The sequence below is a fragment of the Pinus tabuliformis genome, chromosome 1_1, assembly GCF_031772625.1.
Source record: "Pinus tabuliformis cultivar Carrire ecotype Pingquan chromosome 1_1, CPIR1, whole genome shotgun sequence".
Lineage (NCBI taxonomy): Eukaryota > Viridiplantae > Streptophyta > Pinopsida > Pinales > Pinaceae > Pinus > Pinus tabuliformis.
The window spans coordinates 868123119-868195207 of NC_142297.1; positions in this window are offsets into that span (position 1 = coordinate 868123119).

Genomic DNA, 72089 nt, shown 5'->3' on the forward strand with positions numbered 1-72089 from the left:
CATGTTTCATGTTTAAAGAAGGTTATAGGCGACAAGCTCCCAGTTCAAACAATATTGCCAAAACTTGACGAGGAAGGAAAAATTATATTGGAACCGGAAGCAGTCACAGAAACAAGAACTCGACAGCTACGAAATCGATCAATTTCGAAGTATCTTATCAAGTGGAAGAACTTATCCGCTGAAGATTCCACATGGGAGGATGAGAATTTTATACAGAAGCATCCAGAACTTCTCAAGCGTTGAGGACAACACTTTTTTGAAGGAGAGGGGCATGTTGGGTCCCTATAATACTAGTGATTACCCCATTACTATTGTAGTTGTACCCCTTATTAATATTGTTGTGCCCCTATTATCCCCATATTGTTATTACTGTGCCCCATAGAATCCCTCTATTGTTATTTTTGTGGCTTTATATTATTATTGTTAGGTCGGCTGGGTTATATTGTGACTCCTTAGACTCCTATATATAGAAAGGAGGTTTTGTCATTTGAATCATCCAAGAATTGTTCATTTATGTAATGTAAAGGAGGTTGCCCCCTCGAAGAGGCTGAATTTTAAGGCGTTGATCTATCTTTTCTATCTTTTTCTTGAGTTGGTTTCATAACACATTCTAACCATTGTTTCTTTGATACTCGCGAATTCCTGTTTTCCTGCACGGCGAACTCGTGAATCTTTTTATCCAGCAACTTTTCAATTTCTTTCTTTGCGGATTCCAGTGACATGATATTAGACATCCCTTATGCAGATCCGGTCCCGACAACAAAACCATTTGTTGGCTTTGTGGGGCCTGACCCAGGTTCAGAGATGATTTAGCCAAACAAATCCCAGTACTAGCGGCCCTTTCGGCAACAGTTTGCGGAGCGCGGAGTGAGGTCTCAGCGAAAGTAGTATGGGAGGGTGCTAGAACCAAGTTTCTACACCCTGGAGATGTCTGATGATTTCAAGTGGTCTGCAGTTTGACCTAACGTGCACATCACTATGTGCACTTACTCGTACCTCGTAGCCTGAGATGCTGCCTTCGCGCAACCTTACTCAGGGACCGAACATTGTTGTTACCTAAGTCCTTATTCACAGCCCGATATTAGGTGATTAACGAAAAAATTTTATGCTCTTTTCGATATACTTAGCAATATTCACAATTCATATAAGTGCGCACAGTAAATAAATGGTATAATTGCCAATGATATCAAACACGGAATAACTTAGGAACAAATACATGCAATTCAGATACAACTTCTCTTTATTATTTTCTTCCTTCTTTTATAGACTCAACTATACCCTGCGCACTCAGTTGTAGGGGTCCACGCACTCAGCTGTGGACTCTACCAGGCCTCTGTGCACTCAGATGCAGAGCCTCTTCCTACTACTACAACCCAGGACACTTAGAATCTTACCCCATGCTTCGCTATCTATCATATTCAATTCATTTGTTCATTTCCTTTTTCTTTCTTTACAACTTAGAGCCTCGCTCTATTTATACAATCCCATGGTCCGCGGACCATGGGTAGGCTGACACTATATTCAAAACTTAGGGCAGACAACCCTGTGACTCTAACATACAATTCACAGAGCTTCACAATAATATTACTCAAAACTTGGGCTTTGAGCCCCAAAACATGTTGTGGGGGGATTGCATGACCAACAATAATTTCTTTGTCATTTCTAACCAGAAACATATCATCCACATACAAGACCAGATAAATAACACAGTCACCAATTAATTTAAAATACACACAGTGATCTGCTTTGCTTATGGTGAAGCCAAGTCCCCATATAAATGTATCAAATTTCTGATACCACATCCTTGGTGACTGTTTTAACCCATACAGAGACTTCTTTAACTCGCATACCATTTCTTTCTTACCCTTCACTACAAAACCTTCAGGTTGCTTCATGTAGATCTCCTCTTTCAGATCCCTGTGAAGAAATTTTGTCTTCACATCCATCTATTCTACCTCAAACTCAAAAGCAACAACAACATATAAGAGTAATCTAGTAGAAGCTACCTTGGCAACAGGAGAAAAAATATCACCAAAATCAATTCCTGACACCTCGGAATAACCTTTTGCTACCAACCGAGCTTTGTATTTCTCCACCTTTCCTTCTGCATTTGTCTTCTTCTTGAACACCCATTTGTTGCCAATGGGGTTCCTTCTAGCCGGCAACTCCACCAGATCCCAAGCTTCATTTTTGTGCAAGGATGTCATTTCATCAACCATGGCCTCTTTCCAGAGTTTTCCATCATCTGAATCTACTCATTCCTTCATAGTTCTGGGATCATCATCAGTAATAGATAAAGCAAAATTTGAACAGAAAGCAGATGGACTATACCTTTTTGGCTGCCTTCTTTCTCGAACTGATCTTCTCACACCCAGAGTTTGTGGACCTTCATATTCTGATTCCTCCTCTGTTGTAGAGTCCGATTCTTCATCCTTAAGCTCAAACTCTATCTTCTCAGGTTCCTTTGGTTGAACCTCATGTTTAATAACATCTTTCGCCTCTCTGAACACCACATCTCGATTGTACACAACCTTCCTTGATACTGGGTTCCAAAGCTTATATCCCTTTAAACCATCCTTATACCCAATAAAGATGCACTTTTCAGATTTACTATTCAACTTGGTTCTTTTCTCCTTTGGAACATGTACATATGCATCACATCCAAATACCCTCAGATGTGAAAGAGAGGGTTTCTTACCAGTCCATACCTCTTGTGGAGTCTTATCCTCCAACGCTGATGAAGGTGATCTGTTGACCATGTAACATGCCGTCTCCACCGCCTCTACCCAGAATTCTTGTCCTAACCCAGCACCACTGAGCATGCTTCTTGCCCTTTCCATCAACGTCTTGTTCATTCTTTTTGCAACTCCATTTTGCTCGGGTGTGTATGGAGTAGACTTCTGTCGTGCTATACCACACTTCTTACAGAATTATTCAAATTCCTTGCTGCAAAACTCTCCACCGTTATCTGTCCTCAACACCTTTATCTTCTTCTCCGTCTAGTTTTCCACCAGAGCCTTAAATTCTTTAAACCTGTCAAAGACTACAAATTTCTTCTTAAGGAAATATATCCATGTATTCCTTGATAAGTCATCTATAAATGATACATAGTACACAAACTTACCTAGTGATGGAACCTTCACAGGTCCAAACACATCACTGTGCACAAGCTCTATTATCTGCTTTGCCCTCTTACCACCAGAGGGGAAACTCACCCGATTTTGCTTCCCATATACACAATTTTCACAGAAATCAAAATCCAGAGAGCTATTACTCATACCTTCTACCATATCTTTACCATGAAGTATTCGAAGGCCCTTCTCTCCAATATGTCCAAGCCTTTGATGCCACAACATGGTCTTCTCTCCAGAGACCACCAGATTTTCTACTCCACTTTCAGGAACCACAAAACTGTTGCACCCATCAACAATAGTGCTACCTTGCAGCTTGTATAGAGTTCCAATCCGAACTCCCCGCATCACTACCAGTGCTCCCTGAACCATCTTACAGGTATCCTTCTCGAACACTATTTTTACACCTGCATCATCCAACTTGCTTACAGAAATCAGATTTCTGGCCAGTGCAGGAATATGCAGAACACCTAGAAGTGTTCTAACCCTTCCACCTTGAAACTTCAACTTCACTTTTCCGCGACCAACGATTCTAGCCTTCCTATCATCTCCTAAGAAGACATCACCACCATCGTATTTGTCATACTGGGGAGTGAAGAGAAAGGATGCACCTGAGTCAATCAACCATGCCTCATGATCTACATGTGTACTTCAAGAAGCCAAGTACACATCCCCACCTTTATCTGAGGTGGTTTTTGGTTCTGTGGAAGGAGCATCATCAGATCCCTTTCCTTTGTCAGGTGCTTTAGATTTACAATCCCTTTTGTAGTGCCCTTCCTTTTCGCATTTCCAGCACACCACCTTTAGAGGTTTTCATGGAGATTTAGATCTCCCACTCGATGACTTATTTTTGTTTCTATTCTGGGACCGTCCTCGTACAGACAAGGCATCACCATTTTGGCTCTCCATATTTTTCTGTCTCATCTCCTCCATTAGCAAGGATGAGACTATTTCATCAAACTGCAAGGCAGTTGCATTGCTACCTATTGCAATAACCAGATTATCCCACGAATCTGGTAGAGAACACAACAAATTGATGCACTTATCTTCATCTGAAATTTTAATATCGACAGATAATAACTGACATACCACAGTATTAAATGCATTCAGATGATCTGTCACTGAGTCTCCATCTTTCATCCTGAGGTTATACAGCTTTTTCCATAGGAGCAGTTTATTCACCAGAGACTTATATTGGTACAAAGTCCCTAACTTGTCCCACAAAGACTTAGCCATAGCTTCCCCTGATACATTCAACAATACTGAATCTGAGATACACAATCGTATTGTGCTCTTTGCCTTCCGATCCAACTTCTTCCATTCTTCTGTAGGAATTTACAGGGTAAGTTCCTCAGACAGAACACCAAAGGACACCGCTCACAAACATATCACATATCAATACACCATTATTGTTGACGTGGTTAAAACCCTCAAAGAGGGAAACAGTCCATGGCCTGAGCCAACGCAGCCACTTCAGGCAATTTATTAATAAAAGAATGAAAATTTACATAAGCTTCTCTCATGAACGGTTACCTTACAAATGACCCTCCATGCTCTTTAAATAGAGATCATGGACCAATTGAGTGTTAAGCCATAGATCAAGTGTCGATAATACCGAGGAGAGAATGAACCGTCAGATCACTACATATCGTGACCGTCAGATTGTAAGTTACAAAAGCACATAGTAAAGAAACACACTTTACCTAACTCTACACTAGACCAAGTTATACTTAACTATTTCCTATGTGTCGGAATATCCTAACATCCCCCCTTAAGAACAACTTGGGATAGGATTGAAGGGTGCACGAATATGACACAATAGGAGAAGGAAGGAGGTATTAGAGCCTATCCCCCCTTAGTGATAACTTCCTGAACTCCAACCATAAATCGAAGTTTAGTAAACTTCACCTTTGTGAGAGCCTTTGTAAAGATGTCTGCAACTTGATCAACTGTTGATTCAACAATATTACACTTCAAGAACATGGTCGTGAATGAGCTTTCTGATGAAGTGCATGTGCAGTTCAATGTGTTTGCTGTGTTGATGTTGGACTGGATCTTTGCATAGTTGAATGGCACTTTGATTATCACACCAAAGTGTAGTCGAATGCTGCTACTGAAAGCCAAAATCTGACAGGATCTGATGAAGCCACAGGGCCTCCTTACTAGCTTCTACATCACCACAATACTCTGTTTCTGCTGAAGAAAGAGAAATGGCACTTTGTTTCTTTCAAGCCCATGTAATAGGTCCTGAACCAAGAGTGAACACATAACCTGCAGTAGACTTCCGATCATCAGGGTCACCAGTCCAATCAGAATCAGTGAAACCAACCAACAGAGGAGATGCTTCTGCGCTATAATGAATCCCAAATTGAACTATACCTCGAACATAACAAAGTATTCTTTTAGCTTCTTTCCAATGAATTTCATGTGGGTTTTGCATAAACCAAGCAATAAGGCCAACAGAAAAGGAAAGGTCAGGACGAGTATGGGTCAGATACTAAAGTTTTCCTACAAGTTGACGGTATAAGGTAGCATCAACTTCAGGGGAAGTACAAGTGACTGAAAGTTTGGCTTCAGACTAAAAGGGAGAAGGGGTTGGCTTACAGTCTTCCATGTGAAAATGGCGTAGAAGATCACATGCATACTTGGACTGGGAAAGGGAAATACCTTCCTTGGATTGCAAGACTTGAAGACTAAGAAAATAATGCAAGTGTCCTAAGTCTATCATTTCAAACTTATTTTTAAGGCTGGACTTCACATGGTTTATAAGGTTGGGATCACTACCAGTAAGGATAATATCATCAACATAAAGAACAAGAATGATAAGAGACTTGCCCACTTTCTTGGTGTAGACAGTATTGTCAGAATGACACCTAGAAAATCTAGTTTCTAAAAGAAAGCTATCCATTTTGGCATACCAAGCTCGAGGGGCTTGCTTGAGACCATAAAGGGATTTCTTAAGCTGACATACAAGGTTGGAGTCTATTTGTATAAAGCCAGTGGGTTGTTCCATATAGATTTCTTCATGCAAGTCCCCATGCAAGAAGACAGATTTAACATCCATCTGATGGACTTCCCATTTGAAAGAGGCAACAAGGGAAAGAACAAGGCGGATAGAGTTCATTTTGGCAATAGGGGAGAAGGTTTCAGTATAGTCAGTGCCTTCAACTTGTGAAAAACCCTTAGCAACAAGACGAGCTTTATGTTTATCAACTTTTCCATCTGGTCCATACTTGGTTCTGTAAACCCATTTGCATCTAACAAGTTTTCATCCCTTTGGAAGGGGAACAAGATCCCATTTATCATTTGCCAATAATGAACGATATTCTTCATTCATAGTTGCATCCCAATCTAGATGGTCTGAAGCTTCTGCAAAGGTGTTAGGATCATAATTAGCTGAAGCTTGAGATAGTAAAGAAGAGGCTCTATCGAACTGAGAACGTGTATGTCATTGATCTATAGGATCACCGGCAAGAGCACCTGCTGCATCCCAAGTAGCACAGACCCATTTTGGAAGCTGAGGAGCTGAAGTAGGATCCTGAGAAGGCAGGGGAGGATTATCATCCTCGCTGTCATCATCTGAAGAAGAAATATTTTCAGAAGTAGAAGGGATACAGAGAGGTGGCACATCCGCCGAACTAGGCTCGTAGGTTGATATATTTTCAGCAAATTTTACATCTCTTCTATTGATATTTGGACTTAAGTGGAATAAGTTTGTATCCTTTGACATCTTCAGAATATCCAACAAAAATACATTTTTCACTCTTAGGTTCTAAAGCTTTATGTTTCTCATATGGAATATGGGCCCATGCTTCACTTCCAAAAACACGAAAGTGACTTACATCTAGTTTAATTGAGCTCCACGCTTCTTCTGGAGTGATATTCTCTAAAACCTTAGTAGGAGTGCGATTTATTATGTAATTTGCACAATTAATTGCTTCTGCCCAAAAATTAAGACTAAGTCCTTTAGATTGAAGCATACAATTAGCCATTTCCTTTCAGGTGTGATTCTTCCTTTCAGCTACACCATTTTGTTGTGGATTATATGGAACAATATGTTGCATTTGAATTCCATTCTCAGTGCAAAAGTTGATGAATTCGTTGTTAACATATTCTCTGCCATTATCAGATCTTAGCTCAAGAATTTGATGTCCAGATTGTTTTTCAACAAAGGCCTTAAAGGCCAAGAACATGTTAAATACTTCACTCTTGAGTTTAAGAGGTATAACCAAGTGCGTTTGGAGAAATCATCAATGAAAGTTAAGAAATACTTGTAGCCAGAGAATGAAACAACTGGAAGTGGACCACATAAATCACTATGCACAAGCTGTAAAGGGGCTGAGGCGTGCCAAGAGGCATGTTTTTCAAAACTATCCTGATGATGTTTTCTGAGTACACATCAGGAACAAACACCATCTCTGCAAGATACCATTGGAAGACCTATTACCATATTTTCTTTATCATCACCAACAAATATATTTTTGGTGTTACAATCATTTAAAGAAGAAAACATGGCTTTGTTTTTGGCCATGTGATAAGAAGCTCCAGAATCAATGAGCCACTCATGAGAATGAGAAGAAGAAGATACATTTAGTGCATATCCAGACTGAGATGCTTGACAACCACATGCATAAAATGTTATTCCTGAAGATGAAGTTGAAGTTGTTGAGTGCTCCAAATGGATGTTATGCTTCTTCATTGCTGCTTCCAAGGTTTCCATCTTCTTAAAGAATTTGGATTCTAAGTGGCCATATCAATTACAAAAGTGGCAATGTCTATCAGTCTTCTTCCCTTTGTTTTTATTTGCCTTATCATTTTGTTGAAATGATTTTTCATTTTGAGACTGAAATGACTTATGACCCTTGTTTTGTTTAGCACCATTCTTTTTAGGATACAGCTTCTTAGGATTCTTTGAATTTGGTTGCTGCTAGGAAGCTAAGGCTTTCTTAGAAGACTTTCCAAGATTAAGAAGACCAAGATGTAAGAGTTTTTCTTGTTCTCTTATTAAAGAATCACAAAAGGCATCAAAGGAAGGGGACTTGTAGTCTTGTCCTTGAGAAATGAAGGCTTCTCTTATAGAATGGAAGGTGGAAACAAACACAGGGTAGGCTGGTCCCAAATTAGTAAGAATGGAATAGATAAGGTTACCATCTTCTTTCTTAACCTTAACACCTTCCAAGAAAAGTCTAAGGGTCTTGAACTGGGACAAAAATCTTGAATTGAAGAAAAAGGATTGGGGTTCAATGTAAGCAACTCATTTTCGAGTTCATGGGCACTAAGTTCATTTTTAATTCCAAAAAATTTAGTGATCTTCTTCATTGCTTCATTAGGAGTATCAAGTTTTGTGATATGGAATCTAAGGTCTGGAGAAACAGACATCCCCATTGATCTTGCCTATTTTCCCATCTGGTTGTCTTATCTTCATATTTCGGTTTGGTTTCTTGGCCTGAGGCTATTCTGTAAAGATCTTTACTTCTAAGTAAATCCACAATATAGGACCACCATTGGAAGTAGTTGGTGTTGTCAAGAATAACTTAGCATGGACTTTCCATTTTAACATAAACTAAAGCTATAGATGCTAAAACTAAGTGTTCCAATGGAAAGATCTCGAAAAATTAGGCTTATTAAAATAAAATGGCTCTGAAAACGGCTTCCAGATGAAGAAGTTATGGCTTTTTGAAGAAAAGTTGTTGAAGATGCCGACGATGTGCAGGAATGTGCAGAAATGAATGATAATGTTATATTTAAAAAAATCCGCCGACTTTCCAAACTTAATCTAATTAGCTCAACAAAAAGAAAGACTTGAACTCAAGACCTCTATTCTCATAAAGTAGCTTTGGACCAAGTGAGCTAGATTAAAAGGTTAGTAATTTTTCGAGAAGAGGAAGAGGTCTTTATTTTATTTATTTTAATTTTTTAATTTTATTTTTAATTTTTTATAATTTTATTATTATTATTATTTTTTTTAGTCACTGAAGCTTTGGGGTGCGTGCTTACTTGAGAAAGCTCTTTTTTGCCTACAAAACAAAAAACACAAAACCCAACACGTACATACAAAAAAAAACAAACCTTACGTCTTGAAGTTAGCTTTAGCCGGAAACTAAATATTTTCCTCAATGTTTCTGATTTTCCGAGATCACACTAAGGCGCGACGAAAAAGAGCATACGCATCAGAAAAATCCTTCCTTTTTGTTTCTAATTTGCCGAGATCGCACAGAGTCGTGGGGCAAAGAGCATACGCAGAAATGAAAGGTATAGATTCAGTAATAAAAAAATAAAGAGCTAAATAAATCGAAATAAACAGAGAGAAAATAAGTAAAAACTGCAAATAAACACTGTCTACCTCCATATCTTAAAAATGATGTAGCTAGGGCTACCAGAAACCTTTTTGCGTCAAGTGAAAGGGGTTCCTCACTGGAACAGATGCTCCTAACACAATGGAGCAGTCCTCTCAGCCCGAAAGCAGTCGGTAACAGTAGATATAGGAAACGACAGTCGGATGCAGTTCTACCGGCTTCAGATTTGGATCACCAACAGATGCAGCCCTCAAATAGCTCCGATACCATGTAGGAATTTACAGGCTAAGTTCCTCAGACAGAACACCAAAGGGCAACGCTCACAAATAGATCACATATCAATACACCAGTATTGTTGACGTGGTTAAAACCCTCAAAGAGGGAAATAGTCCACGGCCTGAGCTAACACGACCACTTCAGGCAATTTATTAATAAAAGAATGAAAATTTACAGAAGCTTCTCTCATGAATGGTTGCCCTACAAATGACCCTCCATGCTCTTTAAATAGAGATCATGGACCAATCGAGTGTTAAGCCACGGATCAAGTGTTGGTAATACCGAGGAGAGAATGAACCGTCGGATCACTACATATTGTGACTGTCAGATTGTAAGTTACAAAAGTACATAGTAAAGAAACATAATTTACCTAACTCTACACTAGACTAAGTTATACTTAACTATTTCCTATGTGTCGGAATATCCTAACATCTTCATCGGACACACTCATTGGTTTAGTACCCGGATCTACCGCGATCCACTGATCTTTATCCACTAACATATCCTCCATATCAAGTTTCCATAACTCAAAACTCTGACCATTAAATTTCTTGATCTCTATCTTTCCACTGCTTGCCATCTTCTTTCACCACCAAAATCGATCCCCACAGATCTCCCACCAAACAGGGTCTACCACAGGCCCAAGCGCAACCCCTCATCAACAAAGGCGTCCACTTGAAGCCAAATAGTTCTGATACCAAATGTAGGTTTTAACCCCATACAGAAATTACTTGCATACGAATTCAAAAACACAGAAAATAAACAATGCGAGAGCATAACACATAAAACACATATACACAGAGATTTTCCCCTGGATCCCAAAACCGAGACTACCAGCTTGATTTTTCATTATGTTCCTTTCAATGTCACAATACATATTTATACATATTGAAGCATCTAATACCATGGACTGAAAACCATCACGTCCAAAACCATGTGTGAAAAACATGCACAAAACCATAGGTAGGTCCACCCAACCTAATATAGGGTCCAAAAAACAATATTTTCCGGTGCGCTGCCCTGGACCCCATAGAGGGGGGTTACTTGCACCCCTCAAACTCCCTGTGACCCCCCCACTACGCAATAGGCGCAACGAAGGGGAGGCTCTGCCCCCCCCCCCCCCCCCCCCCCCCTCCTCTAACCCCCTAGTTAACTACGTGGATTAGTCATGGAAAGAATATAACACAACCCAACAAACACTACTCCTACTCCTAAACTAATGGTGCATGGGCTTGATCACGTGAAGTGATACTTCCAATGCAACCACCAGTGCATTGGTTTACCCATACTGGTGAAGGCTTGGTCCTTGAGCAACCCGGTTGTGCAGACGAGCAAGCAAAAAAGATATAACAATGAAGAAAAACACACTTCACATTTAAAAGTGCTCACATGACATAAGTGAGTGCAAGTACATGACAAGCAGTCCGTGGACTTATCATGGTGTTGTGCGACACTGTGTGTAGCTGTGAAGCATACGCACATTCTTGACTATGACATGCAAGAAAATGAAAGAAACAAAGACAACTTGCGTCGTGCACGCGTGCTTGCAATGTAAGATTCCTCCAATGCATGAGTGATGGGATCGTGTAGTTTGAGTGGAGGAAGCATGATCTGTGTGTGAGATTGATCTTTAATGCATACAGATGAGTGATGAGGAGCCTTGGGTGATTGAACAATTTCCTGATCGGAAGTGAAACTAACCCCAAGAGAGCGAGGGCCTGACATAACCATCAGCTCGGGTTGAAGTGCCTCGACAGTCTTGGGTGTTTCAACTTCATCGTCAGATAGATCATCATAAACTGGTGGCTTCAAAAAATTGACTGCGATAGAAATATGATCATGATCGAATATGGAAGTAAATAGATCACGACAGCAACAATCAGAAAAATCAGTGTTTTCATTGGCATCCTCATGATCTGATGAATCAAAGAGAGGGGTAGATGAGACACGAAAAAACTTCATCCTCTGTGTTTTTGGAAAAGGAAGATGAAAAATCAAGTGGATTTTTAATGAATAACTTATCCTCTCCATTGTCAGATGATGGACTGACATCCGGTCTATCCTGCGAGTGATCAACAATGGGTGCATCCGTAGATGAAGATACACATGCAAAATCATGGATGGTAGGTTCACCAAAGATGTCAAGGAAGAATGGAGGAGGCTCAGATGGAAGGGAGTCATCCTTCACCGAGTGTTGATGCTCAAGCTCCCAATCATACTCTTCATGAATGACAACGCATGTTGGTTGTGCAACACCAACCCCGTCGATGGCTTAATCCTCATTCAAAACAAGTGTAGAGTCTAGAATGGAAGAACACAAGACAATATCATCCAGAGGATTAGCCGAGTATGAAGATGGAGGTTGTGGAACAAAATGCATGTGACAACTTGATGGACTTACAACCAAATCTGCGCGAAAATTAAGCGAATTGATATAGTTGGGAGGAAGTGACATTGAACTAATGTGTGAGCATGATCTCCTGAATCACTCTGCAATGATGATGATGAGACAGACATCACTACAATGTCTGTGATTGTGCAACTCCATCACGAAGAATACTGAGCGAGGCTTGATTTCAAACTTCTTCTTAGGACGAGTAGATTTCTTAAGGAAATACTCGAATCGATCCCAAAGATAGAAAAACTTCATTTGGCTCTTTGGAGTTTGAAACTGCAAATCACGGAAGCGTAACCAAAAATCCATAGGCGATTCATGCGGAGCCTTCCGTTGTTGTAGCAGTTTTTGGTTAAGATGGTCTGGATCAAAATGATAGAAAGTGTCTTCAATGAGATCACATAAGTACTCAAGCGAGTGCACACTGTCAACCGGTAGGCTGCACAACCATCGATGTGGAGATTCGCAAAGTGTGTATGCAAGCAACAAACTGGCTTGTTCGTTAGAACATTGATCTTCCTCATGAATCATGGAAAGAATGTCATATAGAAACTCAGGCCAAGCCACTTTGCCTTCACCATCATATGTGTAAGTGGACAAGAGATCAAAGAACTCCCTTGTGATGGTGACATCTTCGGCATGCTAAAAACAGCGTGGAGGGAGTAGAGTGCAAGACTCCATGATGTATATGAAAAGGTTCAAAATAGGATGAGAGGACATAGCTTGTCATCTGGCCCTCCTTCTAGCGCCTAAAATGTTTATGGTGATGGACCCGCCAACATGTCAGGGGATCTCCAGGGTAAGAAGTCCCAATTAGACATCAGACTATTTCGTGTAGGAGTCCCAGCAGTGGGTTGTACGGTAATACCTTGACCACGATTTCGCACAGAGGAAAGTAAGATAACTCTTTTGGTAGCAAGGGTGTGACATATGCAATGAGCCAAGGAAGGTGCATGAGAGGTTCTAACACACGAGGGTTGAGATGAGTGCGCCCCTTGGAAGCCTGTGATAGCACAGAGTTAAGAAGGGAACACATGAGCAAGGATGCATCACAACATGGAAGGAAAGTTAGCTAGCAATCCAAAATGATGGTTAAACCAACAACACATTTTAGAAAGATTCATACATACATACACAGAAATAGCTATACATGCATGCATAAGAAAACGAATACATATATCATTTAGAGTAAACAGATAGCTGAAATACAATACAACATATTAATGAAATGTGTTGGATCTTGTTATATTAAGAAGTGTAAGTTCTAGTCATACAATACATCCATGTCCAACCACTAGTTCCGACAATGGAATGTTACAACCACAACCACCTGCTTCTCCAAAGAGATGTACTAGCTCTGCGTAGTGGAGAATCCAAGGCTTGTTACAATACTGTCCAAGATCTCTCTAAGATAGTCCTATTGGAAGCTTGGCTGACCAAAAGCCTCTACAATGAGTTATGAGGTGCTATTTATATCAAAGGGTGGGGTGACCCTTGACATTCCCCTTCGAGACTATTCATCTACCCTCATGACTATTCAACTACTCTATGATTGTTACATTCAACTATCGACACTTGAACTTGATGTAGCCTAAGCCGCACATACCCACAGTATGCAAATAAATTTGCATGTCACTAGTCCCAGGAATTTTAAATTCCTTACTTGGTAAAACCTTCACAAGTCAAGGTTTAATGCTCTTAATTAAATGCTTAAGCGGAAACATTTTATTTAACTATCCAAAGACTTTTATAAACCTTTGAGCGGAACCTTATAACTCCTTCATAATTCCACAGGTTAATTATTATTACCCGCGCATATTAACCATAACACATTTATTCTGCTTATTTCTATTATAACTCTTGTATAATAGAAATATTTCATAGCCACACTTAAACCTTACCTTTTCCGCACTCCACAAACCTTTGCACATATATCGATGCTCAACCTGCACTTCAAATCTCTGTCGTTGATCTCATTCCTTAATTTGACGGTTATCGTGTCACTCGATCCCCAACTAGCTTGGCCGATCTCCACCGTTGATCTGTCTCATCAGATCCAACGGTTATTGCGCAATCTCACGCAGATACTTGCACAAACGATAACAAATTGAGATCATGCGAGATTTCTGGTTTTCCCGTGCTACATGTCACTCACTTAGGCTAATTGCATGAAATTTCAAAATACTGGTTACTACTTTGAGACCACGCGAGATACTGCTTACCACCTATGAAGACCGATCCACTATTTTGCACATCGTTTAATCTCCGCCCTTCATCTTCTTAACTTTATTCTACGCGACTTAATCCTGGCCGTCTATCTCCATCACTCTCATTCGTTGATCTGACTAATCCAGCGACTATGCTTCGCCGCTACACTCTTTTGTTTCCTACTATGTAATATCCCATTCGTTTAGCTTTCTTCCTGTGTATTTGTTCTTGCCTTCTGGTCTACACTTGTTCTGATCTCGATCTTCAGCTCCATTCTTCATTTCTTCACACCTTTATGCTTCCTTCGTAAATCCTTAGGTTTTAAGAAACCTTACAACTCTACATTCGCTGTAACCATTAAGGATTTTCTCCTCTCTGCACTTCATCTCTGGTTCCACACACCTGCAAACCTATGTTACGCAGAATTACTAAAATCCACACACAATTCATTCAATTACTCCATTCACACCATACAAACTCAGAAATCGAGTTATCTGTATTAATAAACAAATAATTACAAAAAGATTCCTTTCTGGTCTGATCTTCACTATCAGTGGCCTTTTCCTTTCCTGCCCATAGGCTTACAATCAACCCTACTAATTAACTGACTCTCTAACTCCTAGACAGCTAACCCTCGAACTAACTCTGAGTAACTAACTCTCTCTATGCCTTTTAGGCTTACATTTATACAAAAGGTTATAGTTCACTTTTGACTCCTCTAAGTCCACTTTTGACTCAACTAATCCCTAAGAATCCTCTCTAGTTCCACAAAATCATGAAACCAATACCTAATCTAGGATTTACAATATTTCAAAGTCTCTCAATCTCTCAACTATCCTAATTCTTTCATGTTCTCCAACATTTGAGAACATTTACAAATATGCCTCACAATACTTAGTTAATCCCTATTCTAAATATCTTTCATTAAAATCACTCAAAACCTTAATAATTACATTAATTTGATTCTTTTGGAAACCAACTCCCTTAAAACACAAGACCCCATAAGTTAACTAGAATACAATGAAATTTTTGAGCTGAATGCTCCTCCATCAGAACTTCCACTTGACAAGACATTACAATACAATGCACATGTGCTTATGTGAGACAAAATGGCTTGAGAAAGCCATGCAAGACATCACTGACACTCAGACCATTGTGGTGAGACCAACTCTTTGACATGCATGTGATGGTCGAAGGTGATGAGCTGATGCCAAGCTTGGTTGTTTGTGATGGTGTCCGCGCACTCAATGGTGACATATTGCTGAAGCGAACTCTTGCCTTCGTTGCATCTGGGTGCACTAATATGGCTCCTCTATCCAAATCGTCTGATAGCATGCACATGGTCGTCCTAGTGCGACCAGACTAACAACATGTTGATGCATAGTGTCTACGCTGCTCTCCAAGCATGTGCTGGTGGCCATGCACATCAACTTGTCGAGGTACATGTTTAGCTCTAGTCGGACTTTCTTCTTGTCTTCACCTCGGTGAGTGTACCAAATGGGTGGGATCGCATGCGTGCGCACAATGACATGCATGTTTTTAAATTCCCTTGCATGCGATCAACAACACTGCTCACCTTGTCTGCTCTGTGCCAGCTTCTGGGATGGATCTATAACTTGTACAAGCATAGTTTCATCCGTGAGTGCATGTTGCACCCCCTGCTATACCTATTCCTGCTGCAACTCATTCTCTCATCTATGCAACTCCTGTTCTTTCTTGAGTTGCTGCTTCAGCACATGCAACTCCTTCTTTGTTCCATTCTCTGCCTTCGCGCGATCTTCATGTCGCTTTGTCACCTCATAGCCCAAGTCTCCAAAGTTCCTTTCATCACAAGAGGATCTGCTTGAGCTTGCAACTTTGTTCCGCCTCTGTGTTGTCAACAACCTTCCTCTTGTGTTCGTTGCATCCAGTATGTTGCCTTCAGCTACTATTGATGGTGTTGCTTGTTGTGGTGTTGCTGCCATCATATCTTGATGTCCTTGTCTACGAACAACTTGATGTCTTCGTGGGTAGGCAAGTTCATAGACATTTGATCGACTGCATCCCCAAGTGTGCTATGAATGGTGTTTTCTACACTACTCTCCTAGAATCCATTGTACCTATGCTACTGAGAGACAGATGAATACCTACGATACCTGGAGACATGGAAACACTCATGGAAAGCAATCTGTCATTCGTAAACCAAAACGAACTTGAGAACTGACTTGCAACATACCTGTGTGATTGATCATGAAGGTTGCACAATTTCCACCGGGAGGTCGGGAGACTGACTGCCAAAACTATGTAAGGCACAGTCTGGGTTGTTTGGAGGCTGATTGGCTTCTGGAACTACGTAATGCACATTCCAGCCTGGCCTACTAAGGACTGAAACTGCGCAATGCCCAATTTCAGTCAGCAGTGACATGCAACCAGCAAATTGCATTGTGCAGTTTTTGGGGCCAACAGGACATTGCCTCCAAGAATTGTGCAATGCAAGCCTGGAGGTCAGTGCCTAGCTAGATTTGCGCAATTTCTAGAGGGAAGGCAGAGCCTTCACTTTCGGAAATGTCCAGTGCTAGCTGGGCAATGCACGGTCCGGGCCAAGGCAGTCCAGCCGATGGGAAACTGTAACTATGAGAAGTGTGAATGCATGAGGAGATGACTACAAACAAGAGTGAATGATCATTCATGCAAACAACAAGTACAATATTCAAGAAATGGGAAAGCATGCAAGTGTGTGAAGCGTGTCACCGTAACGACGACCGTCCATGCAAAATAGTTCCACGCATGCGATAACAGTGAGATGCAAACGAAAACTGAAACGGTGCTAGTACATGCTAATATGAATGTAAATGACAATAAGCACTCACTAAAATCAAGCATACAACACACACAAAGAGAAACACAAAAAGTGACAGAAACGCAATACAAGTCATGAACATCGAGCTTACCCCAAAACAACTAATCTGAATGTGTCGACGACTCCTAGATGCAACGTGGGATGCCAGAGCTACAAGGTTGATGTGAGGAATGATCTTTGCAATGTCCAGTTGATGAGTTCTTATAAGATCAAGGTTGTGACGCGCATGCCACAAATCTAGGATTTAAGCGACACTTAGCGGGAGGTTTATGAGATGATCCTTCCATGTAACATGCAGTTGCTAAAAATAGATCCTTGAATCAAGGGATGCTTTTGCGTGTTTCCTTAGGAGGAGAATCCCATGCATGCAAATCAGTTTTGCTCGGTCCCGAAGGAAACCAGTCAACTCAACTGCATATGCAAGAGTCTGCTCAACTGCTGTGAGAAAATGCGCATTTCTGGGAGGGAGTTGCGCTGACTGCCCAGATATTTGCGCAATTGCTGGTTAGAGAAGCTCATTGTTTCCCAAGATTGCATAATTCCTAGGCTGAGAAGCCCTGCTGGGAAGAATTGCACAATTTTCTCATTGAAGCTTGACTGGTAGATTTGCGTAATTCTGGAGCCCAGTAGGCTGCCAGACAGAATTGTGCAATTTCTGGATGGAAGGTTGGTTTCTCTCCAGAATTGCGCAATTTCTTGAGGGAGCTACTTAGCTTGCAACTGGGCCAAGTCCGGAAGAACAACCTATGAGGGGAATGCAACATGTTATGATGGATAGGCTATTATTCTACAAGAAAATTGTTGAAGCTTGTGTACTTGATGAAGCAAGACAAGCTGTTGTGAAAGGTTGGTAGGGAGGCTCCAAAATGAAGCGAAGGAAAAATTTTGGAGGGTGGTTGTAGCCATTACAACAGACCTACTAGCAAGAGCATTCCGGAAGGAGGGGTGACCGCCTCCTACCTTTAAATTCATGTTATATATTTATATTTAACATGTTATTATAAATTTATTTAATTGAATATGTTATAGATTTATATTTATCAAATATCTAATTGAATAGGTTGTAAATTTATATTTATTACGTATCTAATTGAATGCTTTATAAATTTATATTTATTATAAATAAATTAATACACAACATTGCATTAAATAAAAATATTATATATTAACATTTTTTATTTTTTATTTTTAAACATTCAATTAAAAAAAAATCAATTACAGAAAATTAGAAATTATTTGAAAAAACTCGTTTTTAAATTATGTATAAAATAAATACCACATGTGAAAGGCCCATGAGCCAATTGTCCCTTTTTGTAATGAAATGAAATGGTTAATAACGTGGTAGCCTTCGTCATGACGACTTCTATAGTGCATGCCAAAAGTGGAAGTATAAATTCCTTTATTTGGAATTAAATATATCATCTTCTAACTGATATTTGGTTAGTGTGATATGGACCCTTACTAACCCAAAGTAATGGCAAGACTTATTAAATATCATAAATATTTAATCAAAAACCAAACATGAAATTTAAGAGAAACTAGTAACTATATCACTGCCTCATATATCTGCAAATGCTTTAACATTTTAAAAAATCCTTAACACATTAATTTAAAATTATAAAATTTTGAATTTTGAAAAAAAAAAAAATCCTCTTTAAACAATTGACATAGTATTTGGAAAAATAATTCCTTAGACTTGTGTAACGGAAAAAAAAAATTCAATTCACATAGCTCCAGACTTCGTACTTGGGATTTGAATGTGTGACCTAACATTCTCAATAATAATAAAATCATGGATTGTTTTTAGCGAAGAGGGTGTTTTAATTTATTGGAAGTCGGTAATCGATTTCCACATATTATGTTGAAGTGAACACATTCACGTATTAGGATTGGAAAATAAGAGGGCGAGCAATATTTCCTGTAAGAGAAACTAGTAACTAGTAACAAAACAAGTAAGAGTAACTAGTAACGAATGTAAGAGAAACTAGTAATAAGATCGTGAGCAATTTAATGTAAGAGAAACCAATAATGATTGCTTTTCATTTTTAAGAAATAATTATTTTTTTTAAAACACATGAAAGGGTAGTTTTCAAAAATATAATTTAAAAACATGAAAGCTCAGTTTAAATGGTAATTAAAAGATTAGTTTAAGAAATGTTGATTAAAAGATTCATTTAATAATTTGAACACACCGGTCCAAAAACAAGCTTAAAACCAAGGCCGACCTTCCTTTTCACGAATTCTTGAGTGATTATATAGTCACATTTGATGAATGAAGAATGATAGTAATTGGCGATTTAGGAGGTTCTGCACAGGAGGAGGAAATTCAAATGAGAGGGAAAGGCAATAGGCGATCGAGGTGATTTTCTACTTCTTTAATTTGTTTCTCTATTTAATTAATTCCACAGGGAATTTTGAGTAACCTGACAAATTAGGTTTCTCTATTCATTCAACAGGTTAAGTATGGAATATGTTAGCTCTTTCTTTCTCTCTTAAGCACTCTGATGTAAAGTTGTTTGTCTTATGGAGTGCTCCATAAATGTAGTGTTGTATGCATGAATGTACTATGTAGTGTTTTTGTATACTTGCAATGTGTTGTGTTGTGGAAATGTGTCGTGTGTGTGAAAATGTTTGTGTTATGTGTCTGTGGATTTGTGTCAATTGAAAGAGAAATTCATGGCTAAGGAGAATATGCACTAGTGGTTGAAGGGACAACTTGATCAACAAATAGTTCTTTCAGAGTGAGTTTGTGTCTATGTCAATATTTTCTTCAATTATTTTTAAATTCATTCCAGCGCCCTTTTTTTGTTTGCTTTTCTGATGAGTTGGAATTTCATATACATGAGCTAGAGCATGGTTTCTAATGCTTTTGCATCAGAGAATGAGGAATTTCTAGTGCTTTTACAACCACCAGTTTCCAGAGTTTCAACAACAAAAGAAATATGGCTAAGAAGCAAGGTTAGTATTCTTTGTTGATTGTCATGTTCTTCTTATAGGCAAGGGTAAAGCTCTGTAGAGTTTTAGTCATTTTTTTTAGAAAGAGGAAACCATATATACTCTATAAATGGTCTGGCCTATTTATTTTATAGGGTTTAAACAAATCAAACCCTTGCCTATCTATGCCCTTACAAATATATATTCCTTTCCTTTATTCCACGGTTGGAATGATGGGCGATCCTTACCTTCCAACTAGGGATGGAGCACTTATCTATTCTTTCCTTAAACCAATAATCAACTATGGAACGGTTCTATGTTGTTTATGTAACAATCCTATAATATTTTGGGAATAGGTTACTTTACCATACTTTAGTAGGGATATTGAATTTCTACTGGATATCCTTCCTCTACTATTTTCATGATATTCTACGGAAAAATACCTATGTAATATAGCAGTATATCCTTCCCCGGAGTAGTAGCAGGAGATCCTTCAATTGCTTGGCCTTTCCATGACTAGAGAGGTAGGCTTAGGTTACTCGATTACAATTTTTGAATGTGACCTAGAGCAAGACCTAGAACTCAAGGTAACAACATAACTAGGATAGAATAGTTACAAATAGAGAAATACCTAGGTTACAAACAGAATAGTTGTAGACACCTATTTATTGAGATCCATGTTATGTGGCCTTGAGTTATCTATAAACCCCAAAAGAGTTAGACTCTTGAGAGTGATATCTCGACACTTATGACATTATGAGTCTTTAGAGGGCTGAATTCTTTAGATGAAGATCGAGTAATTTCTCTGTATGAGAAATAACTTTTATTTTCCCTGAATTACAACTTAATATAAAGAAACTACAACCCAATATAATACATGGAATGGAATCAAATTTAGTTGACATCCAACTTATGATGCTTAACGGGTTGGTACTCTAAAGGCCTTCACAACACAAAATCTTAAAAATACCTTCAAAACACAAAATCTTGAAAATAGAATGAAAATAACATGTATTGGAATGATAATAACATGCATTGGAAAAGAGGAACTTAGAAGAAGTTTCAACTATAATGCATCCTAATAATAACCTCGTAATATCTGAACGACGTTGTAAAATCCCATCATAATATGAATATATGAGGTTAACCCATAGAAAGAAAAATTGATGACTTTGAAGTTCTGAGTGCTTAAGACCAAAATAATAAAATACTTTCAATAGAGCAGTAGGAAGAGAATATCATGAGTATTTGAATTAACTTTGAAGTTAGATTTATTTATAGTAGTATAGGATATTGTATAACCCAATGGGTTAGTGACATATTATATAAATCTTATGAATGGGAAACTATTTTTTTTTTACTTAGGTATTAAGTATTATGTATTATTCTAATGAATTGTTTATTGTCTTTACATATTTGTAACGAGCCAATTATTGACCTTGTGATCATTTTTTTTCATTTAATAACCTCAGACGCAATGCCAACTACTAATACTATTACATATCAATCTTACATACATGTCAGTCTTACACCTTTTGTGAAACTACTAGCTAAAACCATCGAGCTTTGATTGATTGGATTTTATAGTTTTTTGAATGAATTTGAACATTATATATATGTGTGTTAATGGGGTTACTTAATTAGATTGTCAGATTTTCCAAAATGTTCATGGATAGGAGCAAGTTGTTTTTTTGGGATAGTTATTTTCCTACTAAGTCCTTTGTTTTCCAGTGTCCAGCCAATGTCTAGCCTCATAGATTAGACATAGAGCACCTTTCCATCCTTCAATATCTTGTGGTGTTGGAATGCCTTGGCAAATGGGCTTCCAGATAAAATAGGAGCCACTTCGTAAAGGGATGAGATGGCCCTCCCATGCACTTGGGACACGTAGTTGAGGCACTACAACGAGGATGCATAGTTTGGGGAGAAAATATTGCATTCAATGGCGTGGTTTATGGTACTATTCATATCCTCTCAATTTATTAGTTGATAGGCATCATGGAACACGCAGATTTCTTTGGTAGTTGTGAGGGATCTGTAGAGATGATCTACGAAGCCTTTCCTAGCATTTAGGCCTTTGAAGCTCAAAAACACCTTATGTCTCCATGCTTTCCACATTCCCACTACCATTAAGAAGAAACATATTAATTTTTTTTTGCTCAGAAACACCTCATATCTCCATGCCCTCTGCATTCCCACTATCATTCATAAAGAAATAGATTAATCTGTTAGCTTGAGAAGGTGTGAGTTAGGAAACCTTATATGGAGCTACCTAGTTTGGAAGCTAAGACTCAAGCATTATATGGAGAATTTGACTAAGTGCATCATGGAGTGCTTTATGTCAGAACCAGATGCTAAGTGCATCATGAAGTGTTTTACGAGGGAAACCAAACACTTTTGGGTTGGGCATTGTTGGAGAGGTAAATCCCCTCTGCAGGCAGAGGCGATCCCACTAGCCCAAAATGGGTCTAGCAACAATCAAACAATGCTATCACGCAAGTTCCTAATTGCAAATTAAAGGTGGATTATGAGAACCTACTTGGATTCCAACGCTAGTGTTGTAGAAGAGTTTACACTCCCGTTCCTTTGCTCCGGCCGGTCACGATCCTCACGATCTCCGTGAATGGACACCTGCACATGCAAAGAACTATACGAATACAAGCATAAAATCCAATAGATGCAATTATATATCGGTCAGAAAAGATATAATTCAATCATCATCATAATGAACAACAAGAATGGAACCATAATGATAGTCATCTATTATTGATAATCAACAAAGGAGTATACAACCATCGTTCTGACGTCAAATCCTCCTTTGGTTGGGTGATCAGCTACATATGTCTTGCAAAGCTTGTCGGGATCGGGAACAAGCCTCTCTCTCTCTTTGATTATGAATGCAAAGAAGCCTCTTACAGCAATCTCTCAGACTTATGGCAGTATCATTCTCCCTATGCTCAAAAACTAGCTTGTCAAATGCACCAGAACAAGCTTTTATAGATGGAGGAGGAGGAAGAGATACAATGAATCCAGACATCCATGGGATAAGCATTATCCTCGAAAAGCTATTATGGATAGAGATACGATGAATCTCGACATCCATGAGATTGGCATTATCCTTGAAAAGCCTCATGAGTCGAAAGGAAAAAACTCTCGGGCGTGCGTTTGTTAAAAAGCTTTCTCAAAATTGGTTGGCGCGGGTAAGATTCTGAGACAGAGCGCCAATGGGCGCGCCCTCTTTGGAGAATTTCCCCCATTGGCGCGGGTGATACACTGTGGATCCGCGCTAATGGAAAAAGGGGACTTTTTAAGGATATTCTGCAGGAGATGTCTTCAAGGCATATGAAGTCCATACTTAGGGGAACATAATGCAAGTGTTTTCAAGCCATGTCACTTCTCACAGGTCCCGGAATGAGTCCTCCAAAGTGCGGGAAAGGGGTAACAGGGACGGTGACCAATGGTGACAAATTACTGTGTAACAGATGCCCCCTAAAGCATGAGGCCCGAGAGAGAGAGAGGGGTGAAATGCTTTACAAGAACACATGCAGCTGCCACCGGAGAATCTGCATAGAGAGATACAACTGATAGCTCCAGTACATGATATATGTGGTATGGGCGCAGCCATCCATAACAGAGTACATAATAATCTAGATCCATGGTATGGGCGCAGCCATCCGGTGAGGATCGATGAATAGACTCAGGTATGGTCGCAGCCATCCAATGAATGAGTCATGTAACAATAATCCACAAAATCACAGCCTGGATTCCAACAGACAAAATCCAGGGTCTTGCGCTCCATCTCCAATAATGACAATGGCCCTCAAGGTACTATAGGTACAATCTACGGCATGTGAATCAGTGAGCTGGCATCGAACACCCGTAGAATCATTCGATCAGAGGCCAATGATGAAAACCTCACGTCGAACACGAAGAACCTGCCATTGAGGCATGCAGGCTCCAAGGCACCGGAAGGGAGTCTCTAGATCAGCTTCCTGGATAATGAGCTGAAGTCGACAGGAAGTGACCTTGATCGAAGGTGGGCCATAGTGTTTCCCACATCATCGACACGAGACAGAGAAAGAATGTTGTGGTGGATCAAAATTATGTGAGCTATCAGAAGGAGGTTGTTATTCTGCAGAGGTCAACTTCTCTTGAACATATCGGCGGCACGACAGTGGAATTGGCAGTATTTGACATCAATGGATCAAAGGTCATGGTGACGAGGCAATGAGAAAATGAGAGGTCAAATAGGATCACCCAAATCCACGGAGGCAAGTGAAAAACGAGATGAGATGTCCCCACCCAGACACGAAAGCAGACAAGTGCCATGTTCAAGAGCGACATACTGCCGACACGACAATAATTATGGTTCCATTTTCCCCCACCATTTCTGGCGAGTACCCCAGTTATTTTTATTAACAAGCTTGACGGGGATAGCATATGCTTGTAACGTCATCTCGACGGACTCCAATGTCATCAAGTTTTAATGAGTCTGACAGAGGAAGAACTCGGCGTCTTTTCATGTTTAGAGAGTTTGAAAAGACAGCAGAAAAGAAAACTCCAAGGGTGTCCTTTTTCGTAAAGTTGTGTCTCTCGAGCCCGAAAAAGTATAAAACAATGCTCGAAAGAACCGCCCGACCATTACGATCGAGGAGTACTTTTCATGAGTAGTGATTTCGACCTAAAAAAGTAAAAAAGCGATCAAAACCACGTCGCTTCGTAACCGTTAACGAACCTGAAACGACAAGGGTCCGACGATCTTTTCGTTTTTTACACGGTCGGAAAAGAGTTTAAAGACGACCGCCTCTTATTTACGTTTAACGAGTCAAGAGGGATAACTCGGCGATCTTTTCGTCTTTAAACGGTCAGAAAAGAGCTGAAAGCAGACCTCCATTTTTATTCTCTTTAACGAGTCAAAAAGGGAAAAATACTCGGCAATCTTTTCATTTTTTACGAGTCAGAAAAGAGCTTAAAAGGAGACTCGTCCTGGAGGAACGAGTGGTATAAAGGGTAGCAACTGGTTCCGGAAATGGTGGAATTGCTCAAAACATATAATGGTCAAGAGGCTGGCTAATAAAACCACTCATCGCTGCGGTTCCTCAGGAAAGGATAAAAAACCAAGTGAAAGCATATGATCGGCCAAAGAGATGGTGGCGATGGAATGAAACAACCAAGGCTCATCTAACAGAATTTAGCGAATAAACGGCAATCACGAGATGTAAAATGGGTATGGGTTCATTTTTACACAAGCTTGAACCATGGAGAACTGTGCTTAGATTCGGTTTCATGTTTACACAAGCTTGAAATGAAAAACTATGCTTGTTATCAGTTCGCATGCCCCCAGCATAATAACGCAAATCGAGGTACATGCCCCCCAAGCTTCATTGCATTCAACAAAGTGGATGGAATGAAGGTTCACTCTTGAGATTTGTGAAAGACTCGACTTGGATTTTACGAGATCTTAATCAAAGACTCGATTGGGAAAAGAGGAGTTTTTTCATTTTTAAATGAGGTTGACACAGTAAAAGAACTATCCTCATAACCGTTGTTTCATTTGGTAACGAGCTTGACACAAGATCAGGAACTATGCTCGACCAGACCCAGTTTCATTTTTTAAGGAGCTTGACATAGGAAAGGGAACTATGCTCCGACCAAACCTAGTTTCATTTTTTAAGGAGCTTGACACGGGAAAGGAACCATGCTCCGCCCGACCTTCATTATAATGAATAGGAAGTCGAGGCTTCCAAGAGTGCCACTCCCGGTGGAAGGATAACATCTCGGAAGTCAGGACCCAATGCCCCTAGGACACTGTGCATAGCGGCGGCATTGCTGGATATAGGTGGATGAAAACCAGGAGGGGATGAGAACTGCGCAGGAGGCACCCGGGGACGAACGAACGATAATTGATCTATAGTCATGATTCTTCCATCATGTGGAAAGCAAACCACACGGAAAAGTGAAGAGACCAGGGCCCCCATGGCATATACATAGTCACGGCCAAGGAGAAGACTGAAATCTAAAGCACCTTGGGTAACCGATACGTCTATATAGACGGTTTTTCCTCCCAAAGTAATAGGGAACTTTGGAAGGATCCCTAATGGTTGAGTAGTTCCTCCGTCAAAAGCCGTCAGATTCGGCGCGACTGGCACAAGCTGTGGGGAACCCAAAGCTTGCCAAGTAGTGGCAGGCATAAGACTGACAGATGCACCCTCATCCAAAACAGTGCCAGGTATTGCCTTATCATAGGCGTGTACCGTGACCCAGAAAGGCACATGGGATGGAAGGCGGGAGGTAGTCAAATGACTCCAGTCGAAGGAAACGACTGAACTACTTGGTGGGGGAATCGTATGATTGCCCCCCTGCTCTAAAAGAACGGAAGCAGGAATCTCGGGAGCAGCTGGGATAGGAGAGTCATTTCCGGACTCAGGAGAATCTGAGGAGACGAGAAGAACATGAGAATGATGCTCTTCCGAAACAGAGTGGTCGACAGGTGGTGAACTCGAGTCGACACTCTTTCCGACCAATGGTTGGTCTGGAACAGGCTGGGCACAACCAAGTTCGGGAAGAGGAGGCTGGACAAGAGAGGAATCTTGGTCGATCTCTTTGTTAGCAGGGGAACGATCTGCGGCTGCAGAGAGACGTTGATAACCAACGGGAAGTTGGGGTGAGGGAGCTGTAAGACTTTCCAAGACAACAGAGGCTTTATCCATGAGCGGACAAAGGTGAAGGGGATGATTGCCTTCACAAAGTCTACAGGGGATTCGAATCTTCCCTTTTCCCTTACCATTTCTAGCTGATAGGGTAGCATCGCCGTGAGCTTCAGAGGACGATGAGGGGCAGGCCGGATCACGAGACCATACTTCTAAGACCTTGGGAATGCCAGGACAATCGCGAAGAAGATGGTCCTCCTTGCATAATCTACAAGGAAATTTGACCTTCCGCGGAGGAGCAGAAGGTGGCTCGACTTGAGTTGTACTTTTAACCTCTCGCTTAGGAGTCTTCTTCTTCTTCGTCTTCTTCTTATTCTTCTTAGCCACCTGGTTACTTGAATCCAGACTTTCGCCAGGCGAAGTAGAAGATGAGGACGCAGAAACAGGAGAAGAAGGGGAGAGGTCCACCTTGGCATCAACATGATGTTGTTCGGGTGGAGGAGACGATGGAACAGGAGTCATCACACTTGGGACCACCGAGGTTGAAAACAACCATACGGGCAAACCGATGGTTAACCCAGGCAAAGACAAAGTTGCCATATACGGAGCACCGGCATTTCCAAAAGAAGGAAATGGACTAGGGTTTCCATCCGGGGGAACACCTTGGCCGGTAGACTCGGGGAAGGTTGCCATCGAAAACGAGAAAGAACCCTACTCAAGCTAACGCAAACAAGATCTAACCGGGTAAATGTGAATCATGGCCGAATAAATTTTAAGACAAAGGAACTGAACTTGACCTTTTCATGTTTTAATAGTCGAGAAAAGGACAAAAAGATGACTCTAGTCGCCTTCGAATGTTTAATGAGCCTGAAGTGACAAGTGCTCAGATGGACCTTTTCTTTTAGGGAGTCCGAAAAGGAACGAAAGTGACTACTCTGGAGAAACTAGGCAAAAGGTTTACCAGACAATCCGTAAAACTGCTTATACACCTTGGCAATCGTATGAAAACCAAGGACTTTCCGTACGGCAGTCAATCTTCCTGAATGTTGTGTTCGGTGCGTTACGGTTTGTAAGGCGGCAAACACGGCTTCCTATGGATAAAGGATGATAACCTGGTGGGGTCTCCCCATATACTCGACGGTACGTGGGAGCTCAAATCCGTGCTAGACCACTATTGCGTCACGAAAGGAGGAATCACCCAACCTTGAGTGAAACAAAAGTGACTAGGTTTAACGACGCTGGAACACGTCTCTAGCCTAGAACTCTAGATGTATGCGTTAAGTTCCAATGCGTTTTTAGATTCATTCAGTTCATTTTACAGTTGATCTTTGATTAGGTTTCGATTTTTAGGCCTTACCGTATGTAATTTCTCACAATTTCCTCAATGCAAGCTATATGCCAAAATGTATCATTTTATTCGATGAATGCTAGCTACGGAAGAGTTGAGAGCTTTCACACAAACAAAATGACCATAAAACAATCAACAATGACTCTAATGCAGCTAATGGCAATAAACGAAACTTTTCTTTAAAGTCACTAATCGCTAATAACAATGAGAAGCTCTAATTTCCATTAACTACTGCAACGCAAAAGAGATTGTTCGTTTTCTTTTCAATGGCAAAGTGCACTAAACAAATTTTGAGAAACAATAACAAAGAGTAAAAAGACAAGTTTCACTCAATGAAAACACAATCAAGTCCCTGAATACCAAGGCAGTCCTTCAAAATGAAGAAAAACGCCAAAGACTTCAATGAGCCATGTGATCTAGGCCCAAAACAAAGCCAAGCAGAATCCAAGTGAAAAGAAGAGAATCATTCGAATAACGCAATAAAAAGTTTAACAACCACTAAACGAGTGCAATGGAGTAATCAAAAAGTCGACTGGACTGATAGAAGACCAAAAACTCAACACGCAAAGCCACTAGATGTCCTAGGGCTAAAATGTGAAATTGATAGAAAATGGCAAACACCCAAAGTATGCAAATGTAATCTATGCACACTTTTCATTCATATCCTGAAAATGAGAATTCTAATTATGCAAGTGTGATCTATGCAAGAGAATTCTCAAACACACGATGATTCTAATGTAATCTAAGAACCAATCAAGTGCAAATCAAGAAAAACGGGTGAGAGTTCCAAAGATCATAAACTAAAAACACTCAAAGGCGATTAACACTCATACACAATTTTGCAAAAACAAAAGCAAAAAGATGCAAAATTGTGAAAAGACCGAGACAAACCTCCAAGTAATGATCAAAGGAAATCAAATTAATAATTTGCCAAAAAAAAAACTCAAAACCAGTCAAACAAGACTCTGACACACTCAAGTGATTGAAAAAGGTGTAGCTAGACACAAAACCCAAGCTTGGAAGGCTGCAAACAAGCAAACTGGAAAAGTTCACAGGCCTGGCGCGACTGTCAGGCGGAAAATTGCGCTAATTAAGGATTGGCGCAGGCTGTACACTGGCAAGTGGCGCCAATTGGCGCGACTGTCATGAAAAAAAGGGCGCCAATCAAGTTTGCTAGCTTAAAAATAAAAACAAGCAGTCCAAGGCTTGGTCGACAGTATCCAGACAGACCAGGCAGCAAGAGACAACAAAGAATCCAAACCAGAAAGCTATCTAAGCAATCAAAACAAGAGAAAACCAAAGAGACAAGACAAACTCCAAGTTGTTTAGTTCGTAAACCAAACCGGAGATTGACTGAAGTGGCGTTGATCTACTTCGCTAATGCAGAGCAATAGCGTTTCGAAGGCTACCTGGCCGTACTTCAGGCTCCGTCCAAAGTTTACGAATCAAACAACAAATAGCTTCCCCAGCGGAGTCGCCAAATTGTTGGAGAGGTAAATCCCCTTTGCGGGCAGAGGCGATCCCACTAGCCCAAAATGGGTCTAGCAACAATCAAACAATGCTATCACGCAAGTTCCTAATTGCAAATTAAAGGTGGATTATGAGAACCTACTTGGATTCCAACGCTAGTGTTGTAGAAGAGTTGACACTCCCATTCCTTTGCTCCGGCCGGTCACGATCCTCACGATCTTCGTGAATGGACACCTGCACATGCAAAGAACTATACGAATACAAGCATAAAATCCAATAGATGCAATTATATATCGGTCAGAAAAGATATAATTCAATCATCATCATAATGAACAGCAAGAATGGAACCATAATGATAGTCATCTATTATTGATAATCAACAAAGGAGTATACAACCATCGTTCTGACGTCAAATCCTCCTTTGGCTGGGTGATCAGCTACATATGTCTTGCAAAGCTTGTCGGGATCGGGAACAAGCCTCCCTCTCTCTTTGATTATGAATGCAAAGAAGCCTCTTACAACAATCTCTCAGACTTATGGCAGTATCATTCTCCCTATGCTCAAAAACTAGCTTGTCAAATGCACCAGAACAAGCTTTTATAGATGGAGGAGGAGGAAGAGATACAATGAATCCAGACATCCATGGGATAAGCATTATCCTTGAAAAGCTATTATGGATAGAGATACGATGAATCTCGACATCCATGAGATTGGCATTATCCTTGAAAAGCCTCATGAGTCGAAAGGAAAAAACTCTCGGGCGTGTGTTTGTTAAAAAGCTTTCTAAAAATTGGTTTGCGCGGGTAAGATTTTGAGACAGAGCGCCAATGGGTGCACCCTCTTTGGAGAATTTCCCCCATTGGCGCGGGTGATACACTGTGGATCCGCGCTAATGGAAAAAGGGGACTTTTTAAGGATATTCTGCAGGAGATGTCTTCAAGGCATATGAAGTCCATACTTAGGGGAACATAATGCAAGTGTTTTCAAGCCATGTCACTTCTCACAGGTCCCGGAATGAGTCCTCCAAAGTGCGGAAAAGGGGTAACAGGGACGGTGACCAATGGTGACAAATTACTGTGTAACAGGCATCATTTGAATTAGTAAACCAGACAGACAATGTGTAAATCCCTACCTAGCCACATTCCACCATTGGGTTAGGACCAAGTTGCAAATCCAGGTGGAGAACCAATTGACCAAATCTCAGTTGAACCAATTGAATGAATCCCATAATCGCCAACAACAGGAAGGGCATATTAGGGAAATGACAGACCCAATTCCTGGTGTTGATTGTGCCCATTTTATATCTTTTAATATTTAAAAGTGATTATTAATTAAAATCATTTTATTAAAATATTATTGAATTTAAATAGATTTTTAAAAAAAGTATAAGATATTTATCAAAATTTGAAATTAACATAAAATAATAATAATAATAAACATTTAAGAAAACTTAAATTTTAACATAAGACATTAATCATAACAGTTTAAAAAAAAATATTTTTTTAAAACAAATCCCTGAAATGGTATATAAGATAAGCTTTCCAACATCTTCTCCTAAGCTGGTAAAAACAAACATCCATTAAATATTAAAATGTAACCAAGGGTTTAATTGTTTAAAAACTTTAACAATTCTATGACTCATTATTTGTTTAAAAACTTTAACAACTCTATGATTCATTGTTTATGTAGTTTACACTCAACCAAAAAAGCAAATGTTAGTAGTTATAAAAACATAATGAGTCGTTAAAATTATAAATTTAATTCCATAAGTATAGGAAAGAAGTTTAATTTAATACCATAAGTATATATGGAAAGAAGTTTTTATTTTTTATTTTATTTAGAAAAAAATAACAACATTATTTACTCAAACTCTATATATTTTTCATACATCTCCCTTGGCAGTGTGTTTCCCTTTACCGCAAAAGAACATCTACAAGCAGAGACCACACTTAGAAGCCCTCATATAATCCCAATTACAAAAAATCATCGTAACTGATCGCCCACGCCAACATAAGGAGCATGTCCCCAGGCCCAATAGGAAACATAGATACAAAGAACAAAAAACGCAGCAGGTCAAAAAAACTATAACAATATCATAAATTATAAAATAGAATACCTAAATATACTCACATAGCAACAAAGCGTTGAACTTATCTTGATTGCAGGTTACCCAATCTAGTTAATGTGGCCAACAGGGCCCATTCATCTATGTTGCCTGTTTCGTTAATGTTTCAATTTTCTGAAAATTCCACAACCCTCCCGATTTCCATCACGTTAGACAATTGTGACTCTCACAATCCAATTAAGATGTGAACTTAAGTGCATTCAATGCTACTTCCGCACCAAGGATTTCAAATACCTTCACGCCTAAGATTTTAAATTTAAAAAATTGTGCATCGAGTTTTTTCCATAGGTTATTGAATAGGGACGATGGCTCCCTGTTTCATTTTGGTCATGGTATTGATGAACTCCACCTCTCTCCCACCGGCATCGACATTGTCCCCAATTGCAACAACATCGATGGAAACCCGAGTTCAATCCCTCTATATCCCAGGATCGATATCACTGCTCACAATATTTCTCAATCATCCCTCCGATGGGGTTTTCTTGAAGAGGTAGCTTGAGATCGAGCACTCCTGACATGACACGAAACCCTCAGATTTTGAATGGTCGAAAAATCTTCTTCCCAGCCTCATCGTGTGAAAGTTGGTAGTAAATTCCAGTTCTATCCAAGTTCAGGAGAGTGGACGCATAAAAGAAGCCATCGCGGGTGTGCGTTGTACCTAACCACATGAAAGAAATACTGTAAATAAGTTTACTGCTCCGAAAATTAATTAAACAAGTTCATTGCTTGTTCCCAAATGGGCCTATTTAAATGGCCTTTCGTCTGGCCTCTAAACATCAACCTTGGAGTTTGAAGACAAATTTCTTATAATTTCTCAGATTTATCTTCTTGATCATGGATGTCCTCATCGCGAGATCCCTTTTCCATCTGAAGGATATGACTGTTGGTGCTCTTTCTTTATTTGGGGGGCATGGATATGATTTGGGATCAAATCTAGTCATTTAGGATATGTAAGATCCCTTCATAACGCCACTAAAATCCCTTCCAACAATGTTCTCCCCACATTTAAAATCAAATTTTATATCGGAAATAGAAAACTAATTTGTTTGGTTTTGTTCCCTTTTACTTGATGTTGCCTTGCAGGCGAGGATACAACACAGTAGCGTTGATAGCAGAAAGTAGAGGATTAATTAGGCTAGAGCCAAAACAAGCCATTGAAAAGTCTGATGTAGGTTATAAAAAGAGGTCTTTGGTGACGGATCTTGCAATGAGTTACTAGATCCTAGAAGATCACTTTAATGAGGCCGATGTAGTCGAACAGATAGAAAATATGCTTAGGGTCCATTCAAGTAATTCCAACAAGGTACTGAATTAACGCTGCTCAATTTAATTTCAAATATAAAGCTTTATGTCCAGGGGATGATCTTGGAAGGAAAATATGTACTTTGTATGAGTTTACATATCAATCATATCATTGTTTAGCTACAATATTGTTTTACCAACTATCAATCCAGGGAATGTTGTTAGAATTTCTGAGTTGGTAGTTGTTGTTTGACATAAACTACTTTGTCTGTATGACCATATTACATTTCATCTATAAAATTGGCCTTAATTCTAAGAAAAAACATTACATTTTGATTTGCCAATAAGTTGCCAAGTAGACTCGTTGACTGTTATAATCCCAAAACATGAGCTTGACCTGAATACTACCAGGAAGGAATTTCTATATTCGGTTGTTGGAAGCGATTTTTTGATAATTAAAACATCTACCCACATCTGGGTATAAAATAATTTTTCTTATATTTAGATTTATTCCAGTCTTTGGATATAGATTAATTGGCAACGCTCCTTTTGAAATTTTTAGTTCAAATCCTATGTTAACTCTTTTGATTGGATATAAATTAGTTGGCAACATTCCTTTTGAAATTGTTAGTTCAAATCCTCTGTTAACTCTTTTGATCGAGAGAGACTAATTTATTATGCTAGATGTTATAGTGATTTTTATCAAAATTGATTAATGAGTCAGAACCCAACCTCGTTGATTCCAAAACTTCAAAATGAAAATATTTTGACAGATTAAATGTGCAGTCAAAAAATATTCTTTTACTAAAATAAATATAACTTTTAATCTGCATGCTCCAAGAAGGTTGTCACTTTCGTGAAAATGGTAAGATCATTGGGTGTGTAAATAAACAATATTTTCTTGATGAAAATATGGACAAAAACAAGAGAAAATATTTCCTCATAAAGATGTTTTAAACATGGTTTTCCATTAAATAAGATAAATGGGAAAAGCAATTCTGATTAAAGCAAGGTAAAGTATTTTTGGATTTTTAATATTAATATTCCAAGCCACTTTATAAAATAATCCATCTATGTTTCTCGATTCGACTTTAGTAAGAAGGCATATATTCGAGGAAATATTAAAGGAATATATAAAATATTCCGGTTTAATTAGGAGGTCCTTTATTAATACATTGTTTTATGGTAAGGTTTTATGTGGTGATGGAATGGATTTTTTTTCATTAATTATTTTAAATTTTAATTGTCATTTAAAAAAGTGAATTATTTAAATCAGGTTTATTATATTGTTCAAAAATAAATAAAAAATGGACTATGTATTATGATTGGATTTTAAATTTGTAAAAAACTTTGTATACTAATTCAAATTAGTATAAAAATTTTGTATGAAAACATATAATATTAAAAATAAAAGAATTAAGAATGAAAGAAAAATATATAAATTTCAAATAATTTAATAAAAGTTTTACAAAATAAAGATAATTTATTAATTGAATGATGCATACATTCTAAGCGAAAAAAATGGCGAGCAACCAGACCAGTTACAACTTCCAGCTTGAAGGGGGCTTGCAGCTGCAGGTGAAGGTTTCGAGTGGGCACTATGGCCTCCACTGGACTTCTCTACCTCTCGACGACTTCATGGCAGGGGCTGCCGCAGGAGGGCGTTTACCATTCACGCCTCCCAGTTTTACGCAAATCAATGGCTCGGCTAAACCATTCAAAGTACCCGACGGCGAGGACCTAGAAATAGAACCCGTAACCAATCGAGTTCTGCACTCAGACTTTGTGATCTCAAGCCTGGGCTCAGAACCTTTAGGTCCTTCCAGAGACTTCAATTTGGACATAGCGGGGCCGAAGCTTGCGTTCTGCGGAGGTCCCTTGGTGGACTTGTTAATGAAGGCTGGTGCGAGTAACTATCTCGAATTTAAATGTGTGGAGGCCAGCAACTTTTGGACGGGCGGCCAAGGTTTAATGCTGGTGCCGGGTTCCTGTGCGAGTATTTTCCAGGACAAGACGTTGAGTTTAATGGAGAAGCGGCATCTGATGAGGTTCTGTAAGTTGTTGCAAAACTATGGTGACGCAGAGGAGCTGAACTCGGAGGTTCTGGAAAATAGGTTCATGGATTTCCTGGACCAGCAACGGCTGCCTTCATCTATCAAATCCAAGGAGGATGCGAGGCAAGTGTTTGATGAAATGCCTTACCGAGATTTGGTCTCATGGAGGGGCATGATCTTAATCTATGCACAGAATGGATTTTCTGAAGAGGTTTTGAGAAACCTGCGTGAGATGCAGTGTTCAGCTGCCATATGGCCTCTGCTTGGCCCTGCAGGAAATGACGCCGTGAGTTTCAGAGGGGCCTCAACTCCATGCAAGCCAAACCCAGCGATTAAAATCGCGTGCTGCCCTGCGAGGGAAAAAAAGAAACAGGCACAGTTTGGGCTCTCAGCAAGCTGTGCATGCACCAGCTTCCTCTCGTCACAGGTTTGCAGAGGAAAGCAGAATCTAGATTTCTCTGCATCGTTCCAAATCCTGATTGTGCTCCTCTCTGGTAAAACTCTGCTACAGTGGGTGAGCTCTTTGGATCTAGTGCAGGACCTCAAGCAAATCCTGGAATTTAAGATGGGGATTCCCTCGGCATCTCAACGACTCCTCTACAAAGGTAAGCAATTGGAGGATCTCTATCCCCTTTCTTTTTACAACATTCAAAGAAATGCATCCATCATTTTTTCCCTTCGTTTGAGAGGGGGAGCTGTTGGACAGTCATCTTCAGCTGCAGCTTTTTCATACAAAGATGTTGTCCATGCTCAGATGCCCAAGAAAACAGCTCCACCAGCTCAGGCTCCAAAACCTTTTTTGGTGGACAAACTGGAGGAAACCCCCTCCATTGAAATAATGCATCCTACGATGGATAGGCAATACCAACTGTTTGCAGAGCTTGGCATTATTTGCAGGTTCAATGGGCTATGGCCACGCACAGCGGATCTCTACCAATGGATTCACTCTAACTGGACCAACAATTGCAAGGTTTTTCTCTGCTCAAAAGGTTTCTTCATTGTAGTGTTTGTTTGCAGTGAGGACTACCAAAAAGTATTAACTGAAGGCCCATGGTTTTGGGACTCAGCGGGTTTATTCCTAACCCCTTGGTTCCCAAATTTCGATCCTTCTACAGCAATCATCACCAAACTCCCCATCTGGGTCAGACTTCCTAACCTCCCGGTGCATTTATGGCACTTTGCTGTGTTTCAAGGAATCGGCAATTCTCTAGGACGCTTTCTTGACACAGACACCTCTAGAGGGGAAAAGGGCATATACACCTTCGCCAGAATCTGTGCAGAAATAGACATAAGCAAAGGTCTACCTGATCAGATTATTCTCAAAATTGGAGACTTCCATTGGACTCAGACCCTGGACTACGAGAACACAGCCTTTCGCTGCCGAAATTGCCATCTCACAGGGCACCTACAGAGCGCGTGTCCATCGATGCCTGCCCAAAAAAAGAACGCCAATTCTAAGCCAAAATCCAAAAGCTGGAAACCTCATGATCCTCCCCCAATGGATGTTTTTGATTCCAGCTCAGATGAAGAGGATGAGGATGAGGAAGGTATGGACGCAAAGCTGGCACAGGATTCGCCCTCGACTGGTCCTGAGGTATCCACTGTCCCACCTATTTCATAGAAAATAACTCATGAGTCATCTCCTTCGGATTTAGACAAGGAGATCTCTCCATCAGCCCAGCTCAGTTTGCAAATCATGCCGGCCCAGCAGAGTCATCTTGGTTGGGTCAAAGTTGGTAAAAAGAAAGGAAAAAAAGGCTGAACAAATGATTCTACCCACATTAGGTAGAATCCTTGGTTCTGCTCTTGTTTCCCAGTTCTTCTGGTTTCTTCTTGCTTAGCACTCGTCTCTTCTTTTCTTCTCTTCGGGGCCGAGGTGGATAGTCTATCCTTTCCGGCTGCCCGTTTTCTTCAGGGTTCTGTTGAAGATCCTTTTGGTCAGTTGTTGTGTTTGCGAAGTTGTGTTTCAGGCTTCTGCCTGCACGAGCAAACCTTTTGTAAATATGTCTTGGTGTCTTAATATAAAAAGCTGATTTACAAAAAAAAAAAAGATAATTTATTAATTAAGTTATAGGAATATAATATTTTATTTTGGATTTTACGTACTCTTCTATATTTCTGTATGTGTGGGGTCCTCATCATGGAAACCATTACATACATTATGTTATATTAATGACCCATATGATAGGATGTAGATTTCATCTAATTTGAGTTGTCATGTTGGTTCCTCATTGAGGGTCTTTTTGGTACGCACATCCCTTCCCTTATCAGATAATGGTGTCTCAAAGGAATTGAATGAGTACTTATCCCTATCACCAGTGGCCTTACTGATTAATGTGTCTGAAAACATAAATGTATTCAAATTATTATCATCTACCACTTAAAGGACTGGTTGATATGACTTTTCAAACCACTGGTTCTTTTTAGGTTTCTTGCCCATGTACAACATTCTTGCATAGCTAGTAGAATGAATTGACTGTAACAAGGAGGAAAACTGGAGTTATGGTAGAATTTAGTAGTTTAGGGCTTATTTAGAACTATGAAACGGGACAATTATTGAAACTAAGGCTAAAATGAAGGATATTAACTATAAAAAAGAAGTGCTTGTATGTAGGATGATACTGACATGGACGATGGATAAACTTAATTTAAGTTGAAATGACCTATATTTACTTATGGAGATGTTGTTATTAAAAAAAATATTAAAGTTAAACATTTGATTAATCATTCGTTAAGATTAACCCTGTTACACAGTAATTTGTCACCATTTGTCATCGTCCCTGTTATCCCTTTCCCGCACCTTGGAGGACTCATTCCGGGACCTGTGAGAAGTGACATAACTTGAAAACACTTGCATTATGTTCCCCTAAGTATGGACTTCATATGCCTTCAAGACATCTCCTGTAGAATATCCTTAAAAAGTCCCTTCTTTCCATTAGCGTTGATCCACAGTGTATCACCCGCGCCAATGGGGGAAATTCTCCAAAGAGGCCGCGCCCGTTGGTGCTCTGTCTCAGAGTCTTACTCGCGCCAACCAAGTTTGGGAAAGCTTTTTAACAAACGCACGCCCGAAAGTTTTTTCCTTTCGACTCATGAGGCTTTTAAAGGATAATGCCAATCTCATGGATGTCGAGATTCATCGTATCTCTATCCATAATAGCTTTTCGAGGATAATGCTAGTCCCATGGATGTCTGGATTCATTGTATCTCTTCCTCCTCCTCCATCTATAAAAGCTTGTTCTGTTGCATTTGACAAGCTAGTTTTGAGCATAGGGAGAATGATACTGTCAGAAGTCTGAGAGATTGTTGTTGAGTCTTATTTGCATTCATAATCAAAGAGAGAGAGAGGCTTGTTCCTGATCCCGACAAGCTTTGCAAGACATATGTAGCTGATCACCCAGCCAAAGGAGGATTTGACGTCAGAACTTCGGTTGTATACTCCTTTGTTGATTATCAATAATAGATGACTATCATTATGGTTCCATTCTTGCTGTTCATTATGATGATGATTGAATTATATCTTTTCTGACCGATATATAATTGCATCTATTGGATTTTATGCTTGTATTTTTATCATTCTTTGCATGTGCAGGTGTCCATTCACGGAGATCGTGAGGATCGTGACCGGCCGGAGCAAAGGAACGGGAGTGTCAACTCTTCTACAACACTAGCGTTGGAATCCAAGTAGGTTCTCATAATCCACCTTTAATTTGCAATTAGGAACTTGCGTGATAGCATTGTTTGATTGTTGCTAGACCCATTTTGGGCTAGTGGGATCGCCTCTGTCCACAGAGGGGATTTACCTCTCCAACAATTTGGCGACTCCACTGGGGACGTTATTTGTTGCTTGATTTGTAAACTTTGGACGGAGCCTAAAGTACGGCCAGATAGCCTTCGAAACGCTATTTCTTTGCATTAGCAAAGTAGATCAACGCCACTTCAGTCAATCTTCGGTTTGGTTTACGAACTAAACAACTTGGAGTTTGTCTTGTCTCTTTGGTTTTCTCTATTTTGATTGCTTAGATAGCTTTCTGGTTTGGATTCTTTGGATTCTTTGCTGTCTGGATACTGTCGACCAAGCCTTGGACTGCTTGTTTTTATTTTTAAGCTAGCAAACTTGATTGGCGCACTTTTTTTCATAACAGTCGCGCAAATTGGCGCCATTTGCCAGTGTACAGCCCACGCCAATCCTTAATTAGCGCAATTTTCCACCTGACAGTCGCGCCAGGCCTGTGAAATTTTCCAGTTTGCTTGTTTGCAGCCTTCCAAGCTTGGGTTTTGTGTCTAGCTACACCTTTTTCAATCACTTGAGTGTGTCAGAGTCTTGTTTGACTGGTTTTGAGTTTTTTTTTTTTTTGGCAAATTATTAATTTGATTTTCTTTGATCATTACTTGGAGGTTTGTCTCGGTCTTTTCGCAAATTTGCATCTTTTTGCTTTTGTTTTTGCAAAATTGGGTATGAGTGTTAATCGCCTTTGAGTGTTTTTAGTCTATGATCTTTGGAACTCTCACCCGTTTTTCTTGATTTGCACTTGATTGGTTCTTAGATTACATTACAATCATCGTGTGTTTGAGAATTCTCTTGCATAGATCACACTTGCATAATTAGAATTCTCATTTTTCAGGATATGAATGAAAAGTGTGCATAGATTACATTTGCAGACTTTGGGTGTTTGCCATTTTCTATCAATTTCACATTTTAGCCCTAGGACATCTAGTGGCTTTGCGTGTTGAGTTTTTTGTCTTCTATCGGTCCAGTCAACTTTTTGGTTACTCTCTTGCACTTGTTCAGTGATTGTTAAACTTTTTATTGCGTTATTCGAGTGATTTACTTCTTTTCCGCTTGGATTTCGCTTGGCTTCGTTTGGGATTAGATCACATAGCTCATTGAGGTCTTTGTGATTTTTCTTGGTTTGAAAGATTGCCTTGGTGTTTCAGGGACTTGATTGTATTTTCATTGAGTGAAATTTGTCTTTTTACTCTTTGTTATTATCTCTCAAAATTTGTTTAGTGTACTTTGCCATTGAAAAGAAAACGAACAATCTCTTTTGCTTTGAATTAGTTAATGGAAATTAGAGTTCTTCATTGTTATTAGCGATTAGTCACTTTTAAAAAGAAAAGAAAAAAAAGTTTCGTTTATTGCCATTAGCTGCATTAGAGTCATTGTTGATTGTTTGATGATCATTTTGTTTGATTGAAAGATCTCAACTCTTCTATAGTTAGCATTCATCGAATGGAATGATATATTTTGGCATATAGCTTGCATTTAGGAAATTGTGAGAGATTACATACGGTAGGACCTGGAAACTGAAAACCTAATCAAAGATCAACTATAAAATGAGTTGAATGAATCTAAAAATGCATTGGAACTTAACGCATACATCTAGAGGTCTAGGCTAGAGACGTGTTCCGGCATCGTTAAACCTAGTCACTGTTGTTTCACATTATGGTTGGGTGATTCCTCCTTTTGTGACTCGATAGTGGTCTAGCATGGATTTGTGCTCCCATGTACCGTATATGTGGAAACCCCACTAGGTTATCATCCTTTATCCTCAGGAAGCCGTGTCTGCCGCCTTACAAGCCGTAATGCACTAAACACAGCATTCAGGAAGATTGACTGCCGTACGGAAAATCCTTGGTTTTCATACGATTGCCAAGGTGTATAAGCAGTTTTATGGATTGTCTGGTAAACCTTTTGCCTAGTTTCTCCAGAGTAGTCACTTTCGTTCCTTTTCGGACTCCCTAAAAGAAAAGGTCCATCTGAGCACTTGTCACTTCAGGCTCATTAAACATTCGAAGGCGACTAGAGTCATATTTTTGTCCTTTTCTCTACTCTTAAAAAATGAAAAGGTCAAGTTATGTCCTCGCGTCTTAAAATTTATTCGGCAGCGATTCACATTTACCCAGTTAGATCTTGTTTGTGTTAGCTTGAGTAGGGTTCTTTCTTGTTTTCAATGGCAACCTTCCCCAAGTCTACCAGCCAAGGTGTTCCCCCGGATGGAATCCCTAGTCCATTTCCTTCTTTTGGAAATGTCGGTGCTCCGTATATGGCAACTTTGTCTTTGCCTGGGTTAACCATCGGTTTGCCCGTATGGTTGTTTTCAACCTCGGTGGTCCCGAGTGTGATGACTCTTGTTCCATCGTCTCCTCCACCCGAACAACATCATGTTGATTCCAAGGTGGACCTCTCCCCTTCTTCGCCTGTTTCTACGTCCTCATCTTCTACTTCGCCTGGCGAAAGTTTGGATTCAAATAACCAGGTGGCTAAGAAGAAGAAGAAGAAGACGAAGAATAAGAAGAAGACTCCTAAGCGAGAGGTTAAAAGTACAACTCAAGTCGAGCCACCTTCTGCTCCTCCACGGAAGGTCAAATTTCCTTGTAGGTTGTGCAAGGAGGACCATCTTCTTCGCGATTGTCCTGGCATTCCCAAGGTCTTAGAAGTATGGTCTCGCGATCCGGCCCGCCCCTCATCGTCCTCTGAAGCTCATGGTGATGCTACTCTATCAACTAGAAATGGTAAAGGAAAAGGGAAGATTCGAATCCCTTGTAGACTTTGTGAAGGCAATCATCCCCTTCACCTTTGTCCGCTCATGGATAAAGCCTCTGTTGTCTTGGAAAGTCTCACAGCTCCTTCACCCCAACTACCCATTGGCTATCAACGTCTCTCTGCAGCCACAGATCGTTCCCCTGCTGACAAAGAGATCGACCAAGATTTCTCTCTTGTCCAGCCCCCTCTTCCTGAACGTGGCTCTACCAAGCCTATTCCAGACCAATCATTGGTCGGAAAGAGTGTCAACTCGAGTTTACCACCCGATCACTCTATTTCGGAAGAGCATAATTCCCATTTTCTTCTCGTCTCCTAAGATTCTCCTGAGTCCGGAAATGACTCTCCTATCCTAGCTGCTCCGGAGAGTCCTGCTTCGGTCCCTTTAAAGCAGGGGGGAAATCATACGATTCCCCTACCAAGTAGTTTAGTCGTTCCCTTCGACTGGAGTCGTTTGACCACCTCCCGCCTTCCATCCCATGTGCCTTTTTGGGTCACGGTACACGCCTATAATAGGGCAATACCTGGCACTATTTTGGATGAGGGTGCATCTGTCAGTCTTATGCCTGCCACTACTTGGCAATCTTTGGGTTCCCCACAGCTTGTGCCAGTCGCACCGAATCTGACGGCGTTTGACGGAGGAACTAGTCAACCATTAGGGATCCTTCCAAAGTTCCCTATTACTTTGGGAGGCAAAACCGTCTATATAGACGTATCGGTTACCCAAGATGCTTTATATTTCAGTCTTCTCCTTGGCCGTGACTATGTTTATGCCATGGGGGCCTTGGTCTCTTCACTGTTACGTGTGGTTTGCTTTCCACACGATGGAAGGATAGTGACTATAGATCAATTATCGTTCGTTCGTCCCTGGGTGCCGCGTGCACAGTCGTCATCCCCTCCTAGTTTTCATCCACCAGTTGCATCTGCCCCACCACAGATCAACTATGTGGCCACTTATCCCGTGCCTGGATCCAGTGATGCCGCCGTCGTGCATAGTGTCCTGGGGGCATTGGGTCCTGACTTCCGAGATGTTGCCCTTCCATCACGAGTGCCACTCTTGGAAGCCCCGACTTCCTGCTCATTATGATGAAGTTCGGGCAGAGCATAGTTCGTTTTCCTATGTCAAGCTCCTTAAAAAATGAAACTAGGTCTGTCCGAGGATAGTTTTGATCTTGTGGCAACCTCATTAAAAAATGAAACAAGGGTTATGAGGATAGTTCTTTTACTGCATCAACCTCATTAAAAAATGAAACAACTCCCTTTCCAAATCGAGTCTTTTGATTAAGATCTCGTAAAATACAAGTCGAGTCTTAACTAGATCTCGAGAGTGAACCTTCATTCCATCCACTTTGTTGAATGCAATGAAGCTTGGGGGGCATGTACCTCGATTTGCGTTATTATGTGGGGGCATGCGAACTTATAACAAGCATAGTTTTTCGTTTCAAGCTTGTGTAAACATGAAACCGAATCTAAGCAGAGTTCTCCATGGTTCAAGCTTGTGTAAAAATGAACCCGTACCTGATTGACATCTCGTGATTGCCTTTTATCTGCTAAATTTTGTTAGATGAGCCTTGGTTGTTTCATTCCATCGCCACCATCTCTTTGGCTAATCATATGCTTTCACTTGGTTGTTTTTCCTTTCCTGAGGAACCGTAGCGATGAGTGGTTTTATTAGCCAGCCTCTTAACCATTACATGTTTTGAGCAGTTCCACCATTACCGGAACCAGTTGCTACCCTTTATACCACTCGTTCCTCTAGGACGAGTCTCCTTTAAGCTCTTTTCAGACTCGTAAAAGATGAAAAGATTGCCGAGTACTTTTCCCTTTTTGACTCGTTAAAGAGAATAAAAATGGAGGTCTGCTTTTAGCTCTTTTCCGACCGTTTAAAGACGAAAAGATTGTCGAGTTTTCCCTCTTGACTCGTTAAATAGAAATAAGAGGCGGTCGTCTTTAAACTCTTTTCCGACCGTGTAAATATGAAAAGATCGTCGGGCCCTTGTCGTATCAGGCTCGTTAACGGTTACGAAATGACGTGATATCGATCGCTTTTTTACTTTTTCAGGTCGAAATCACTACTCATGAAAAGTACTCCTCGATGGATCGTAATGGTCGAGCGGTTCTTTCGAGCATTGTTTTATACTTTTTCGGGCTCGAGAGACACAACTTTAAGAAAAAGGACACCCTTGGAGTTTTCTTTTCTGCTGTCTTTTCGAACTCTCTAAACATGAAAAGACACCGAGTTCTTCCTCTGTCAGACTCATTAAAACTTGATGATATTGGAGTCCGTCGAGATGACGTTACAAGCATATGCTATCCCCGTCAAGCTTGTTAATAAAAATAACTGGGGTACTCGCCAGAAATGGTGGGGGAAAATGGAACCATAATTATTGTCATGTCGGCAGTATGTCGCTCTTGAACATGGCACTTGTCTGCTTTCGTGTCTGGGTGGGGACATCTCATCTCGTTTTTCACTTGCCTCCGTGGATTTGGGTGATCCTGTTTGACCTCTCATCTGCTCATTGCCTCGTCACCATGACCTTCGATCCATTGATGTCAAATACTGTCAAGTCCACTGTCGTGCCGTCAATATGTTCAAGAGAAGTTGACCTCTGCATAATAACAACCTCCCTCTGATAGCTCACATAATTCTGATCCACCACAACATTCTTTCTCTGTCTCGTGTCGATGATGTGGAAAACACTATGGCGTACCTTCGATCAAGGTCACTTCTTGTCGACTTCAGCTCATTATCCAGGAAGTTGATCTAGAGACTCCCTTCCGGTGCCTTGGAGCCTGCATGCCACAATGGCAGGTTCTTCGTGTTCGACGTGAGGTTTTCATCATTGGCCTCCGATCGAATGATTCTACGGGTGTTTGACGCCAGCTCACTGATTCACACGCCGTAGATTGTACCTATAGTACCTTGAGGGCCATTGTCATTATTGGTGGTACCTCTCGCGTATGTTAACAGTTTTCATTATTGACTGGTAATCAGACGATGCTCATGCATGTTCGACTTCAACTCATGTATTCACATGCATGTCCCTTCTTTCCATTAGCGCTGATCCACAGTGTATCACCCGCGCCAATGGGGGAAATTCTCCAAAGAGGCCGCGCCCGTTGGCACTCTGTCTCAGAGTCTTACTCGCGCCAACCAAGTTTGGGAAAGCTTTTTAACAAACGCACGCCCGAAAGTTTTTTCCTTTCGACTCATGAGGCTTTTAAAGGATAATGCTAATCTCATGGATGTCGAGATTCATCGTATCTATATCCATAATAGCTTTTCGAGGATAATGCTAATCCCATGGATGTCTGGATTCATTGTATCTCTTCCTCCTCCTCCATCTATAAAAGCTTGTTTTGTTGCATTTGACAAGCTAGTTTTGAGCATAGGGAGAATGATACAGTCAGAAGTCTAAGAGATTGTTGTTGAGTCTTATTTGCATTCATAATCAAAGAGAGAGAGAGGCTTGTTCCTGATCCCGACAAGCTTTGCAAGACATATGTCGCTGATCACCCAGCCAAAGGAGGATTTGACGTCAGAACTTCGGTTGTATACTCCTTTGTTGATTATCAATAATAGATGACTATCATTATGGTTCCATTCTTGCTGTTCATTATGATGATGATTGAATTATATCTTTTCTGACCGATATATAATTGCATCTATTGGATTTTATGCTTATATTTGTAGCGTTCTTTGCATGTGCAGGTGTCCATTCACGGAGATCGTGAGGATCGTGACCGGCCGGAGCAAAGGAACGGGAGTGTCAACTCGTCTACAACACTAGCGTTGGAATCCAAGTAGGTTCTCATAATCCACCTTTAATTTGCAATTAGGAACTTGCGTGATAGCATTGTTTGATTGTTGCTAGACCCATTTTGGGCTAGTGGGATCGCCTCTGTCCACAGAGGGGATTTACCTCTCCAACAATTTGGCGACTCCACTGGGGAAGCTATTTGTTGTTTGATTCATAAACTTTGGACGGAGCCTGAAGTACGGCGAGGTAGCCTTCGAAACGCTATTGCTCTGCATTAGCGAAGTAGATCAACGCCACTTCAGTCAATCTTCGGTTTGGTTTACGAACTAAACAACTTGGAGTTTGTCTTGTCTCTTTGGTTTTCTCTTGTTTTGATTGCTTAGATAAGCTTTCTGGGTTGGATTTTTGAGTTGTTTCTTGTTGCCTAGTCTGTCTGGATACTGTCGATCAGACCCTGGACTGCTTGTTTTTATTTTTAAGCTAGTAAACTTTATTAGCGCGATCTTTTCCCTGACAGTCGCGCTAGTGGGCGCAGGTTGCACAAAAGCAACTCGCGTTAATCCCTTAATAGCGCGAGTTACAGCCAGACAGTCGCGCCAGGCCTGTGAACTTTTCCAGTTTGCCTGTTTGGAAGCCTTCTGAGTTTGGATTTTTGTCTCTTTACATATTTTTCAACTATTGGAGTGTGTCAGAGCTTTGTTTGACTGGTTTTTGACCTTTATCCTTCGGGTGTTTACCTTTTTCTATTGATTTCATATCTCAGCCCTAGAGCATCTAGTGGCTTTGTACATCGAGCCTTCCGTGGGAGTTTTTGGTTCTTTGATTGTCCAGTCGACTTCTTGGCTATTTTTTGCACTTGTCTAGTGGTTGTCAAAACTTTTTATTGTGTGCTTTGAGCAATCTATCTTTTTTCCGTTTGGATTTCACTTGGCTTCGTTTGGGCTTAGATCACATAGCTCATTGAGGTTTTTGTGATTTTTTCTTGGTTTGAAAGATTGTCTTATTTTCATTGAGTGAAATTTGTCTTTTTACTCTTTGTTATTATCTCTCAAAATTTGTTTAAGTGCATTTTGCCATCGAAAAGAAAAACAAACAATCTTTTTTGCATTGCATTAGTTAATGGAAATTAACGTTCTTCATTGTTATTAGCGATTAGTCACTTAAAAAAAAAAAAAAAGTTTCATTTATTGCCATTAGCTGCATTAGAGTCATTATTGATTGTTTGATGATCATTTTGTTTGATTGAAAGATCTCAACTCTTCTGTAGTTAGCATTCATCGAATGGAATGATATATTTTGGCATATAGCTTGCATTTAGGAAATTGTGAGAGATTACATACGGTAGGACCTGGAAACTGAAACCTAATCAAAGATCAACTGTAAAATGAACTGAATGAATCTAAAAACGCATTGGAACTTAACGCATACATCTAGAGGTCTAGGCTAGAGACGTGTTCCGGCATCGTTAAACCTAGTCACTGTTGTTTCACATTATGGTTGGGTGATTCCTCCTTTTGTGACTCGATAGTGGTCTAGCACGGATTTGTGCTCCCACGTACCGTCGAGTATATGTGGAGACCCCACTAGGCTATCATCCTTTATCCACAGGAAGCCGTGTCTACTGCCTTACAAGCCGTAATGCACTGAACACAGCATTCGGGAAGATTGACTGTCGTACGGGAAGTCCTTGGTTTTCATCTGATTTCCAAGGTGTATATGCAGTTTTACGGATTGTTTGGTAAACCTTTTTCCTATTTCTCCGGAGTAGTCACTTTTGACCCTTTTCGGACTCCCTAAAAGAAAAGGTTCACCTGAGCATTTGTCACTTCGGGCTCACTAAATATTCGAAGGAGACTAGAGTCATCTTTTTGTCCTTTTCTCGACTCTTAAAACATGAAAAGGTCAAGTTCAGTTCCATTGTCTTAAAATTTATTCGGCCACGATTCACATTTACCCGGTTAGATCTTGTTTGCGTTAGCTTGAGTAGGGTTCTTTCTCGTTTTCAATGGCAACCTTCCCCGAGTCTACCGGCCAAGGTGTTCCCCTGGATGGAAACCCTAGTCCATTTCCTTCTTTTGGAAATGTCGGTGCTCCGTATATGGCAACTTTGTCTTTGCCTGGGTTAACCATCAGTTTGCCCGTATGGTTGTTTTCAACCTCGGTGGTCCCGAGTGTGATGACTCTTGTTCCACCGTCTCCTCCACCCGAACAACATCATGTTGATTCCAAGGTGGACCTCTCCCCTTCTTCGCCTGTTTCTGCGTCCTCATCTTCTACTTCGCCTGGCGAAAGTCTGGATTCAAGTAACCAGGTGGCTAAGAAGAAGAAGAAGAAGATGAAGAAGAAGAAGACTCCGAAGCGAGAGGTTAAAAGTACAACTCAAGTCAAGCCACCTTCTGCTCCTCCGCGGAAGGTCAAATTTCCTTGTAGATTATGCAAGGAGGACCATCTTCTTCGCGATTGTCCTGGCATTCCCAAGGTCTTAGAAGTATGGTCTCCTGATCCGGCCTGCCCCTCATCGTCCTCTGAAGCTCACGGCGATGCTACCCTATCAGCCGGAAATGGTAAGGGAAAAGGGAAGATTCGAATCCCCTGTAGACTTTGTGAAGGCAATCATCCCCTTCACCTTTGTCCGCTCATGGATAAAGCCTCTGTTGTCTTGGAAAGTCTTACAGCTCCTTCACCCCAACTACCCGTTGGCTATCAACGTCTCTCTGCAGCTGCAGATCGTTCCCCTACTAACAAAGAGATCGACCAAGATTCCTCTCTTGTCCAGCCTCCTCTTCCTAAACCTGGCTCTGCCAAGCCTGTTCCAGACCAACCATTGGTCGGAAAGGGTGTCGACTCGAGTTCACCACCCGTCGACCACTTTTTTTCGGAAGAGCATCATTCCCATGTTCTTCTCATCTCCTCAGATTCTCCTGAGTCCGGAAATGACTCTCCTATCCCAGCTGCTCCCGAGAGTCCTGCTTCGGTTCTTTTAGAGCAGGGGGGCAATCATACGATTCCCCCACCAAGTAGTTCAGTCGTTTCCTTCGACTGGAGTCGTTTGACTACCTCCCGCCTTCCATCCCATGTGCCTTTCTGGGTCACGGTACACGCCTATAATAAGGCGATACCTGGCACTGTTTTGGATGAGGGTGCATCTGTTAGTCTTATGCCTGCCACTACTTGGCAATCTTTGGGTTCCCCACAGCTTGTGTCAGTCGCACTGAATCTGATGAATTTTGATAGAGGAACTAGTCAACCATTAGGGATCCTTCCAAAGTTCCCTATTACTTTGGGAGGCAAAACCGTCTATATAGACGTATCGGTTACCCAAGGTGCTTTAGATTTCAGTCTTCTCCTTGGCCGTGACTATGTATATGCCATGGGGGCCCTGGTCTCTTCACTTTTCCGTGTGGTTTGCTTTCCACACGATGGAAGAATCATGACTATAGATCAATTATCGTTCGTTCGTCCTCGGGTCCCTCCTGTGCAGTCGTCATCCCCTCCTGTGCAGTCGTCATCCCCTCCTCGTTTTCATCCACCAGTTGCATCTGCCCCACCACAGATCAACTACATGGCCACTTATCCCGTGCCTATATCCAGTGATGCCGCCGTCATGCATAGCGTCCTGGGGGCATTGGGTCCTGACTTTCGAGATGTTACCCTTCCACCCGAAGTGGCACTCTTGGAAGCCCCGACTTCCTGTTCATTCTAATGAAGTTCGGGTGGAGCGTAGTTCGTTTTCCTACGTCAAGCTCCTTAAAAAATGAAACTAGGTCTAGGTGGAGCATAGTTCGTTTTCCTATGTCAAGCTCCTTAAAAAATGAAACTAGGTTGGGCCGAGCATAGTTCCTGATCTTGTGTCAAGCTCGTTAAAAAATGAAATAAGGGTTATGAGGATAGTTCTTTTCCTAGGTCAACCTCATTAAAAAATGAAACATCTCCTCCTTTCCAAATCGAGTCTTTGATTAAGATCTCGTAAAATACAATTCGAGTCTTTCATAGATCTCGAGAGTGAACCTTCATTCCATCCACCTCGTTGAATGCAATGAAGCTTGGGGGGCATGTACCTCGTTTTGCGTCATTATGCTTGGGGCATGCGAACTCATAACAAGCACAGTTTTTCGTTTCAAGCTTGTGTAAACATGAAATCGAATCTAAGCAGAGTTCTCCATGGTTCAAGCTTGTGTAAAAATGAACCCATACCTAATTTACATCTTGTGATTGCCGCCTATCCGCTACATTTTGCTAGATGAACCTTGGTTGTTTCATCCCATCCACACCATCTCTTTAGCTGATCATATGCTTTCACTTGGTTGTTTATCCTTTCCTGAGGAACTGCAGCGATGAGTGGTTTTATTAGCCAGCCTCTTGACCATTACATGTTTTGAGCAGTTCCACCATTACCGGAACCAGTTGCTACCCTTTATACCACTCGTTCCTCTAGGACGAGTCTCCTTTAAGCTCTTTTTTGACTCGTAAAATATGAAAAGATTGCCGAGTATTTTTCCCTTTTTTTACTCGTTAAAGAGAATAAAAATGGAGGTCTACTTTCAGCTCTTTTCCGACCGTTTAAAGACGAAAAGATTGTCGAGTTTTCCCCTCTTGACTCGTTAAACGTAAATAAGAGGCGGTCGTCTTTAAACTCTTTTCCGACCGTGTAAAAATGAAAAGATCGTCGGACCCTTGTCGTTTCAGGTTCGTTAACGGTCACGAAGCGACGTGGTTTCAATCGTTTTTTTACTTTTTCAGGTCGAAATCACTACTCATGAAAAGTACTCCTCGATCGTAATGGTTGGGCGGTTCTTTCGAGCATTGTTTTATACTTTTTCAGGCTCGAGAAACACAACTTTATGAAAAAGGACACCCTTGGAGTTTTCTTTTATGTTGTCTTTTCAAACTCTCTAAACATGAAAAGACGCCGAGTTCTTCCTTTGTCAGACTCGTTAAAACTTGATGACATTGGATTCCGTCGAGATGACGTTACAAGCATATGTTATCCCCGTCAAGCTTGTTAATAAAAATAACTGGGGTACTCGCCAGAAATGGTGGGGGAAAATGGAACCATAATTATTGTCGTGTCGGCAGTATGTCACTCTTGAACATGGCACTTGTTTGCTTTCGTGTCTGGGTTGGGAATTCTCATCTCGTTTTTCACTTGCCTCCATGGATTTGGGTGATCCTGTTTGACCTCTCATCTGCTCATTGCCTCGTCACCATGACCTTTGATTCATTGGTGTCAAATACTGCCAATTCGACTGTCGTGCCGCCGATATGTTCAAGAGAAGTTGACCTCTGCAGAATAACAACCTCCTTCTGATAGCTCACATAATTCTGATCCACCACAACATTCTTTCTCTGTCTCGTGTCGATGATGTGGGAAACACTATGGCCCACCTTCGATGAAGGTCACTTCCTGTCGACTTCAGCTCATTATCCAGGAAGTTGATGTAGAGACTCCCTTCTGGTGCCTTGGAGCCTGCATGCCTCAATGGCAGGTTCTTCGTGTTCGACGTGAGGTTTTTATCATTGGCCTCCGATCGAATGAATTCTAGGGTGTTCGACGCCAGCTCACTGATTCACACGCCGTAGATTGTACCTATAGTACCTTGAGGGCCATTGTCATTATTGGTGGTACCTCTCGCGTCTGTTAACAGTTTTCATTATTGACTGGTAATCAGACGATGTTCATGCATGTTCGACTTCAACTCATATATTCACATGCTTGAACTTGTACTTTTGTTCGGGTCGAGATGGATCGCAAGACCCTCGATTTTGTCTGTTGGAATCCAGGCTGTGATTTTGTGGATTATTCTTACATGACTCATTCATTGGATGGATGCGCCCATACCATGGATCTAGATTATTATGTACTCTGTTATGGATGGCTGCGCCCATACCACATATATCATGTACTGGAGCTATCAGTTGTATCTCTCTATGCAGATTCTCCGGCGGCAGCTGCATGTGTTCTTGTAAAGCATTTCACCCCTCTCTCTCTCTCGGGCCTCATGCTTTAGGGGGCATCTGTTACACAGTAATTTATCACCATTGGTCACCGTCCCTGTTACCCCTTTCCCGCACTTTGGAGGACTCATTCCGGGACCTGTGAGCAGTGACATAACTTGAAAACACTTGCATTATGTTCCCCTAAGTATGGACTTCATATGCCTTGAAGACATCTCCTGCAGAATATCCCTAAAAAGTCCCCTTTTTCCATTAGCGCGGATCCACAGTGTATCACCCGTGCCAATGAGGGAAATTCTCCAAAGAGGGCGTGCCCATTGGCGCTCTATCTTAGAGTCTTACCCGCGCCAACCAAGTTTGGAAAAGTTTGTTAACAAACGCACGCCCGAGAGTTTTTTCCTTTCGACTCATGTGGCTTTTCAAGGATAATGCCAATCTCATGGATGTCGAGATTCATCGTATCTCTATCCACAATAGCTTTTCAAGGATAATGCTTATCCCATGAATGTCTGGATTCATTGTATCTCTTCCTCCTCCTCCATCTATAAAAGCTTGCTCTGGTGCATTTGACAAGCTAGTTTTTGAGCATAGGGAGAATGATACTGTCAGAAGTCTGAGAGATTGTTGTAAGAGTCTTCTTTGCATTCATAATCAAAGAGAGAGAGAGGCTTGTTCCCGATCCCGACAAGCTTTGCAAGACATATGTAGCTGATCACCCAACCAAAGGAGGATTTGACGTCAAAACTCTGGTTGTATACTCCTTTGTTGATTATCAATAATAGATGACTATCATTATGGTGTCATTCGTGCTGTTTATTATGATGATGTTTGAATTATATCTTTTCTGACCGATATATAATTGCATCTATTGGATTTTATGCTTGTATTCGTATCATTCTTTGCATGTGCAGGTGTCCATTCACGGAGATCGTGAGGATCATGACCGGCCGGAGCAAAGGAACGGGAGTGTCAACTCTTCTACAACACATGTACCTCGATTTGCATTATTATGCTGGGGGCATGCGAACTTATAACAAGCATAGTTTTTCATTTCAAGCTTGTGTAAACATGAAACCGAATCTAAGCAGAGTTCTCCATGGTTCAAGCTTGTGTAAAAATGAACCCATACCTGATTTACATCTCGTGATTGCCTTTTATCTGCTAAATTATGTTAGATGAGCCTTGGTTGTTTCATTCCATCACCACCATCTCTTTGGCCGATCATATGCTTTCACTTGGTTTTTTTTCCTTTCCTGAGGAACCATAGCGATGAGTGGTTTTATTAGCTAGCCTCTTGACCATTACATGTTTTGAGCAGTTCCACCATTACCAGAACCAGTTGCTACCCTTTATACCACTCGTTCCTCTAGGACGAGTCTCCTTTAAGCTCTTTTCAGACTCGTAAAAGATGAAAAGATTGCCGAGTACTTTTCCCTTTTTGACTCGTTAAAGACAATAAAAATGGAGGTCTGCTTTCAGCTCTTTTCCGACCGTTTAAAGACGAAAAGATTGCCGAGTTTTCCCTCTTGACTCGTTAAACAGAAATAAGAGGCGGTCGTCTTTAAACTCTTTTCCGACTATGTAAATATGAAAAGATCGTCGGGCCCTTGTCGTTTCAGGCTCGTTAACGGTTACGAAACGACGTGATATCGATCGCTTTTTTACTTTTTCAGGTCGAAATCACTACTCATGAAAAGTACTCCTCGATCGTAATGGTCGGGCGGTTCTTTCGAGCATTGTTTTATACTTTTTCAGGCTTGAGAGACACAACATTACGAAAAAGGACACCCTTGGAGTTTTATTTTCTGCTGCCTTTTCAAACTCCCTAAACATGAAAAGACGCCGAGTTGTTCCTCAGTCAGACTCGTTAAAACTTGATGACATTGGAGTCCGTCGAGATGACATTACAAGCATATGCTATCCCCGTCAAGCTTGTTAATAAAAATAACTGGGGTACTCGCCATAAATGGTGGGGGAAAATGGAACCATAATTATTGTCGTGTTGGTAGTATGTCGCTCTTGAACATGGCACTTGTCTGCTTTCGTGTCTGGGTGGGGACATCTCATCTCGTTTTTCACTTGCCTCCGTGGATTTGGGTGATCCTGTTTGACCTCTCATCTGCTCATTGCCTCGTCACCATGACCTTCGATCCATTGATGTCAAATACTGCCAAGTCCACTGTCGTGCCATCGATATGTTCAAGAGAAGTTGACCTCTGCAGAATAACAACCTCCCTCTGATAGCTCACATAATTCTGATCCACCACAACATTCTTTCTCTGTCTCGTGTCGATGATGTGGAAAACACTATGGCCCACCTTCGATCAAGGTCACTTCTTGTCGACTTCAGCTCATTATCCAGGAAGTTGATCTAGAGACTCCCTTCCGGTGCCTTGGAGCCTGCATGCCTCAATGGCAGGTTCTTTGTGTTCGACGTGAGGTTTTCATCATTGGCCTCCGATCGAATGATTCTACGGGTGTTCGACGCCAGCTCACTAATTCACACGCCGTAGATTGTACCTATAGTACCTTGAGGGCCATTTTCATTATTGGTGGTACCTCTCGCGTCTGTTAACAGTTTTCATTATTGAATAGTAATCAGACGATGTTCATGCATGTTTGACTTCAACTCATGTATTCACATGCTTGAACTTGTACTTTTGTTCGGGTCGAGATGGAGCGCAAGACCCTTGATTTTGTCTGTTGGAATCCAGGCTGCGATTTTGTGGATTATTGTTACATGACTCATTCACTGGATGGCTACGACCATGCCTGAGTCTATTCATCGATCCTCACCGGATGGCTGCGCCCATACCATGGATCTAGATTATTATGTACTCTGTTATGGATGGCTGCGCCCATACCACATATATCATGTACTTGAGCTATCAGTTGTATCTCTCTATGCAGATTCTCCGGCGGCAGCTGCATGTGTTCTTGTAAAGCATTTCACCCCTCTCTCTCTCTCGGGCCTCATGCTTTAGGGGACATCTGTTACACAGTAATTTTTCACCATTTGTCATCGTCCCTGTTATCCCTTTCCCGCACCTTGGAGGACTCATTCTGGGACCTGTGAGAAGTGACATAACTTGAAAACACTTGCATTATGTTCACCTAAGTATGGACTTCATATGCCTTGAAGACATCTCCTGCAGAATATCCTTAAAAAGTCCCTTCTTTCCATTAGCGCTGATCCACAGTGTATCACCCGCGCCAATGGGGGAAATTCTCCAAAGAGGCCGCGCCAGTTGGCGCTCTGTCTCAAAGTCTTACTCGCACCAACCAAGTTTGGGAAAGCTTTTTAACAAACGCACGCCCAAAAGTTTTTTCCTTTCGACTCATGAGGCTTTTAAAGGATAATGCCAATCTCATGGATGTCGAGATTCATCGTATCTCTATCCATAATAGCTTTTCGAGGATAATGCTAATCCCATGGATGTCTGGATTCATTGTATCTCTTCCTCCTCCTCCATCTATAAAAGCTTGTTCTGGTGCATTTGACAAGCTAGTTTTGAGCATAGGGAGAATGATACTGTCAGAAGTCTAAGAGATTGTTGTTGAGTCTTATTTGCATTCATAATCAAAGAGAGAGAGAGGCTTGTTCCTGATCCCGACAAGCTTTGCAAGACATATGTAGCTGATCACCCAGCCAAAGGAGGATTTGACGTGAAAACTTCGGTTGTATACACCTTTGTTGATTATCAATAATAGATGACTATCATTATGGTTCCATTCTTGTTGTTCATTATGATGATGTTTGGATTATATCTTTTCTGACCGATATATAATTGCATCTATTGGATTTTATGCTTGTATTTGTATCGTTCTTTGCATGTGCAGGTGTCCATTCACGGAGATTGTGAGGATCGTGACCGGCCGGAGCAAAGGAACGGGAGTGTCAACTCTTCTACAACACTAGCGTTGGAATCCAAGTAGGTTCTCATAATCCACCTTTAATTTGCAATTAGGAACTTCCGTGATAGCATTGTTTGATTGTTGCTAGACCCATTTTGGGCTAGTGGGATCGCTTCTGTCCGCAGAGGGGATTTACCTCTCCAACAAACCCTAATTCGCGTCATTCTCATAATCCACCTTTAATTTGCAATTAGGAACTTGCGTGATAGCATTGTTTGATTGTTGCTAGACCCATTTTGGGCTAGTGGGATCGCTTCTGTCCGCAGAGGGGATTTACCTCTCCAACAAACCCTAATTCGCGTCATAGGAGTAAGGCCAGGTTTGGGTAATATGTTATAAGAAGGCCACGATGAGACAAAGAATTGTCTGTCGAGAATTTTAGCATATATGTACAAAGAATATGGCTATTTGTCATATATTGACGTGGCGTAATGTGATAGATGGTAGCATCTGATAAGAGCATGTCTAAAGCATTCCATGTAGAAACAATGGCCATGTCATCCCACGAAGGATTTCTCAAGTGGAAGTTAGGTTTCAACATTTAAAAAGGGCCTAGGTCTAAGAACTAACAGAGTCTAAGAGACAAAATGTTTTAAGAGATTTGTTAGAAAATTTTGTCATCCTACCATGAGGCTCTGTGTAAGGTAAAACACTTGACAAATAAATGGGCTAGAATGAGATTGACATAAAATTTTCTGAGAAAATATCACTAATATGTCGGGAAATTTTGTGTCTCGCCATGGGATGATCAATAAGTAAATGTGGAAGGGTCAGCTCAAGAAACAAGAGTCGAGATGGGAACAAATATTGTTAATTAAAAAACAAGGTTTTGTCCCACCTCGGGGTTTGGCCAAAAGTATTCCAATAAAAGAGAGTGTGTTTCGAGATATTCATGTCTTGGGAGACAAGAAGAATTGTTTATTGATGGCACACTTAAGAACTTAGACATTTTTTTTTGAAAACTTTATAAGTGATTTGTCTATGAAATATGTACAAGGTGGAAAGTGATTGAATTATATATATAAGTAGGATATAAAAACTTAAAAAGGTCCCCATTTTTTATGGATTAAGTACAAAATGGGGAGTTGTTGTCTTACTACAACAAAACCCTAAACTATTTAAAGTACTAATCTCTTAATCTATCTATGTATTGTGCTTACCCAATGACGACCACCACTAGTATACCAACATAATATGTATTTAATATATATTACTACTACATGAATGTTGGTATGTATACTACTATATATATAAACATAATATGTGAGTATATATTGGTATATATATGATGCAGGAGCAATCAGCTCAACAATATCATTGTATTTTAGTAAGGAATAGGGGGTCTTGTGTTTCCAAGGAGGTTGGTTTCCGAAGTGTGAATTAATGTAATTATTTAGGCTTTTGAGTTATTTTAATGAGAATAGGATTTAATTGAATATTGTGAGACATATTTGTAAATATTCTCGAATGTAGAAGAATATGAGAGATTTTGGATAGTTGAGAGATTGAGGGATTTGAGAATTAATTTTAAAACTCAGATGATTTTGAGGATTGGAGAGGATCCTTAGGGATGAGGGAGAGATTTTAGAATTTTGTTGAGGAGTTTATGGATCTAAACCAGGAATTGGTTTGAGAATCCCTTTGTGCAAATGTAAGCCTAAAAGGCATAATTAGAGGTTAGAGAGGTTGGATATGTTAGCTAGTTAGATAATAAAGCTACTTAGAGTGTGACTGTAAGCCTATGGGCAGATTGTAAAACAGAGGCCATTGACATTAGAAGATCAGGCAAAAGATAGAGAAATTGTATAATTGTGTGTTTATATATATACAAAGGATTAATTCAAAACTGTATATATGTGTGATTTGAGTATGGCATTATGAATTATGAATGAATCGGAATTCAGTACAATATATGTATGCAGGCAGAGTTCAACAGAATACACAATGAAGAAGAATTAGATAAAGGATCGTAATGGAGTGTGAACCGATTACAGGACCAAATTAATATCCAAGAATGACAGTGATTAAATAATATGTAGAGTTAAGCTCAGGAGGGAGTCATGCAACGGGACAGTGGAAGGACGAAGAACCATTGAAATAACCGAAACCACAGAGAAACGTTGGAGAAATGGCGTAAAACCCAATTGGAAATAAGAATGAAATAATGAAGTGTTAATGCACAAGCACCGTTGGATCTACCAGATTAACAGATGGGATCAAATCACATGGAAGGATCGTTGTTAAAATCCCGCATCGCAACATTTAAATGGTAGGGAATTAATCTTGGCCCATAAGGATTTGTTACATGCGACATCATTGGAACCGTTGGATCGTATGCCCTGATCAACAGTGGAGGAGCTTTAATAAATATCGCATCACAATGTTTCATTGATTAGTGATTTAACCTCGGCCACAAGCGATTGCGATGTCCGATGTGATGGGAGATTTGATCGCATCTCAAATATCTATGGGAGATAGACCTTAGCCCTTAACCAATAAGACATGCAATATGCGAAGTGCAATAGAGCAGACACAATAAGGAATAGACATAGTTGTATAGTATTTGAAGTCTGACTGTGTTATCACATCTTGAATGCGATAAAGAGTCATGTGTTAGTATGAACCACGAAGAATTGCGATTAGGATAAAGGGAAACGTGGATAACTATGCAAAGGCTATGGAAAGCACGGAAAAGGTATGGTTATGTATGATTTGTGAATATTTCTATTATAAAAGGATTATAATAGATATAACACCGATAGAAGGTTGTGAGGTTTAATTCCGTGAATAACCAAAGAGTAAGAGTGGGGATTGGATATATGTGCGGCATAAGAATTAATGGGAGTTCATGAGGGTGCATTAGATAATAATGAAAAGTTAATGAAAATGATGTGAATGAGTCTGATGAAAGGATGAATGAAGGGCACACTGTGTTTAGTTAATAAATCGTTCTACAAAGATTGATAAAGGGAGCCTTAAACCATTAAGAATTAATGATTTGACTCGGAAGAGAGTTAAAATTTCTGGTGCAAAACAGATATATGCATTTTACATGCAGACTGTGGGTATAAGCGGGTTATCCTGCGTTAATATACAACCATAATATGTTGATATATAACAAACGATATCTATATGATATTATTTTGGTGTATATATACCAGTATATACATACTTTTACATATATTGGTATATATATGTTGGCATATATATGAACATAATATTGATATATCTATGTGTATATATACATACACATATCCCTAAATTTGGCTATTGACCTAAGATTGCATGAGGACTTGCAAAGTCTCAAGTGTGAGGAAGACACTGGACTTTCATTTTTGAGGCCTTTAATACTATCAAAGGTGAGAGTTTTTCCCTTTAGACTCCCTCTTGTAGCCAATGATCATTCCTATTTTTTCATAATTACTTGCATTATGGTCATGACATGCTAATGTGTGATGTTAAATTCAAAGCTCTTCCCTTATTTTTAATTGAGTTATTTGAGCAGGTAAAAAAAAGCTACATAAAATACAATACCCAAAAATAGAAACAGAGAACTGAAAAACAACGTAGCAGGTAAAAAAAAGCTACATCATTAAACTTACAATTTGTTACGTCGTCGTTTTGGCCCACTTCTCCATCTCCTTTCACAGAAATGGACGTTAACCTTTTCATCAGAATTTCTTATGGATGGTCGGAAAACCTTATCATGTATAAATGGACGTTAACCTTTTCATCGGAATTGCTTATGGATGGTCGGAGAATAAATGGATGTTAACCTTTTCATCAAAATTGCTTCTGGATGGTCGGAATCCGCAGTCTGTCATTGTCTCCGGGACGTCTAGTGGAAAAATCAACATAGGGAAATCAATTCAACCTAAGGAGCTACAGCGTCCCGCGTGTCCTACCACCTGCAAAGAAATAATCGCATAGTGAAATGTTTAACACTATAATTTTGGGTAAAAAAATAATATATATTGTTGGCTTCATGCGAAGCCATTTTACATTTAATTATTGGAATTTTTTATTTCAAATTTAAAGAATGATTAGTTTAGATTTAAGGAAAACTCATGTTTAGTATTATTTATAAATTTAATTATTATTAATATGTTAATAATTATTTTAGAAATTTTATGAAAAGGTTTTTAATATTTGAAAAAAATAAATAAATCTAATATTAAATTTCTATAATATTTTTTTCTTATTTTTTTAGAAAGTTAATAAGGTAAATGTGTTCAATGTTAAATTTTTTAGTTGAGTGTTTTTAAACAAAATTCATTTTTTTTTTAATTTTCATTATAATTAAAAACTATATATATATATATATATTAATTATAATGAACATTTAAAAAAAAAAACACCTTATCTTTTGAGTAGTAATAATATATATATATATATATATATATATATATATTAATTAAATGCATTATTACTACTCAAAAGATAAGGTGTGTAAGAATATTTCATTCTTGCTCTTAAACATAAATAAAGTATTTCAATGTTCATGTGAAATAATATAACTTTATATCAAACTTGAAAAGGATAAAAGTAATTAAGAGTAAAAAATAATAGTAGTACGCTCACAAACACATTATGTGTATCGAGTTGACACATGTACCTTTTAGAAGAAAAATAAAATATTTTTTAAATAAGAAAATACCAACTATAATTAAAAATAAAAGTGAATATATCAATTTGGTTAATTATAATAATAAAAGATATTAATAATCTTATTCTCACTATGCTAGCTCCATTTATTATTTATTATTGACATTACAGCTCAAAAAAGTCGTAAACATATTTCATTGAGTGTGGAAGATATACAATTAGTATACTTCACAAAGATATTTCAATATAAGATTTAGGTAAATTATTTAATTGTATAAAGAAAATAAATAATTGAAATAAAGAAAAAATCAGTTATTTATTAATAAGAATAATAAAAAGAGACATATGCAATTTGTTCAATTCCTAATATAAAATTAATGTGACTTTCTTGGGATTTTTTGAAATCGATAGGAAGAATGAGTCCTTTTGTAATTTTTTCTCAATTAAGATGTGTTTATTATGATAGACATGCTTCATATTAAGATTATATCCTCAAATTTGAATGGTTTCCTAGATTTTCGAAAGTTTATCCACATAAAATGTGTTTAAGGAGGTTGTTCAAAATTGATTTTTGAGAAGGATATTTAAAATAGATTTGGTGTCACCCCCTATTGTTAAATTTGGAGAGGGTTCCTAGATTCCACATCAAATTTGAGGAAATTTACATTATACTAACCTATTTTGACTTGAGGAGGTTGCTCAAAATTGATTGTATACAACCTCCTTTAGTTTGAGAATGTTAAAGCTACTTAAATTCCATTATATTTAATTGTCAATCTATGGTCATAAACTTTTAAACATAACATTGTATGTGTGGAACTAGTACATAAAATATTCTCAAGCTATGAAAGAACTTTTACAATCTAATGCTCCAAGGAATGCATTGGCAATAAAATGGACTATCAGACTGAAAATTAAAGGGATACAAAGATTTGTTGGATTAATGAGATTATGTTTTCAAGACAACTTTGTGGACTCCAATCATATTCCATTTTTTGTCATAAAATGATTCTATGATTAATTAAGAAGCACTTTCATTCTTCAACCTTCAATGCCTAACTTTTGTAGGGGGGGATCCACACTTTACACTTGAAAGATAGAATTCAATCAGGAAGAAAGTAAAATGCTACAGGCTTGCGTGATCAGTAGGATTACATTTACAAAACAATTTTATGATCTATGATCACAATACTTTGTTTTGCATAAGCATCAAATAGTTTTACAATTCCTTAAAAAGCTCTTTTGTTCCTCAACCTTCAGTGCCCAACCTCTATAGGGAATCCACACTTTTTCAATAAAGAACGTATGAAAGTTCAAGAACTAAAATTACAGAGAATTACAATATTAATCTATAGATAAATAGAAATACAAATTATCTAATTAGATAACCTAACTAAGAAATAAATGAATTCACAACGCAAACCAGGTAGGGAGCCTTACCTACTGATTTGCACCACAAAAGAAAATTATAGTTGATATGAAATTGCAAAATTAGATCACTACCTGACACTTTGCAAGTTTTAAATGGGCCTTTTGAAATAGTAATTGAATACATCTCAACAAGTTATCCAAAAAGGACATGACACACATAAGCATGCAATGTCAAATAGAAAGACACCAAGATTGTTGACAGAGTTCACCCCCCTTGGGCTACCTCTCTGGGCCCTACTCTAAAAGGCTAGGCCACTCATATTTCAATGAATAAGAAGAGGTACATCAAAATTGTTGATACAATTGCAGCTATTTCCCCAGTATGGAAATTCTCTCCTTTAGCGAAATCTCGCAATTTCACTTGACATTCTTCAAAGGACTTGTCATTTGCAGCAAAAACATAGAGTCTCTAACAATAACTCTGACCTCTACTAAAATCGAGAATTCGAGTGTCATCAATACATTGATTATTTACCTCGTCTCCACTTGTCTAAGTGAGACACAATTCAGGTACAAAATTCTATGGAATTCACTACTGCTACTAACAAACAAGTATTGTCGTTGAATCCAGAACCTGTCAAAACCCCTGTTTCGGCTCTTCAAGTTTCCAAATCAGCTTTCGGATGCTTCGATAAATCCAAAAACAAACTTCACAAATTCTTGCCTCTGAAATGATTTCGAACTACTTCTTTACATAGAGTTTCACCCAGCTGAACTATGCACGCAAGCATTGTTGGTGACTGTCAAAAACGATGCCTCTATCTCAGCTTTCCAACGCCTGTCTCCATTCGCAAAAAGGCCCAAGGATAACCAACATATGCTCAAATGAACATTACAGGCACCAATATGACTTTGTTATGGAGCTCATTGTTCAACTCCCCCTCTGCAGTGGTGTAATGGTAATCCTTTTATAATGCCTCTATCAGGTTCTAGGTTCGAACCTACTGGGCTATACATGGAAATTTTTTTTAATTAGGTGGACAAACCTATACTCGGTGCAATAACAAAATTACACTTAGCACTATAGTTATAACAACTATTAGCTTTGGCGCATTTCATTTTAGTATGGTCTAATTGTATAATGCGTATGGTTTGCAAAGGGTGGACCGAATACAATATCCTTCGCGCCTTGATGCAATGTATTTTCCTGAGGTTTATTCATGGCACATATAGATTGGACCGGTGGCTTTTGTTACACTGATAATCCAAATTTTTATCATATAACTCGGTGAAAGACCATATCATAACTCAGCTTCGATCGGTGTGGTGGTCAAGTGTTATGGCAACCCACAGCCATGTGAACTGCTTTCAACGGTAACCCCATGCCACATAATCGTACATCGTTTTTCATGTGAATTGGACCTACTCCTTACATGTTCCCGATGATTCGATGGCATATCCCATGGCAATGCTGACTCAATACTCCATGTTCACAACCTTTGATGGTCATGGCAACAAATCGACGGTGTTGTTTTAATTGCGCCTGCATCTCTATGTCATGTGACACATCTCAGCGCCAGATAACTTTTGATGTAACCGCATACCTGACGATCTATAGGACCACAAACCCCTGGCATCTAACCCCGGTGGTCTCAACTTGCTCCAACGTGTTGACTAGATCACATATTGTGTGTTCTCATCCCTGTCGTGCTATATCACCGAGCCACATGGTTGTCACCTTCGTGTTGTATAAAAGCCTTAGTTTTTTTTTAATATATATTTTCCATCAGACTTTAACATATATGTTGAAATATGGTTTAACACCATATCTTCGGCACTTTTTTGGCGAGTTTCACATTCTCTGGTGGTCATGGCCATTAACTCTGCCATCGCGTGACTGGACCTTCGTGCCATGTGACTAGACTGGGACCTACCATGTATGGACCTGTTTATACCTTGTTATAATTCTACACCATAGTTTATAACCTTTTTTTCCATAAGTTTTTATTTATTCCGCCATATTGCGTATTTTCCATAGGTTCATTACATATTCTACCACCATGGTTTGATAACATAATTCTTTGCGCCCACCTATCATATAGCTATATGGTTTGTAAAACATATCTATCCCTTGCGCCCACCCTGGTTTTTACACATAGTTTGAACCTTAGGCATGTTTTAACATAAAAAAAAAAATTGCGCACCTTTATTTTCGTATATTGTATGTCATATGGTTTAGAAACCATAGGTTTTCAATTGCACCATAAACTTATTAATGCACCCATGAATTATAATATGAATCTTTAACCAACCAAAACCCAAAATCTCACCATTCACCTTGAGATATGCACCAAAGATGAACCTTGACCTGTTGAATTGACCATCGCCACGTGTCGAACTGCGTGAATGCCGCATGGTCAACAATTCCCCTTTTCACCTGTTCACCATAAACTTCAACGATTTTTTCCCCCCTCATACGGAGGCCGAATGTGAATCCAGAGATACCACCAAAATCAGCGTGTCAAACTCTTCGACTTGGCACTAATTCCGTGAGCAGCTGGGATGTTAAAACTCTACACATGTCAAGAACATTTTTTCTACGTATGTCCATCCTGGACTTCAAACATATAGAAAACTTCGACTTAACTTAACAAGATCCATTCTGGATCAATAGTCTAAGTACTTCTATGAAATAAAACTTAGAATAACATCATTTATATTAAAAGAGGAATACACAAGTTCACATTACAATTTTAAAGGCAATCTGCATAGATCCACATATGCCTTTTCATCGAACCACAATATACACCAAAATATGGGCTTCATATTGGACCATTTGAACAATTTTTCAATACACAATTTGATTGCTTTCTCGACCAATCCTATAATATTATAAACATCAACCTTTGAAATTTACTTATTATAGATGTTATATAACATAGGGAGGGTGTATTGAACCATGAATACCTCTAGAGTACACAAATACTTATTAATTGTTTATTCCCAAAAGTAGAGTAGGGTGTAATGCCATTGGCAAATATAGCTCTCAATCATGTGGGTAATTTCTTGTATTTTGGCATAGGATATTTTCATGACATGGCATGCATGAAAATATCCATGCCATTTTCCAAAATCTCGAAATTGATTAATTATCCCACTGTGCTTGTGTTGTATGCATTTCCACCATGCGTTTGACTAGAGCATTAATTGTAAGTCAACGCCTTTCTTGTTTAAACTAGGATAAATCCAACCAACATTGATCCATCTCAAGCTACCTAAAAATGAAAACCACATGGAAATTTTCACACTAGGGATGCATATATATGACAACTAATGATTTTGGTTACTTGATCTTTACTAGGGTTATAAGATCTGATACTCATATTAGAAAAGGCAAGCTCTAGCTCAAATAACTCAATTAAAAATAAGGGAATAGCTTTGAATTTAACATCACACATTAGCATGTCATGACCATAATGCAAGTAATTATGAAAAAATAGGAATGATCATTGGCTACAAGAGGGAGTCTAAAGGGAAAAACTCTCACTTTTGATAGTATTAAAGGCCTCAAAAATGAAAGTCCAGTGTCTTCCTCACGCTTGAGACTTTGCAAGTCCTCATGCAATCTTAGGTCAATAGCCAAATTTAGGGATATGTGTATGTATATATACACATAGATATATCAATATTATGTTCATATATATGCCAACATATATATACCAATATATGTAAAAGTATGTATATACTGGTATATATACACCAAAATAATATCATATAGATATCGTTTTTTATATATCAACATATTATGGTTCTATATTGACGCAAGATAACCCGCGTATACCCACAGTATGCATGTAAAATGCATATATCTGTTTTGCCCCAAAATTTTTAACTCTCTTCCGAGTCAAATCATTAATTCTTAATGGTTTAAGGCCCCCTTTATCAATCTTTGCAGAACGATTTATTAACTAAACACAGTCTGCCCTTCATTCATCCTTTCATCGGACTCATTCACATCATTTTCATTAACTTTTCATTATTATCTAATGCACCCTCATGAAATCCCATTAATTCTTATGCCGCACATATATCCAATCCCCACTCTTACTCTTTGGTTATTCACGAACTTCAACCTCACATCCTTCTATCGGTGTTATATCTATTATAATCCTTTTATAATAGAAATATTCACAAAGCATACATAACCATACCTTTTCCGCTCTTTCCACAGTCTTTGCACAGTTATCCACATTTCTCTTTATCGCAATCGCAATTTCTCATGGGTCATACTAACACATGACTCTTTATCGCATTCGAGATGCGATAACATAGTCGGACTTCAAATACTATACAACTATGTCTATTCCTTATTGGGTCCGCTCTATCGCATTTCGCATCTCGCATGTCTTATTGGTTAAGGGCTAAGGTCTATCTCCCATAGATATTTGCGATGCGATCAAATCTCCCATCGCATCGGACATCGCAATCGCTTGTGGCCGAGGTTAAATCACTAAGCAATGAAACATTTGGTGGGCTCCAGTATTGCAGCAATAATGCTACAACTCCTGGAACTCCCTTCTTTAATTTTATCAACCCGGTAGTTCGTAACAAACTTGGAAGCGACGGTGCTGTATGCACAAGTACTAGCTCTTGCCGCAGCTGTCACTTGGTCAGCTGGCACAAGTACGCTAGGGGCTTAAGCCAACTTCTATGAGCTCTTAGAAGAATATTTTTAACTGATGGATGAAAGCTAACTCAAAGGAAGCTAATCTACTTGTGGAAAGAAACTGAAAGCCAAAAAGTAACGCAAACCCTAGCAAACCCTAATTCTACCAGCTAGCCCTACTGATGTGAAAAAGAGGATGCAAGCTACTGAAAGAGATGCCATTGAATTCTAGGAAGGTAAAATGCATGTGTCTAAGTTATCACTATCTGAAGAAAACATCTTTTTGTATTTTTGTATAAGTTGTCACAATTATCATGCATACAATTTAACCGTTTTTTACTGTGCAGAGGTGGATTGGCGAAAGGAAATGCTTGGAAGAGGTCAGGAAGGTTCAGAGAGGGCCTAAGGGGTCCCTAACACCCTTCCAGAGAGTTTCACATAGTTTGGCTATCAAGAAACCTCATTCGTGAGCTTCTACAGGAAGTCTGCAGGGGTTCTACAGGATGTTTTAGGAATTTCTACAGGATGTTCAGAAATTTCTACAGGATGTTTTAAAATTGGATTTTGGATGATGGGTGAGTGAGCGAAGATGCATGAATGGATATGGAGGTAGGATAGGGGTCTGAAGTGGCCCAGGGACTGGTGGATGGAGTGGTGAGAAGGTGTAGATAGCTAAGTTGGCTCAAAGAAGGCTTAAACAATGATGTACAAAAACTAGGGTTATGTGAGCAAATGTGGCAAACGTGAGGTAAGGATTCTAAGTAGAGGGTGGAGTGGATGGTGCTGATGGAGAATAAGCAGATGAAGAAATGGTACAGGTGCTCTGCAAGTCGTTTTTCCAATCTGAACCAACAAAGACTTGTAAATTCAACGACCTAGTTTCGTTGACCTAATATGCTAGCTGCCAGTAAAGAGAATGAACGGAAGTGTGACCTGTAATGAAACCATGTATTTTAACTCATGCAACTAAGAAAACGAAAGTCTGAACTTGTAACCAACTTCTACACATGAAAATCAAACACTAGTGATTGCATGGCAAAGCAAAATCAGTGTTTTTGTGGGCAGCAAAGTCATCCTAGTCACAGCTCCTGATCCCACTGAGGGAGAGGTGAAACAACAGATGTTTGATGGCCCTTTTCTTGGAGCTTTTTCTGTTAACAACCTATCAACTAAATCTGAGCATGAAAAGCTATTTTACTCATCAAAAACAACCTAAATAACAAAACAAGATTTAAATCTAAATAGCATATTTTATTCTAAGAATGCAGCAAAGACACATGAAAGTAAACAAAGGAGGTATTGGGCGCTTGAGATGGGCCCAACCCCAAGAGCTACAGCCTCCTAAGAGATATTTAGAGCTGGTGCAAAGCTGGATTCATCTTTATTGATCAAAAGAAATGTTACATTCCAAAAACTGTCCACAAGGAGAACTTGAAAATCTGCTGAAAGCAAAGCTAATCTACTGCCTAAAAATCGACCTACAAAATGACTACAAAATGAATACAAAATGACTAACTGAAATGAGGCCCTAAGCCCTCTTATTTATACAAATTGAGGACCCCAATAGTCCTCCTAAACTTTAGGGACTCGGCTACCCAAAACTTGCAGTTAATAGCAGTCCTACTTGACTTGCTTGGCTGCCCTTGTGGTAATTGATTTGGTGGCCCTTGAACTCCGAGCTGATGGTGGAGAATTTGAGGTAAGGGCCCATAAATGAAGGGGACACCTTCCTACAAATCCTCTCCCTTGTTCTCCCACGAATTTGGCTGCCAAGTGCTCATTAAAACCTTCAATTTTGTCTCCAAATTGACCAAAAAGGCTACACAAACCACACATTAGACTTGTTGGCATAATGACTAACCCAATTCACTCTATTAGCATAAATATAATAAAAAACATGCAATAAACTAATGAGAATGGTGGATTAAGTCAAATTAGGAGGTTGAATGAGCCCATATAATTATCCATTTTTGGGGCTCATCAACATTGCGATGCGATATTTATTAAAGCTCCTCCACCATTGATCAGGGCATACGATCCAATGGTTCACAATGATGTCGCATGTCGCAAATCCTTGTGGGCCAAGATTAATTCCCTACCATTTAAATGTTGCGATGCAGGATTTTAACAATGATCCTTCCATGCGGTTTGATCCCATTCTTTCATTCTTATTTCCAATTGGGTTTTACGCCATTTCTCCAACGTTTCTCTGTGGTTTCGGTTATTTCGATGGTTCTTCATCCTTCCACTATCCCGCTGCGCGACTCCCTCCCGAGCTTAACTCTACATATTATTTAATCACTGCCATTCTTGGATATTAATTTGATCCTGTAATCGGTTCACACTCCATTACAATCCTTTGTTTAATTCTTCTTCGTTGTGTATTCTGTTGAACTCTGCCTACATACATATATTGTACTGAATTCCGATTCATTCATAATTCATAATGCCATACTCAAATCACACATCTATACAATTTTGAATTAATCCTTTGTATATATATAAACACACAGTTATACAATTTCTCTATCTTTGGCCTGATCTTCTAATGTCAATGGCCTCTGTTTTACAATCTGCCCATAGGCTTACAGTCACACTCTAAGTAGCTTTATTATCTAACTAGCTAACCTATCCAACCTCTCTAACCTCTGATTATGCCTTTTAGGCTTACATTTATACAAAGGGATTCTCAAACCAATTCCTGGTTTAGATCCATAAATTCCTCAACAAAATCCTAAAATCTCTCCCTCATCCCTAAGGATCCTCTCCAATCCTCAAAGTCATGAAATAACTCCTAATCTGAGTTTTACAATTAATTCTCAAATCCCTCAATCTCTCAACTATCTTAAATCTCTCATATTCTCCTACATTCGAGAATATTTACAAATATGTCTCACAATATTCAGTTAAATCCTATTCTCATTAAAATAACTCAAAATCCTAAATAATTACATTAATTCACACTTAGGAAACCAACCTCCTTGGAAACACAAGACTCCCTATGCCTTACTAAGATACAATGATATTGTTGAGCTGATTGCTCCTGCATCATATATATACCAATATATATACTCACATATTATGTTTATATATATAGTAGTATACATACCAACATTCATGTAGTAGTAATATATATTAAATACATATTATGTTGGTATACTAGTGGTGGCCATCATTAGATAAGCACAATGCATAGATAGATTAAGAGATTAATACTTTAAATAGTTTAGGGTTTTGTTGTAGTAAGACAACAACTCCCCATTTTGTACTTAATCCATAAAAAATGGGGACCTTTTAAAGTTTTTATATCCTACTTATATATATAATTCAATCTCTTTCCACCTTGTACATATTTCATAGACAAATCACTTATAGAGTTAAAAAAAAAAAAAATGTCTAAGTTCTTAAGTGTGCCATCAATAAACAATTCTTCTTGTCTCCCAAGACATGAATATCTCAAAACACACTCTCTTTTATTGGAATACTTTTGGAAAAACCTCAAGGTGTGACAAAACCTTGTTTTTTAATTAACAATATTTGTTCCCATCCCGACTCTTGTTTCTCGAGCTGACCCTTCCACATTTACTTCTTGATCATCCCATGGCGGGACACAAAATTTCCTGACATATTACTGATATTTTCTCAGAAAATTTTATGTCAATCTCATTCTAGCCCATTTATTTGTCAAGTGTTTTACCTTACGCGAAGCCTCATGGTAGGATGACAAAATTTTCTAACAAATCTCTTAAAACATTTTGTCTCTTAGACTCTGTTAGTTCTCAGACCTAGGCCCTTTTTAAATGTTGAAACCTAACTTCCACTTGAGAAATCCTTCGTGGGATGACATGGCCATTGTTTCTACATGGAATGCTTTAGACATGCTCTTATCAGATGCTACCATCTGTCACATTACGCCATGTCAATATATGACAAATAGCCATATTCTTTGTACATATATGCTAAAATTCTCGACAGACAATTCTTTGTCTCATCGTGGCCTTCTTATAACATATTACCTAAACCTGGCCTTACTCCCATGACGCGAATTAGGGTTAATCTTAACGAATGATTAATCAAATGTTTAACTTTAATATTTTGTTTAATAACAATGTCTCCATAAGTAAATATAGGTCATTCAAATTAAATTAAGTGTATCCATCGTCCATGTCAGTATCGTCCTACATACAACCACTTCTTTTTTATAGTTAATATCCTTAATTTCAGCCTTAGTTTCAATAATTGTCCCATTTCATAGTTCTAAATAAGTCCCAAACTGCTAAATTCTACCATAACTCCAATTTTCCTCCTTGTTACAGTCAATTCATTCTGCTAGCTATGCAAGAATGTTGTACATGGGCAAGAAACCTACAAAGAACCAGTGGGTTGAAAAGTCATATCAACCAGTCCTTTAAGTGGTAGATGATAATAATTTGAATACATTTATGTTTTCAGACACATTAATCTGTAAGGCCACTGGTGATAGGGATAAGTACTCCTTCAATTCCTTTGAGACACCATTGTCTGATAAGGGAAGGGATGTGTGTACCAAAAAGACCCTCAATGAGGAACCAACATGACAACTCAAAGTAGATGAAATCTACATCCTATCATATGGTTCATTAATATAACATAATGTATGTAATGGTTTCCATGATGAGGACCACACACATACAAAAATATAGAAGAGTACGTAAAAGCCAAAATAAAATATTATATTCCTATAACTTAATTAATAAATTATCTTTATTTTGTAAAACTTTGATTAAATTATTTGAAATTTATATATTTTTCTTTCACTCTTAATTCTTTTATTTTTAATATTATATGTTTTCATACTAATTTGAATTAGTATACAAAGTTTTTTACAAATTTAAAATCCAATCATAATACTGGGTCCATTTTTTATTTATTTTTGAACAATATACTAAACCTGATTTAAATAATTCACTTTTTTTAAATGATAGCGAAAATTTAAAATAATTAATGAAAAAAAATCCATTCCATCACCACATAAAACCTTACCATAATATATATCATATTGGATTGAGTTGTTGGCTTCCACACTCGCTCATGTGATTTAAACCAATTTACATTTAATTATTGGAATTTTTTATTTAAAATTTAAAGAATGATTAGTTTAGATTTATGGAAAAGTCATATTTAGTATTATTTATATATTTAATTATTATTTTTTTTTGACTTTAACGGTTAGATTTTTATTTAAAAGGCGGCAAAACAGCTGCCGCTTGCTTTTACATTGGATTGAGTTTCTCAATTTCATTTCTCTCTGAGTTCATGAAGTCCACGATTCCATGATCAATCTTTGATTCAGGATCGCCTTTTGGAGAAGCAACGCTGTGTCTCTGCCGGAGGGTTCTTTACCTTGATGTTACCAGCTGTCTCTGACAACCTGAGTATGCCTTTCTGGAGCCTTCCTCTAACTCTGTTGCCAGAGGAGCGAATCGGATATGAGCAATTTCCACTTGGGGGTATGAATATCGTTTTCCATCTCTAGTCTTCATTCTAACCTTCCAGCGCCTTGCTTTTTGCCAAAACAATTTCCCCTGGAGCAGAGAGAGCCGTGCGAAATGGGCAGCTGTCCGATTGAATGTACAGAGCCTGGCGTCAAAATTTTGCGTTGCTGAAACACCACGAGCGGCGTTGCTGAAACACCAGTTTCAGCAACTGATAAAATAACTGTGTTGCTGAAACACCATTTCCAGCAAGCGAATTTCTGGGTTTTCTGTGTTAAATCAGAGTTACTGGTTAATCCGATTATGGGATGATGCAGAGAGAATCTTCCAAGTTGACTGATAGGGTTCTTTGGCTTCTGGCAGCTCCAAGGTTGGCTTCAGAATCAGCTTGAGTATTAAGCTGCCTCATAATGTGGAAGAAGGAAATTTTCCGAAACTTAGCCAGCATGGGTCTTATTTTCCTTAGAATTCGGCCTAAATGGATCTGCAACTGATTCGAAGGAGAATTCATTGCTTGAATGATGAGCCGAGAGTCTCCGAAGACCGTCAATGTTTGAATGTTCCGTTTTAGAGCCAGAGTCAGCCCCTGCCACAAAGCTAGAGCCTCAGCTCTATTATTTGATTCGATTCCCAGACCCCAATGGTACTGGAGTAAAGTAGACCCATCGGGTTTCAGCAGCACTCCACCTCCACCCGCAGCTCCTGGATTGCCTTTAGAGGCCCCGTTGAAGAAAAGACAATGGTCATCTAGTGCCGATCTCCACTTTAGAAATTCCTGTTCTTCCAGACGGATTTCCCACTTAGCATGGCAGGTGTTTGGAATAGTAGGG